The sequence below is a fragment of the Chaetodon auriga genome, chromosome 5 (genome assembly GCF_051107435.1).
Source record: "Chaetodon auriga isolate fChaAug3 chromosome 5, fChaAug3.hap1, whole genome shotgun sequence".
NCBI classification, from domain to species: domain Eukaryota; kingdom Metazoa; phylum Chordata; class Actinopteri; order Chaetodontiformes; family Chaetodontidae; genus Chaetodon; species Chaetodon auriga.
This window is the reverse complement of record NC_135078.1, coordinates 26,753,863-26,812,105: the sequence shown is the minus strand read 5'-3', so window position 1 is coordinate 26,812,105 and position 58,243 is coordinate 26,753,863. Positions and strand designations below refer to the sequence as shown.

Below are 58,243 nucleotides of genomic sequence, written 5' to 3'. Positions count from 1 at the left end.
AGAGGCTTCCTGATGAGCGTTCTCTGGGAAAGCCTCCCCCAAAGCCCACCAGACCTCCGAGAGTTGACGTTCATCGATTTAGAAGGAATATAAAATCTTGGAATAACGGTAAGAAACTGTTTAAAATGCTGTTTGAATAAAGATCAACATCCCCTCACATGTGTTTCGAGCAGCAGCTGAATGTTCAGTGAGACGGCATTTTTGTGTGACAGGAGGGATGAAGATTCCACTTCCTGTTGCTCCTCCACCCATCCCTCCACCTCCACGTCCGTGCCTATCATCCAACCATGCATCTGCTTCGTAAGTGTCCTTAATGTTAACATAATGAGACATGCAGACACGGGCTGCAGGTCATTGGTTATTCATCACTGTGGATTCAGGCTTCACAGTCGCTGCTTCTCACAGGAAGCTGTTAGTCAGATCCTCGCTGATCTCAGCTCCACCCTTTCAGATCTGGGACTTTCATTGTTCACAGTTGCAAAGACAAAGTCTGTCCGACTCTGTCCAGAAAATATTTGAACTGACAAATCTGTTTCTGACCATAATCAAGGAATAAACAAACAGACGAGGATGAGAGCTATGACGATGTCGGCATCATGAACCCCCCATCGCTCCCCACTGAAGGTTTTCTATCATTTTCCTGAATAAATCCACCATTATTTCAATCAATCGGGTCATATTGAAAGAGAAGACTGCTGAATTTTTTTGTTTCACTGTCTTCACAGAGCATCCTTCAAAGAGAACAGAGGTAATCTCGTCATCATTGTTAGATTTCTGTAGAATCTCAAGATGATTGGTGCAATGACGAAATACAGGAAGTTTGTCAGTTTTCATCTCTTTTGTCTCAGCAGGCAGATTTGAGTCTTGACATATATGAAGAACTTGATGATAGATGGTAAGAGTCAGACAGGAACACAGTAAATGTTGTTTTATATATATATATAAGACAGTGTCATATTTTTTATCTTTCCAAAGGATGGAACAAGTAGAGAAACTGAGAAAACATCAAGAACATAATAGAGGAAAAGAGGACACAAACAATGGCAGCGTTGCAGAGAAGAAACAGGCAGTAAGTGCTTTTTGTGGATTGTAGTTTATACTTGCTACCAAAATGGTGTCTTTAATCAAGATCAATATTCCTTTATTTGTCCCGCGAGGGGAAATTTCAGATGCAATGGTAACTGATACTCAGGGGCCAAAATGAACCATCTACTCAGAGGAAATGAAAGGGAAAGTCATAAAGGCTAAGACAGAGGAGAAAAAACAAGTAAAACAACAGAAAACCAAAGACAAGAGGGACCAAGACACAAAGAAGAAGGTCCCACACGTTTAGACACAGTAACAGTGTGACACCACTATCTGCACATGCAACTTCATGGAAACCACAAACATCTTAATAACAGAGATCAAGTTAAAAAAAACAGACTCGTGAGTGACATCTGCTCATCCTCAACTAGATTAAAGAACCTGCTCACGTCTTCATGAGGGAGAAGGCGCTTATCGACTCTAAAGGAGGAAAACCAGACTTGAATCAAGGTGAGATGGCAGAGATCACTCAGGGCACAGGTGAACCACAGGTGAACCACAGGTGAACCACAGCGAGCCACAGACACTGTGATGAGAATATACGCACACATGTCCGAGCAGTGATCTGTGCTGATATATGCTCGCATGTTCTTTCAGATGACTACATGAATACTGAGTCCGTCAATAAAATCCTTGATGATTTAAAAGAGGACGAGGACGTTTACGATGACATCGGGGCACCGGCTGAGGTTTGCAGGTACAAAATTTTAAACATCTTCACAAACAGAAATCCCTGTCATACATGTTATTATGGCCTCCTGCTAATTTGGTGTTGTTTCTCCTTTTTAGTGAGCTCACCGCGCAGAATCGTAAGCTGCTCTGCATTGCTTTAAATTCACTGAATTTATCTAAATATGACGGAGTGACAATAAGCTCACACACTCATCATTTTGTTTTTCAAGCAGCTGGGGAGGATCGTGTTTATGGGAACGTGGCTAATCCAGACACGAGGTTGTACTCTTTTTGTATTTGTTTTGAACGGAGGGGTCAGATTTGGTCCTTCGTAACTGTAGAAATCGCAGTGGGTGAATTTAAATGATGCTTATGATATGAGACACAGTGGAGGTTTAATATGTAAAATAAATATACAGAAAAAATGATTCACTCTCTGTAGAAATGCTTTAGTATTTAATAAGTGTCACAATCATTTCAATTGTTTTTTTTTTTTTTCAAGTATTTGACAAACGTACCTCGTGCATGGGTGACATCTAGCGGTTAACGTTAGAATTGCAACGATCACAAACTGCTGCCATGTTGGTTTCACAATTGAAACCCTGGAAATCTGTATAACCCAGTTTAATCCGACGTAATGCCTCTGTGCAGATGCTACCTTTTGAATTTTAATGTACAGTTTTTTTCCTGATGCTTAGAGCAGTTGATTTTACAGTTAAGTCAACCCCGTTTGCAGGTGTTTTTTTTTTTATATCCTGTCCATTAACTTTATTTAAATCATTTAAAGATACGACCCTGATATTTGACCACCACCCTGCATCTTCATTATGCTTTTTCTCTTTTCCCATCAGCGTTTTCCCTCTGCCACAAACAGCCACAGATGATGGTAAACAGCATTTCTCCTAATATTTTGGCGCTTACTCCATAAACAAACCACAGTGGAGGTCACAGCATTTATTACACTAAACATCAATTTTCTCTGCTCTCACAGATGGTACTTATGAAGATGTTGATTTCTAGATTCCCGCACTGCCTTTTGTCGGGTAGCAGTTATAATGATACACACGTCAGAATATTTTCACAAACATATTCTGTCTCAAAGGCAGCTGACAGAAAACCTTACAGCATTTTTTTTAACTTTACCTCAGGACAAATAGACAATGACATCCAACTGCTGCACAGTATGATCCGTATGATAGTATCTTACAGATCTGTTCAAAATATACTGTTAGCAGACGAGCAGTGGTGGTGGAATATAACTGCATTTACTCAGATACTGGGCTTGAGTTAGATTTGGAGGAAGGCATGTATTTTTATACCTCTACATTTTATTTAAATGCTAGTTACTCTGCACATATAGATTTTAGATTAAAAAGTCATGAGAAACTTACAAAACATGACTCATTTGTTCAATTTAAGTACATTAAACTAATGATAATGATGTACTTTTGCATAACTTGTACTGGAGTATGTTTTACTTTGTGGTATTTCTATTTTTCCATACAGAAAGGATTTGAGAATGACTTCCACCACTAGAACAGATATTATAATCATTCTTGTTGTTGTTGTTGTTGTTATTATTATTATTATTATTATTATTATTATTATTATTATAAACTACTTTAAAAGTTTCATTTTTTTCTACAGACTGTACCTATGAAGTCGTGACAATGTGAAGAGCATGGATCAGAATCCTGGATCATTATCAGTTCATTACATCATTATGCAGTGTTTGGACATTGTTGGTAAATGCTCATAGAGGTTAATAAAGAACCATGAATACATGCATTACGTGGTTTAGGATTAATATGGAATTGGTGAGTATGATGTTTGCAACCTGTTTTCACTCCCGCTGTGAGTTATTAAAACTGGCTGTGGTGAGACTTTGAGCAGTCACCACTGCAGTGATGACATGCTTTTACAAATATGGACAAATCCTGTTTATCTTCAGTTGGTGTTTTGGCTGGTTTGGTTGGGGAAATTTTTGTAGTCATGCGTTTGTGTAACCAACTTGTGGCATATTAAAAGAAAGATTTACCTTGGCGTGGTTTATTCTTTGCTGATGCGTACATTCACTTTATTCTTGATAAACAATAAAAATACATAAACTAGTGAAGTTCTTTTTGCAGCTTATGTTGACCTCTAATCCTTTTGGATTCTATTTTAAATGAAAATTTTGGATCTGAGACGAAAACTAGCAATAACAGCCCCTTCCTCACAGACCTTAATACTGTCGCCAGGTCAGATGTATGCTTTTATCCCTGATAAGATTAGAGGGGGATTAAGGAGGATCCATCTGATCTCAGGTCTGTCTGCTGCGGCTGTGTCGTGACATCCCCCGTTGTCTGTTTTCTCGCGAGAAGCCGCGAAGTTTCCGGTGTTGTGTATGTTCCTGGAAACATGGCGGCCAGCTTCCGCGGCCGTCCTATCCGGAGTCTTCGGATGCGAGGTGAGCGTGTAAAACTTGATGCAGTGGTATCTTTAATAGTGGGATATTGCAAAAATAGAATTTGTCAGGCACGCGATGGCCCCGGAGTGACCCCTCAACATGTCCTCTGTGTGTGTTTTTGATAGGTCGGAATGACAGCGGGGAAGAGAACGTACCGCTGGATCTGACCAGAGGTAAGCAGAGGCTTCATCACATCACCCTGAAAGCGATTATTGTTCAAAATGGATGAGGAGCTTTTCTGCAAACACCAGCCCGATGTAGTGAAAGCCCCGTTAGTCCGTGCACTCGTCCTGTCATTGCTGCTGTCGTTCCGTCCGCTTTCTCTCTCTGTTTCGTCTAATAACATTGCTAGCGATATCATAATAACAGGCGGTAGCGAGCTAACTAACTAGCTGAGTTAGCGTTAGCTAGCTGCCACGGCTAACCAGCCATGACGACGCTCTGTTGTTGTGATTGGTGTGAGTGGGCAAGATAGCCTGTTATTTAGCCAACCAGTCATAAGCGCTGTAGTCATGTATTGGTCATCGCTGGCTGTGTTAGAAAACGGGTTTCACGGCTGTTAGCAGGGTACCACTTAGACAGGACAGGGTACGCAGGGTGGTTTTTCACAGCTGCACAGTCTGCTCACATTCACCCCTCCAGAAACAGCTCAGCAGACCCGTCTGTTGACATGAAGCAGCGGTTCTCTGTCTTTGGGACCCAGCCACCGGCTTGTTTTATTCCAGCCGTGTGCACCAAGGGACATTTTGCATCTGAAATGGCAGATGAATGCAGCACAAAAGGCCAGACAGTGTTTTTGCCCCACTGACGTGATTCGAGCCCCCTACAGAAGGGATGGGTACACACTCGCTGTGAGCTGCTTCATCGTGGATTTGCAACATGAATGAATATATCTATCATGATATAATATGTTTCATTCCAGGTCAGGGTGTGTGCTTCATAACACGATGGTGACACGAGTTTTGTACAATCCTAAAACTGTCTGTGTCCAGGAGTTCAGGATCATGAAGCCTAAATGATTCTTATGCAAAGTCTCTGTCAGCTGTTTTTATTGCAGGCACATTCTTGCACGATGGGACGCGAGCTCAAACTTAAATCCTTTTATGATACTCCTGCATGTATGGATAGATTCCCATCGCTGCCCTGTCAGCTGATGGACCCCACGGTTATAGCTGATTCCTGTATGCACCGTTACATCTTACTCTCAGACTGGCTGTGCAGAGTAACGGACACTTTGGTTTAGTATTTTTCTCATATGGATAAAAGAACATTCGTACATTTTGTACTCATTCAGGTAGAATAAATACAGTGATTGTAAAGCCGTTTTACATGCTCCAATATTTTGATTGAAATCTGGCTCATTCTCTGCTAAACTTTGTTACTTAGGAGCAAATATTGAAGATCCTGCATGAAAATGACGTATTCATAGTATGTACTGCGTTTATCTTCTTGTTGAAATGCAGTATCTGGAACTGGTTTCCACGCAAACTAAACTACTGTAAATGTGCTGATTCCTGCCAAGAGTCTGTTTAATAAACCGTCTGTCTTCTGTGAACACCATCAAAGTAAGCCCAGAGTACTTTAAAGGAACTGAAAACAAAAAAATCGCTTCCCGCTCCAGTCTTGCTTTTACTGTGTAGACCTTGTTTTGACTGTACACACAAAATAAGTTTAACCAGCTAAACCAACTTCCTTTCTGCAGCATATCAATCATGGTTCATTGACTGATATTATGGCAATATGGCTTAATGCTTGTCTTGGTTACATTGTATTTCCGTTTCTGTCTCCTGCAGAACCGTCAGAAAACTTCCGTGAAATCCTTCAAAATGTGGCCAAACCGCACGGAGTCAGTAACATGCGAAAATTGGGCCACCTGAACAACTTCATAAAGGTAAAGCTGTCACGTTACGATGCTTTTACCCCAGTTTGTTATTTTAGGCAGTGTTGACGTGAAAGTGCCAAAGTTGCTCGCCGCTTATCTCCCGAAACCAACATGAAGACCGCGTTGAAGCTGTGGGTGCAGACGTGCAGCCTTTCAAGTGGGTTGACTCACTCTTCAGATATCTGTAAAGATTGACTGGCTGCGCTCCCCCTCCTCTGTACTGTCACCACCGACCTCTCCTTGATCCTCCTCTCTTGGGTGTTGCTGCCAGCAGGCCTAGCCGTGCCTGTCATTGTGACGCTGACAGTGAATGTAACTGGAGCTCTGGGGATGCGAAAGCGCTCTGACCTAATGTGCATCAAGAGCAGCACTCTGACTTTGAAACCTGAGATTTCTAATGTCTGGTTTTTGTTCTTAGAAACCTCAGGCACTCACGTTTGTAAACTTTATTGTATCCGTCTGTTTAAATGTGAGCTTTTCATGCATGGATGATAAACTATGACTGTATAGATTTTCCAGTACATCCAGACATCTCATGTCAGTGAGAGCAACTGAATTGCGTTCAGGTAAACTGAAGCGTAAAGCAGGTGATCCTGGACAGGCCTCAGAACAGAGGTTTGAACTGCTGAATGAGTGGGCCATGTCTGTCCTGCTTATCAGCGCCTGCTGGCTGTGATGCGCAGTTTTATTGTTTGCAAATGAAGAAAAGGAGGAAGAATAAGAGCTTGAGTTGCTTCTCTCGTATTGTTTTGGAGTTTCAGTGCAGATAGAGGAATCTGTCTAATCGCTCAGATGGAAGTTATTTTCCCATGTAAACGGTGGTTTTAGACTTGTTTTTCTTTGTGTGGACATGGCCTGTGATGGACTAGTGACCTCTCTGGGGTGTTTTTCTGCCTTCCTCCCAGCACATACTTGAAAAGTCTCCAGGAATAATTTTACTCACCATTCCTGGACACTGATTCCAGATTAGATATTTCCAGATTTCTGCTGAGCGACCCGCCGCCTCAGACCACGTCTGACTGCCTGTAGTGGACGTATTTTGACCAATCGTTAGTGACTGTGCAGGCACATTGGCTTTGTGCAGCTGGCATTGTAGCAGAATGAAGGCTGAGTGTGGGCCTGAGTTGTGTGTCTGTAATTTGTACACCTAACTCTATTGTTTACAACTGACAGGAGGGTAATAGCCATGACGTGTGTGTTTGTGTGTATACGTCGGTCAGAGCACCATGCCTCTGATTCCTTATAAGGGTTCCTGGACGGTGAGGGTGACCTAATCCCCCCCGGAGAGTGTCACATGCCCCTCGCCCGTCTCCTCACCCCTCCTCCTGCCTGCTTGGGTTCTGACATCACAGCTGGTTTAAACCCCCTACTCACCATGTTCACCCATCCCGTCCTGCTCCGCCTCTCCTCTGCTGTTTACAGTGAAGAGATGAGGTGATGAGAGAGGTTGTTTATGTCCAGTTTTAAGGAGCCGTTCACACAAAAATGACCAGTTTAATTAGCTCTGACTCGCCTGTTGTGCAGCATCAGAATAGGCATGGGTGGGCTGAAATGCTGCGATGGAGCAGCAGTGATTTGCTGGTAGTGTGAAGTTGCCTCAGGATGCCTATAAGAAAGGTGGCAGCCCCCAAATGGCAGCATCCTTTGCCCAAGGAGATAATTGCTTTGTGAATATTTTGAGTGTCTGACTGTGCTGTTGCCAGTTGACTTAATGTTTTTATAATGAACTGCTTTTGCACACAGACTATTTGAATCTTGTGTATACCAGCTGTGTGTGGGCCTCTGTTAATGATGGAGGACCTGTGGTGAGGGAACTGCTAGAAGTGGCAATTCATGCTAAAAACAGGTTTCATTGGCAGGCCTGGTAGGGTAAAGAAAGCAGGAGCAAATAGTCGAAGAATACCACAGAATTAGCCAACCTATTGCTTCCTCTTATCACCCTCTATATCCACCACATATTCATACGAGCACGTGCCCTCGTAAACAACAAATGACGCAGGTGACACAAGCCAACACCCGATACTGGACCTGTGAATGTGTTGCCCCGACATTTTTGTAATTATAGCTTCCGTCTACCCCCAAGGAAAGCATGACATGATCCGGTCACGAATCACCTACTGCAAACAAGTGAGCATGTAACAGACAAGTGGAAAAACACAGCAAACACACCTGCATGGCTCCTGCAGGAAGGCGCTGTGCTGTTTAGTAGTCTGGATCGTCACTTAGGTTGATGCTTTTTTGACTCAAACGCAGTTAAACTGAGCTTCTCAGGACCCCAGATCTGCCATAGCACCACGTCAGTGCATTCTGTTTATGGACAAACTCATTTCTTCTTCCCGTCCTATCTCTGTGTTACAGCTGTTATGCAGCATTAACCACCGCGAGGAGAACTTTGGGTTTACGTACGAAGAAATCATCGTTTGGTGAGTGTTGTCAGCAGCGCAGTAGTTACTGATTGTACACCATGTTCTGTTTATCAGCATGTGCTCCATTTCACTTTCACTGGCTTGTAATTTATGCAGCTGAGTGAAATAGTTTGTGAGTCAGGCCCTGTGGCTCATCAGTTGGGATGTTTGGAACATAAATCTGATGAGAACTGAAATGAGAACGAATCAGAGAACATCAGGCTTGTGAAAGAATTCAGAAAATAGTCTTAATAAATCTCATGTCACGTCCGCTTACTCACCCAAGTTTTGGATTTTTAACCCCCAGTCTGCGACTAGCTCTTCTGAATGAGGCCAAGGAAGTGCGTGCTGCAGGGTTGCGGTCGCTCCGCTACCTCATTAGAGACACCACTGTGCTGCAGAAGGTCCTCAGACTACAGGTGGACTATTTGGTAGCCAGGTGAGATCCTGCTCTGACCACACCTGTCAGGTGGAAACATTTTGTTGGTCGAAGAATTTTCATTTTTATGGTGTGTTCAAAGTCTTGTCAGTTCCTTTGAAATGTTGTGCTTCAGTCACACCTTTCTTTCTTTCTCTCGCTGACACGTTTGTTTTCCTCCTGCTGACTGTCTGTGGCAGCGCCAGAAGGACGTGACTAATTATTTTTGTGTGCTTGTTTAGATGCATTGACATCCAGCAGAGCAATGAGGGCGAGAGGACTCAGGCTCTGCGACTTGTCCGAAAGGTAAGATAATGTCTTTTTATGAATTTCTGCACCTCCTCAGCCCTTCTGTCTCGCATTGATTCAGCCGCTGTCGTGGCAGCACAGTGCCACCAGAAAGATCCTCGGGTTAGCAGCAGCCTCGGTGTGTGGATGGTTTGCACAAGTCTGCAGGCGAGGCTATTTATAGCGCTTTCTGTAGTTTACTGTAAACTCTGTTCACACATACACGCTCGCACTCATGTGCACGCACACATAGAGTCAGGGTCTGGTTTCAAGAAAGTGCTGTTGGCCGTCCCAGCAGTAATACAACCCCATCCTCGATCCGTGACGTAAAGCCGAGCCTCCTATCATAAAATACATTTCTGTTATCATGTGTTGGATTGTAAAGTCTGTGTGTGTATATATATATGTATATATATATGTATATATATATGTATATGTATGTATATACCCCCCAAGAAAGTTAAAAAAAAAACAAAAAAAAAAAAAACCACACGGTGGTTATTTTTCTGCTTCTGTTGGTCTGGACTTGTTTGATGACTCATGTCTTCCTCCTCTCCCTCCCTCCCTCTGTAGATTATCACAGTCAATGCGATGCTGTTCCCCACCTCTATTGCAAACTCTCTAATCGCTGTGGGCACTGATGGACTGCAGGAGAGAGACCGCATGGTCCGAGCAGCCATCGCCATCGTGTGTGAGCTCGGTGAGTGTCGAACGTTAGCGGACAGAAACATCCTTTAGGCTGACTTTCGTGTGAAGAAGTGCGAAAAGCCCCTAATATTTGTTCGTGGCTGACTTCCTGCCTCCGTAGCCCTGAAGAACCCAGAGGTGGTGGCCAAACGGGGAGGCCTCAGCACCATCCTGAAGAGCGTGATTGACTGTCAGCTGAGTCGCATCAACGAAGCTCTGATCACCACCGTCCTCCATCTGCTCAACCACCCGCGTACCCGTCAGTACGTGCGTGTTGACGTGGAACTGGAGGTAGGCACGCACACACAGATACCAATTCAGGGGGCGCTGCTGCTGGTCAATGCGCCGGTGTGCCGGGCGCCATTCCAGTCAGGATTAGCAGCCGTAGGTTGGACCTGTCTTTCCCATGGAGCTCACAGTAACCAGTTACAGCATTTCTATAAAGCCTCATTGTCTGTAAACAGACACCTGGGACGGCAGCGTCTCATCGCCACAGTCATAATATCCACACGGGTGTCACATGAGATCTAAAGCAGGTTAATAATTACCGCGGGATGCTTGGTGGGAGTATTTTAAGAAGGCATTTCGAGAGCAAATGAAGCCTTAAAGTCTGTTGTGTTTTGCACTCATCCGTCTTTTGTGTGTGTTCGGTCCTCCAGCAAATCCTCGCGCCTTTCACAGATTTTCACTACCGTCACAACGCAGACACGGCTGAAGGGCAACTCAAGTGAGTGTGTGTGTGTGTGTGTGTGTGTGTGTGGGGGGATATGAAGAGTGTCACTGTTACAGGAGAAACAAAAAGATAGTGTTCTGACATTTCCCTCTGTTTACCGTTCGCTGTGTTTCTATAATGGTAACACCATGCATCGGGAAAGTGGAGGGTTTGTGTAGTGTTTTTGTGATTCGACCCTTGTTATCAGGGCTGCTTGACTCCAGCATGACTTGCCCGAGGATGTGAAGCACGCTCAGTCACGATAATCCTTTAAGTCGATGAAAGATTTGCTTTTATATCAAAAGATCTTTTTATTGATTCTCCTTGACTCCCATTAATGTTGGATCCTTTGTGAAACGCTTTAAATGCTCTGTGAAAAGCCCCTCACAAAGATCCTAATGATGCTGTGTGTGTGGAACATGGCGTCCTGTTCTTAATGTGTGTGTGTGCGTGTGTGTGTGTGTTCACAGGGAGGACAGAGAGTCCCGTTTCTTGTCCAGCAGGATGGCCATCGTGGCAGCCTTTCGCTCCTGGTCTGGTAGGGACTTTGATTGGTTTAGTTCGTTTTACATCACTTGTGTTACTGTTGAACGTAACTCAATGTCCCTTTCTTTACTCAGGGATTATCAACCTATGCAAGGCTGGAAATTCTGGAATCCAGTCTTTAATTGGCTTACTCTGCATACCAAATATGGAAGTTAGGGTGAGTACGCTGGCATTAATTCGTCGGGCCTGACCTGCTCCACTCCAACCAGCGCTGGCGATAACGTGACTTGTGTATTTTTTAAGATGGAGTATTTGTCTGGTCAGCGTATCAGAGCACAGAGCGAGATACATATTTGAAGGCAGCCACGGCACAGATAAATCAATATCATCACTGTTTCCATTGGATTCAGAGAAAAACAAGGCTCCCCTCAGGCCACTGGAGTGCTGTGCTGCACAGTGGAGCTGCTCTTTTGAATGCTTGTGCCATATCGAATATGTTTGTATCTGATTCCTCTAATGTCGTGCTCCTCACAGAAAGGCTTGTTGGAGGTGTTATATGAGATATTCCGGCTCCCTGTGCCCATTGTAACTCAAGACTTCACGGAAGCTCTTCTGAGTGTTGGTGAGTAGAACTTTGTAGCTTCAGAATATTATACTTCCTCCCAGTATCTTGGTACACTGGATTGGAGTGTTTTTCACACAAAGTAGCCTTCGAAGTTTTACTCTAACGTGCATATTTGACGCACACAGTACAAACTGATCTGTTCTCCGGTCTCCCTCAGACCCCGCCCGGTTCCAGGACACCTGGAGGCTCTCTGATGGGTTTGTTGCTGCTGAGGCCAAAGTCATCCTTCCACATCGGGCTCGCTCCAGGTGGGAGACGATATGAGAGGCTGGAAATGGAATAAACTGAATAAAATCCGTCTGTCAGCTCAGTGCACATGTGAGCCATGATGTCATTTTTTCTGTTTTACTGCACTAGGCCTGATCTGATGGACAACTACCTGGCGTTTGTTCTGTCGGCCTTCATCACCAGCGGGCTGTTAGAGGTGAGCAGGTGGTGGGTTTAGCACTCTGCTCGTTGTTCGAGGTCGTGAACGTTGCTGTTGAACCGTCCTCTTCGTCACTGCAGGGTCTTGTTGAAGTCGTGACCAGTAGTGATGATCAGCTTGCAGTCAGAGCCACCATCCTCTTGGGAGAACTTCTACACATGGTAATGTTGAAATGCAGAAAATATCTCTGACATATTTACTTATTTTATAGTTTGACGCCCTGAAATCTACAGCACTAAAGAAGAAATTAGCCCTAGCCCTGGAAACTAATCGTGGCGTCAGTCTGGAAGATTTGTGCTTTTAGAAAAACTGCCGGCGACAACCGACTTCTGTGATTCTAATGATGAATGCATTTGTTTCTATTTCCTCCACCCGCCTGTCTCTTGTTTAGGCAAACACCATCCTTCCTCATTCCCACAGTCACCACCTGCACTGCCTCCCCACCCTCATCAACATGGCAGCCTCCTTTGACATCCCACAGCAGAAACGACTGTGAGTACACTCGGACGTGCGCGTCTGTCGACCCTTATAAAAGTCGTCTTCAGTCCTGACACATTTATTTAGCAGAACTACAGGATACAGAAGTGAACCGTGAATGCAGCATATTCTAAATGCAGGTTAATATTTCCAACAAAACGCCCCCCACGTTTTCGTTCTTTCCAGTCGTGCAAGTGCAGCGGTCAACAATCTGAAGCGTTTTCATGAGAAGAAGAAGAAAGGTTTGAAACCGCACAGTCTTTACTTGGACCACATCATCCGCAAGTCTGTGTCTTCACACAACCGCAGAGAGTCGCACTCGCGTGTCCACAGGGACATCTATGTCATTAAGGTAAATATGTTTGTTATTATTATTATTATTATTATGTTTATTATTAGTGTATCTGCCCTCAGCATTAAGGTAGTTTAAAGGAATCCATGTTCAGAATGACACAGCTTTCAACTAATTAGAAGGCACCTTGATGGAGCTAGGCTAGCTGTTTCCCTTTGCTCTCAGTGTTTGTGCTAAGCTAAGCTAAACACACCTAAGAGCTTGTAGTTTACTGCCGTTTGAGGACAAATGTGCTGTTTCTCACAGTGTGAAGCAGGTGATTTAAATAAATACAGTGAGAAAATTTCAAAGCTTCTTACTTGGAGCAGTAAAAGAATCTTTGTTTTCTTGTGTTTTTGTCACATCACTGTTTTCTGTGTTTGTCTTCAGGACACGGAAGAAGCACTGATGATGAACCTGAGAGACAGTCATATTCTCAACCACAAGCAGAACCTGGAGTGGAACTGGTTGCTTATTGCCACGATCCTTAAGGTCAGGCTGTTTTCATGGAGCACCGCAGACTCAGCTGCCTTTTTTTCCTTGTCTAATGCTTAAATGTTTTTTTTTTCCTCCCAGTGGCCAAATGTAAACCTCAGGAACAACAAAGATGAACAGATGCACAAGTAAGACTCCTTCAGATCATCAGAAGCCGATGCAACATTTCCAATAGCCTGACGGACTTTTCTGACTGTGAAATGTTTGTTTGTTTGCTGTGAGAGCAGGTTTGTGCGGAGGCTGCTGTACTTTTATAAGCCCAGCAGTAAGTTGTATGCGGCGCTGGCGTTGGATCACTCAAAGGCCAGACAGCTCACCGTGGTCGGCTGTCAGTTCGTTGAGTTCCTTATGGACTCAGATGAGGTCAGAGAAGTGGACACGCACACACAAAACACACATTCCTGTTTTACCTGTTGTCATTTTCTCACTTGCCTCTCCTGTCGGATCTCCCTCCTCTTCCCGCTGCGGCCAGGATGGCCAGGGTTACCTGGAGGACCTGGTGAGGGACATGGTGTCATGGCTGTCCTCGTCCTCGGGGCTGAAGCCTGAGCGTTGTCTGCAGAGCAACGGCCTGCTCACCACGCTCAGCCAACACTACTTCCTCTTCCTGGGGACGCTCTCTGCACACCCGCAGGGAGTCAAACTGCTGGAGAAATGTGGCCTGTTTCAGTGGTGAGTTCACAGGAAAGAGCCTGTAAAAGCTCAGAGATGCTGTAAGAAATGTTTGCTCCATGAATCGACGCGTTTCATTGATTACTCTTACTCGTTCCTGCAGCCTGCTGAATCTGTGCTCTGTGAAGAACCAGGACGCTGTGCTGAAACTCGCTGTGTCCACACTGGACTACAGCAGAGACGGTCTGGCCAGAGTGATCCTCTCCAAGATCCTCACTGCTGCTACTGATGTAAGACTGCAGCAGCATGAGGGCGTGACACACAAACAAACAAGCAGACAAAAACACACTCAATGAGCAGTGACAGGAAAATCCGTCCATGTTGTTTTAACACATCAGACATCACTGAGCCATCCCTCAGGTGTGCTGACTGACTCTGACTCTCTCTCTCCCACAATGCTTCTCGTCTTGCCGAGCAGCCGTGCAGGTTGTATGCCACCAAACACCTCCGCGTGCTGCTGCGTGCCAGCGTGGAGTTCTTCAGTAGCTGGGGTATGGAGCTGCTGGTCACACAGCTCCACGACCACAGCAAGGCTGTGTCCATGGAGGCCCTGGACATTCTGGACGAGGCCTGTGAGGACAAGGCGAGTGCTGGAAAAGCGTTGTCAGATTAGGATGCATTAGATGAATTCCTCCTTCTCTTTGACTTAAACAGTGTGAATGAACATTTAGAGAGGCGGTGCTGGAACATGAACGTGTTGAAGGCAGTTAGATTGAGTTCATGGTGTCTGTCTGACTGCGGCGCTGCATGTCCAGCCTTCTTGTCCTCTGACTTCTTTACGTTTGTGCTGCTTCACAGGCCAACCTGCACGCTCTGATCCAGCTGAAACCAGCTCTGTCCCACCTGGGAGACAAGGGCCTCCTGCTGCTCCTCAGGTGAGTGTTACCAAACATGGCTTCATTTCAGCGATGTGTTTCAGTCTTTTATGTAGTCCAGCAGCACTGACATCTTGAATGCACTCTTGTGTCTGCTGTTTAGGTTCCTGTCCATTCCTAAAGGTTTCTCCTACCTCAACGAGAGGGGATACGTCAGCAAGCAGCTGGATAAATGGCAGAAGGTATGACCAGGATACTGGCATACAGCAAAATAAGAACACCACACACCATTGGACTTTTTTGTTTGACTCTTTCACCTAAATGCTGTTTTGATGGCAGGAATACAACCTGAAGTATGTGGACCTGATAGAGGAGCAGCTCAACGAAGCTCTAACAACCTACCGCAAACCTGTCGATGGAGACAACTACGTCAGACGCAGCAACCAAAGGTGAGAGGCTGAAGTTTGTCATCACCCGTCGAGCCACAGGATGCACTGCAGACTGCAGAAGGCTAATTTCTCTGACTGTGTCTCCAGGTTACAAAGACCAAATGTCTATCTCCCTGTGCACTTGTATGGTCAGCTGGTCCACGATAAGACGGGCTGTCACCTATTGGAGGCTCAGGTATCTTCTTCATTCTTTTTGTTGATTCAGATGTTTCCTCCCATGTATTCATTGGTCTATGAGGCAGTGGGTGGTGTAGATTTATCAGCCTGTCTTCTTAATGTCTTCTTTTTCCATCTCCAGAGTGTGGTTCCTGACCTCAGCTACACGGTTCGCTCCCCGATGCTGGACACCTGGGAGGGCATTAAACAGCTGAAGGCTGCTCTCTGGGCTCTGGTCAGTATCACTTGCTATCAGTTTATGTCACTATAAAAGTGATAGTCACAAAGAGATGGCTCTGATTTGTGATGTTTTTTTCCTTTCAGGGCAACATTGGCTCTTCAAACTGGGGTCTGAACCTCCTGCAGGAGGAGAACGTCATTCCTGACATCCTGGCGTTGGCTCAGCACTGTGAGGTGCTGTCAGTACGAGGGTGAGCTCATTCTGCCAGTCATTCTCAGGTTTCAGCCAAAAAACTGAACAAAAACAGGCACTTTAAACTGATGTCCATCTAGATTTTATGCCCCTGGGTCAACAGGGCTCATTTGTACGTGTACTAACGGTCCTCTCCTTCTGCAGGACATGCGTCTATGTGCTGGGTGTGATCTCCAAGACCAGGCAGGGCTGTGAGGTGCTGAAGCAGTATGGTTGGGATGCAGTCAGACACAGTCGCAGGACGCTGTGGCCTGTCACTCCAGAAGAGGTCGACGCACAGCTGACCTCTGAACTTTCCTCAGTGCCGAGCACGCTCAGCCTGAACTCTGAATCCACCAGCTCGCGCCACAACAGCGAGAGCGAGTCTCAGCCAAGTACGTAGGATTTGCATCTGTAGTAAAACGACTGGTTGTGTTTGTGATGTTGCATCATCATAATCAGGTATTTTTATGGACCCTTGCAGTTATTTTATTGTGCTCTGAATTCACGTCTTGTCCTCACAGACATGTACATCCTGGATGATGACAAGTGTGATGTTCTGGACCCGTCAGACGAGCCCTCCTTCTATCTACACTCCAAACCGGTCAAGGACCGCAGCCCCTTCACGATCCTGGCCTCCACTCGCTTTGTTCGCACCCGCTTCCTCAACTCCCTGTCACTCCCCAGCAAGAAGCTGCGCTCCACCAGCGACCCCAAGACCCCATCAGGCTCTCGGACCCCTACTGAACTCAAGACGGGGAGCATTAGGCGGAACAGGACGGTGACAGAGCCCTCGGTCTACAGCCCAAACCAGGGGGACGTCTTCACCTCTGTGTTTAATGGCAGAGGAATGCCGAAGAGTCCCACTGTCAGCCTGGAGACGTCCTTTGTCGGGACCAGGGGGGGCTCTGAGGAGCAGCTTGTGGACGGCAGGCTGGCCAGGGGAGGAGGCTCGGGCCTCGGACTCAGCGGTCTCGGAGGGCACGGGGCCGCGGAGCACCCCGGCCGGGAGAGGGAGCAGAGCAGCCGAGAGCGTCTTGCGGGAGATGGTGGTTCCTCATCGAGCGGAGGCAACGTGGGAGGGGGCGGAGGAGGCGGCGGAGGTACTCAGTTTAAAAGCCGCAGTCAGAGCTTTAACACGGACACCACAACCAGCGGCATCAGCTCCATGAGCTCCAGCCCCTCCAGGGAGACCGTTGGAAACCCCGAGCACCCCGAACCCGAGCCGGACTCCTCTGACTGTGTGAGCCTGAACACAGTGGTGTCAGCCAAGACTGTCAAAACACTCTCCTCCCTCACCCCCCAGGCTCAGACCAACCACATGTCCACGTCCAAGTCCTCCACTGTCTCTCTGGTACCGCCCGGCTCCTCGCACACTCTCCCCCGCCGAGCTCAGTCTCTCAAGTCTCCTTCGGTGACCACCATCAAGAGCCTGGCTGACTGTAGCTTCATGTACACCAGCCCACGGGACGCGCTGGGCTACGCCACGCTGAAGCGGCTGCAGCAGCAGAGGATACACCCGTCTTTGTCTCACAGTGAGGCGCTGGCCTCGCCAGCCAAAGACGTGCTGTTCACCGACACCATCACTATGAAGACCGGCAGCCTGGACTCCAGACTGACGCCTCGCAGGTAAGTCAGGGACGATGGGACGGAAAGCAGACACTGAATCTGTTTTCCTTTGTCTCCATGAATGTGTTTGTTGAATGATATGTTTGCTCTCCTGTCTGCAGCCATGCTGCTGTAGCTTGAGCAGCTATGTGCGTGCGACAGTGTTTTGGTTTCTGTCTTCCTGTTCAATGACAGCTGTGAGTGTGTCTTTGTGCACCTTCTGCCATGTCTGTCAGGTTATCAGATAGGAGGGGCACCTGTCCAGATCCCAGCGTCTTAAGTCCATACCACAGGCTGTCCAGAACGCTTGTACCGCGGTGGGTGGACCTACCCAGCGTCCTCCTCTGTAGAGATGTAGCTTGTAGCGCAGATCCAGACAAATGTGTCCTCGCTGCTTTTACTTTAGTCGCACCCACAGCTCTATGCCTGCAGTTGTTTTGCCATTGCTTTGACTCGTGCAGCCCCGTAGTGTTTGTGTAGTGAGTTTGACCCTTGTGCATCGGTCAGCTGCTGGTTGTTCCCTCCTCTGTGAGCTGTAGAAACAGCACACGGGTAGAGAGAGGTGCCACGATATTCGGGGTGTCACGGCTCTCCAAAGCCATGATTCAATTTAGACTTGAACTGCCATTGTTAGACTGTGGAGTCTTGATTTGTACACATCAACATATCACTGGTTTTGTAGCCTAGTTTTAGGTCATCCTGAGCTGCTCTAACCCCTTTTTCCAATTCCAAATTGTTTTTTGACCTTCCGTATGAGCTTCTGCCTCCATTTAACCTCTGAGTAGATTTCTGTGTGAAGCTTTAGACTGCTGATCCGTGGGTGCTTTAGTGTTCTTTAAACCTGTGCCAGTAGATCCTTGACATCAGGTTAAGGCAGCGACGTCACGCGTTGGACCTCCAGTTGTCCTAACTTGCTGCAGCACTTGAGTCTTTAGAGCCCGTTGTGATCCCGACTTTCTCCTCACTAAGTCTCTGTCTCTGTGCTTTTATCCAACATTTCTTCATTTACTCCTCACGTTCCTCTCCTGTCCCAGCCTCTCCCCCCGGATCCTCTCACGCACCTCTCCTCTTGCCCTTCCTAGGTTTCTGAAGGCTCTGAGCTTTGCCTCTCTGGATAAAGAGGAGCTGCTCAGTCCCATCAACCAAAGCACTTTGCACCGCTGCTCCTCGGTGCGCTCAATGGTCTCGAGCGCCACCTACGGGTGCAACGACGACTACATCGGCCTCGCACTGCCCATGGACATCAACGATATATTCCACATCAGAGACTCAGCATACTTTCAGCAGAGGATCAGCCCGCCGTCCGAAGAGCGGAAGCGTTTCCTCTTTGGTGAAGGAGACGGTAAAAGCAGCCTCAGACCTGATTAAACGATCATTCAGTCACCAACGTGAGAAGAAAAAGCTTGTGCTGACCATGTTTTTTCGCTCTGTAGGCGACCGCCCGCCTCTCCCGATCCTGAAGCAGCAGTTCAGCATCTCTGAGCTGATTGTGTCCAGAGGTGACAGCCAGAACCACACGGTGGGCTCAGAGGAGACGGGCCTGCAGGATCACAGTGACGAAAACTGCCTCTACTGTGTAGGAGCCACCGTCCTCGGATACCCCACACAGCCTCAGATCAACAGCACACACCCTCGGACTGGTGAGCCCCCCCCACACACACACACATCCACCTGGACACGCCTTAAAGTCAGCGCAGAAGATAACGAACGCTCTTTTTCTGCCAGACTACGTCGACTTCCCGTCATGGGGAGGGCAGGGCGGCCATCGTCTGGAGGTCATGCCTCAGTCCAAGTTCTCTGGCGTGTCCGGCTGCAGCGACGCCGCTGTGTCACAAGGCTCCATCTGTGGCACGCCCACACCTGGTGACATCGTCATAGGTAAGAAGAAGAAATAACCTAAATTCCAGGGTTATCACCTTTCAGCCTCTGCTCGTGATTTTCATGATTCACACACATTCAGAAACAGTTGACTCTTTTCACACATGCTGTGGGACACAGATCGATGGCGCAAGGGACAATCCAGCAGATGGCGGTAATTCAAAAGTTATGGAACTGTATCGTTACTGTTTTCATTCACAACAGAGCCGCACCAGCGTTTTCCCTGAAATGTTTCAAGGTCCTGAGGCGAAACTTTCGGCCCAGATTCCCCTGAATATCGATCCCTGCTCCCGTTCACACGTGATGACCTGATAAGAGCAGAGAGAGACAGAAAAGTACGTGTGGTGAATGTTGAGTATTTATTTCTGTGTATTTATTCAGGTGGCAAGGCGATATCAGAAGACGGCCCCGCCTCACGTGTCTTGCTGAGGAAGGAGGTGCTCCGCCTCATCATCAACCTCAGCTCCTCTGTAGGAACCAAAGGCCACGAAACAGGACTACTGACGTAAAGCTCTCTTTTTTTAGACACATGTTCAATGTGCAGGACTGTGCGAGTTGTTTTCTAAGGCCAGTCAAATGTTTCCTGTTCCCGCAGGATAAAGGAGAAGTTCCCCTACGCGTTCGACGACATCTGCCTGTACTCCGAGGTTTCCCACCTCTTAGCTCACTGTATGTTTCGGCTGACTTCGAGACGCTTCATACAGGAACTCTTCCAGGACGTGCAATTCATGCCAGTAAGACATGACAGCATGTTTTCTGAAAGCCTGCTCCTGTTCACTGTCCCGTGTGTCACATTCTTCTTTCCTCTTTTTGTAGATGTATGAGGAAGCAGAGGCAATCCTGACAAAGCTACCAAAACCTGTTGACGAGGACGCTGACCCCCCTGCAGAATCCTGATCGTCCTCCCCCCTTTTATTCCTGCACAGCCCCAATCCTGCCACCCTACAAACACAGAAAGAAAGACTGAGAGGATATAAGATGGGGAGGCGTCTGGCATGTTCCAGACGCCTCCATGTTGAGCATGTTGCTCAAATGAGAGTACCATCGCCAAGAAGGAGGAGGAGGAGGAGGAGGAAGAGGAGGTCATCGCTCGTTTGTCTTCTAGCCAACACAAGCTAGAAACAAAGGACGTCTGTACCTGTAAACGAAATTCAACCTGACACGCCGAATGCTGTCTCAGACTTCTTTTGTTTTTAAACAGGAAAAAGGGGGAGCAGTTTAACCAAATACTGTTTTCAGATGGGCGGGCAATCTTGAGCGACACTCAATAATACGTCAACATAATTCTTAAGGACGAGCTGCATCAGTAAGACAAAGACTCACGTTGTGTTTAAAAAAAAAAAAAAAACAAGAAGAAGAAGAAGAAAATATTCTCTCAACATTTTATCTCTTTCCAGAGGTGGTGTTTTTCTGTAATGAAATGAATAAGGCATGTTGTTGTGTCCACCCAGTGATTCCTCAGACCCTGCGTTCTTTTCTCCTTATCAAACAAAACACTACAGAAGGGTCCTGCTGTTTCTAAAACTTACCTGGAGCCCCTCCCGGTTCGTGTCCCACCCCGACCTGTGATCTGTTCTAGCCAGATGTGTGCTTTTGCTTCTCTTGCCTCACCACTTCCTACAACCTGTAGCCTCTTGTCAGCACAGACAGCCAATTACTTTTCTATTTCTTGTATCTCAGACAATCAAACATCACTAGTGTTGCGTTTTCTAAAGCACTATATACGCCATCCTTACACAGTACATGAGGAGAATAGCATGAAATTTAATGCTAGTTGATGCCATCCTTCACCTGCTTAGGACCTTTTAATGTTTTTCTTCAGCCATTGCATTATTAGTAAGCTTCTCAGGAGGTGGGTTGATCTTTGGAAGGACGTTCGGTTGTACGAGTTGATCTGTAGGACGATTCGTTACAGATTTAGCACCAAACTCTGCTCACAGATGTTTCCAAAACCTGCATAAACCCAGCAGCTACCCGACTCTATGCCTTCTTACCTCTGTGCTCCACTTCCACTGCATGTGCAACAAGCATGACAAAGTTGTAACGTCACCTTAACGTGTTTCTTGCTTGTAAAACTTTAAAAAAAAAAAATAGGTTGCCATTACATGCTGCCATCACATTGTAGGAATATAATTACCCCTGAATCTGTTTCCACAATGCAATATCACTGTTTGTCATTGGCTGAGATGGAGGAGGAGGAGGAGGAGGAGGAGGAGGAGGAGGAGGGGGTGTGATGACTAAAGGATCTGTAAAAGTTTTCCAGGGAAACGGGGGATCTCTGTTTCCATTGGCTTGTATTTGCTATAATGCTGCTACACAAATGGACTCATAGAGAGATGATTCATAGATCAGCTGAGTGATGTCAGATCCGATCTATTTATTATATGTCTGTACCATAGAGTGAGCTCAACCAGAGAAGAAAAAAGTTATTTATATTTTTTCCTCAAGACTGTATTATAATTTAAAAGATTTGTTTTCTTTTGTTTCTTTTTTTTTTTTTTGGCCTGAATCGTGGTTTCCCTTGTATAATGTGTACAGTATGTTTTTGGGGGCATTGATGACCTAAAGAAACATACAATCCTATCAAAGGGATGCATTGTTAATAAAACAAAATTTGAAATACCCAAAATGTTTTTGACACCCTTCATTTCTTTCTGTTTATTTGTAACTAATGTCTGAATTCAGCGTCCGGTCTGAAACTGAATTATGGCACAGAAGCGGTGGATACTGGGTCAGGATGTGGAACATTATGCTACAAATTGTGTCCTGGGTTGGAGTTACACGTTTTAACTATATTCGACGACGGCATCAGTTGCACACGTGCACTGCCTTCTTGAGACAGCCTCTAAAAAAAGTTCCTCAGAAATTCGAGAGGATGCAAAAAGTTCTGCCAGGGGAGTCGTTTTCTAAACAGAGATCATTGCGTCAAAGTGTCGCCTGGCCGGCCGAGCGGCTTTGTGCTGGGATGACGGTAACAGGCGGTGCAAATAAAAACTTCCACACACTGATATCTTAACAATTTCTTTAATTATACACAAGCTTTTAGTCGTAGATCTTTCTCATGCTGAAGAATCTAGAGTGCATAAGTTCTCTTTTATACCATAAATAACTTATGAAAACACTTAAACACATTTAATATTTGTTCACTGATTTTACAGCAATGCCACCATAACTGGAACAATAATATGAAATACTGGAGTGTGTGTTCCTTCAAATCACCCTAAAGAGCAGCCTACCAATGCGAAATACTCACACGTACAAAAGAATTACATTTATTAAAAAAACACAAAACAAACTGGCTAATTCAAGAACATTTGTGCACTTCCTGTGCTGTCTAATAATTCCACAATCGAACAGCAGATCTTGCCCGGCTGCAGCGTTTGTGAAGACAGACGTGCTGTTTTCCACTTGCTGAGACAGGAACGTTGCAGTCGTCCACTCTCGCTTTGCTCAGAAATAATGCACAACTGTGTGTCGCTGTCTTCAGTCTCACTGGTCCATTTCTGATCGAGGTACAAAGTTAAGTTAATGATTTCCGTACAGAGCCTAATGCACGACTCTCTGTTTGCTATCTCTGCGTTTGTTTGTTGCGGAGGTATTTACTCATCAGAGCTCAGAAACAGTTTTGTTGTCGGCGTTCAGAAACGGTCAATTTTCTCCTCCATTGTTGAAGGTCTGCTGTCACTTTTGGGGGACTTTGTGTTTAAGTCTGCCTGTTTCGTCTCATTGTTTTCATAGCTCATGTTATCATACGCTTGTTTGATGTTGTTTTTCAGCTCGAGCTCTTGCCTGGCCCTTGCTCTCTCCTGCTGGAGCTGCAGCAGCACTGCTTTATTCACACCAGGACCTGAGGAAAGGAAGGGATGGAACATATTGATTAAATCTTACCTCTTCAAACCTCTTTGCTGCATGCATAAGCAAGCACATATGAAGTACTTACCAAAGTAGCTGAGCAGCACAGGCAGGAATATGAGTCCGTGAGCCAAGCCCAAAAGTGTAATGACCAGGTTTAATCGGAAGAAGAAGATCTGGATGAGTTGCGCTTTGGCAAACGCCAGCACAAGGATGCCTGGCAGGTTGGTCATAGCAACACCAGCAAACACCTGCAGGGTACAAAATACACATATTTAACTGACACAGCTGTTACTGTTTGCACAAAATTCTGCACCCTATGCACAGCCATTCTTCATGGATCCACGGCTATTCATTCATCTTTGTGGGCTGCTTTAAATTTGCTCCAGATTGCCTGATAGCTGCTTACCGCGCTGCCCATGTTGGCCGTAGCCTCCTTAGCTCTGTCTACATGTGTGGGCTTAGTGCTGAGTGCAAACGATCTTGTCATATGGGACACAAACTCCACAGAGATGCCCACCGCCTGCAAACAGCACAGAGACTGTAAGTTAGTAAACTATGAAATGACCGTAGACGTGAATTACCTATTCTTCTTTACAACTGAAAGCAATAATACTGAACGGTTAGACTGGAATTTTACATGTGCATATCAAAAGTGAGAACATATTAGATAAATAAATACACTACAGGGTTTGATGACATCCTCCTAATGACAAGTAAAATGACTCCATCTGTAAAACTGGTGCCATTTTAACGTTGTAGACATGTTCTTACCGTGACCAGATTGATAAGGGCCACTGCGTTGTAATCGATGCTCCAAAGCGTCATGACACCAACAGTATCGATGACGATCATGATTATGGTGATTAGGTTGAGCAGGCCGGAGCGCAGATCCAGACCCAGCAGCAGACAGCACACGATGAAGGTCGGCAGCAGGCACAGGGAGATGTTGAAGAGTCCCTCTGGCACAATAGTTAGGTACTGCTCGTAAAATACGTTGGTCACCCTGGAAGAAGGAGGGACGAGAAACACTGATCAGGTACTGAATAATAATATTAATAAAACAATAATTGCAGAGGAGGGCAGATGAGTTGAAGGAGAAGGAAATAAAATACATACGTGTAAGGAAACACTTCAAAGTCAGGTGAGGTGCCTGGTACTTCCCTCATGCTCATGGTGATGTTGTAGGCCAGCTCTCTGGTCTTCAACAGTGCTGCAGTGAACTCTTGAGAGTTGGTTAAACTCGTGTGGTAAGCCATGAACCGAGAGGCTGGAAAGACCAAAAAAAAAAAGAAAAGAAAAAGATTCACTTAGTGTGCTGTTTCTGTTAAAAGAATAGAGAGTCTTTGACAGATTCAAGACGATTTGAGGTGATTTACCGATAATTTCTCCGTTCTCGTCCATCGCAACAGCTGTGTCATACGCTCCAAGGCCACTGTTAAGAGAGACAATAAGCCGTGAGAAAGTTGTCTTCATGTTGGGATGTTTTTGTTTGTGTGTATGCACATGTGGAGCTACAATACACACCCTTTGGGGCACGCTATGTCAGGCCTGTTACCCAGGAAGAAAGGGAGGAATTGGTTGAATTGTTTTACATTGGGTCTGAACACGGTGAGTGAAGGTATTAGACACTTTTTACACACATCAGCTGTTGAGACAAGGGAGCAGAGTAGGTGTTAATAATACAATTCATTGTGCAAGGAAATTCACAGTAAACAATGTGTGTTAATGTGGTGCTTTCTTAGAAGGGATGCTCACTGTCTCTGTCAGGACAGAACTTTCCCGCATCTGGACCGGGTTTGTACACATAACAGCAATCGCCTTGAGGGTTCAGCCAGTCGATGTAATCATCCACCCAGGAGTTAGAAGGAATAGCCAAGTAGGATCTGCAGATCATCAATCGGTTAATGGAAGGCAGGGACGCAAATGGAAGGAAATTGTAGTTTTTAGCAAAGGTTCCTCAAACAGCAGTAAAGAGTGCATTTGTGGGCCGTTATTTCAGCTGTGGATGAACACACATGTGGTGCTCTGCAGAGTATTTAAAGCAGCAGGATGGTGTATGTGGGACTCAAAATAAACTAAAATGCCATGAAGATAAATATCACCTAGTGCAGCAGTGTGACTAACAGTTTTTGCATAACAGTGGAGCTCTACGGCACAGAGGAATCAGCCATATCCTTCTTTGTCCACGCAGACAATACTTGCTATCGGTGGTTTGGAATCAGCCTTTTCCTTTGAAGAAATGGTTCCACCTTTTGGGAAATACACTTGCTTGCTCAGAGTTAAATGAGAAACTCTCATGCCTGTGCAATAAATATGAAACTAAAGCGAGCAGCCGGTTTGCTTAGTTTAGCACTGAATTTAATTGGACCCTCTTTAGCAAGCATTTGGAGGCTAAACCCATCTGGTAAACTGAATACCTTTCTTACCAAGAAGCACTGTTTTTCCTGCCGCACATATTTCACTTTTGATATTGTAATTGTGTAAAGCTTTGCTGTTTTTCCAGCAACTGATAATGCTAACGATAAGATAGCTCCATAATCCTTCTTATCTCCAGGAAACAGAAGTGTGTTGTTAATTTTAATCCCTCTGTGTCACACTAGGTAATATAATTCAAACTGGTTGAAATTAGGCATCGCTGGTTGGAGGAAAAGATGTATAGTACACTCAGGGGTTGAAATTAGCATCCACCACCTGCCAGATATGAGGCAAATATTATTTAAAAAGCATATTTAAGAATAGTAAGGGGCACAAAATCTCAGTGTTTGCTATTCTAAAACCTTCCACATTTCAGAAGCAGTGAACAAAAAAGCTTGAGTGGTCGATGGAAATGTTCAGTGACAGGAAAAAACGCAATTTCACATCCTGACTACACTGCAGGATATTTTACTAAACAAGCAAAAATACATCAGCCTGGTCGTAAACATAACACTCTGGTTTGGACAGAGCAGAGCAGTGACAGTAATTAGAGTGGATGTTTCGGGTGTTTGCTCTCTCTGCCTGGCACAATCAGTTAGAGGCACCCTTTATCTGCTGAGTGTCGTTCATAACGTAACTGAGTTTATCATTAACTGGTGTGATTGGCTGATGGCTTGTATGTAAGAGGTTGTTACTATGATATCAGCAGGTTCAAGGATCTGTCAGTGAAAAATAATGATTTGAAGGACAAAGGCAGAAAACCGCTCTTCACTGTACTGAAGAGAGGAACTAGTTTAACTGAGCAACCACATGTTGTTGGGACAAAGTGGAAAGTGCAGAACTGTATTTTCTCCAGTCCTGGTTGTGAAGATGAACACTTACAGTTCAGGGAACTCGGTGGCGTATCGGATCTTCTGGGTTAGCGAATTGCTATTACAGTCCACGCTGGAGCAGACTGCGTTCATTCCCGCCACAGTGCTGAAGTTGTAGCCCCTTCTTGTGACAAAATAAACGGGGACTCCAACTTCAAAGTATTTGTACAGGTACTTGAAATAATCCAGCATATAGGAGTCCTACACCAAAAACAGAATAATCTTTGTAAGGCTACATTGAAAGAGGAGTGCACAGGTGTTCATTTCTATTTATGTTGCAGTGCTGACTGACCTGAGGCAAAGCCAGTTCCTGATCCAGACCCACAGTCACATGAAACATGAGGAATAAGGATCCACAGAACATGAAGATGAAAACCAACATCTGAAGAGAACACAGGACAGAATGTATTCAGCAGTTAAAACACGTGATGTGCATGATGAGCAAATCAATCTTTCCATGCGAGCAGGTGCTTATGTTAAGTTGTAGCTTTACCACTATGACCCGGGTGTAACGGTGCAGTAGGACAGGGGCGTAGTATTTCCTCATGAGGGGCCGCAGGAAGCCCTTGTTTTTCTTGGATCGCTGGGTTGAAACTGTAACACAGCAGAGAAGTTCACAGCGGTTGTTGTCCTGGCGCCGGGCATCCAGGGACAGCAACGCCACAAAGGCTGTCATCTGGAGGACGAAGTCCAACAACACGGCCAGGGCAGCGTACAGAGCAAAGGACTTCACTGCTGGCATGGTGGACAGGGCCCCTTGGGTAGCAGAACAGACACAAGCAGAGGTTAAGGCATTGTGTACAAGCTAAATGGTCCATTCTTACTCATTGTATGTGCACAGAATTGCACTCTTTAACCATGCCAGTGTTGCCTGTTGCACTTTGTTCATGCAGTTTTTCTCAAAGATGAAAAAGTCTGCAGAGGTTCCTACCTAGGAAAAAGCAGATAGACTCAGAGAGACTGCACAGGAGCATGCTAGGAGCCACGTTTCCGAGAACACGACCAATCTGCTCCTCTCTCTTCTCTCCGGACTCCCGCACATCCCTCTGCAGGGGAGGAAGGCAACGTGGGTAACGTCACTAAAAATGATATCCTGTACATATCTCATTAGAACGGCAGCACTGTACATTGATGGTGCGCACACACACATACACACCTGGTACTCCAGAACAAAGATGAAGATGTTGTCAGCTCCAACAGCGAGTACCAGGAAAGGCACCACCTGCAGAATGACCAGCGAGGAGGGGATGCCGATCCAGGAGTAGAAGCCCATGGAGGCCAGGACAGAACAGCCGACCACCAGGATCCCACCCAGACCCACCAGAAACTTGGAGTCCACCTACAGCACACACAGATAAGAGTCAGGATACACATTCAACTCAGTGAACCTTTTCTGTGTCCAGTATCTTCTGCGGTATATCAGGTCTTCTGAATTGTGTATCTTCATGGCCACTAAACGTACGTTCTTCACCGTAGAGATAAGCGCTATACAGCTGACACAGTCACACTACTGCAGTTTCTCCTTATCACATGTTTGATAAGTACTGTTTCTGGAATTTTACTTTCTTGGTGGAGTCTTATTGCACCCCACGCACATGTTATATACCTCTGTTTTTATAGTAAAACAACAAGTTATGTAGCAACAGCTTGACAAGACTATGAGTGTACAGTCCTGCAAGTAGCTCTGCAAATAAAAATAGTCTGCGCCAAAGTAGTGGACTGATCAGCTACGAGTGGCCAAGAAGCTGAGTAATTATAATAAAGGTAGACATTAACGTTTGAAGTCTCACCAGAAGGCGTTTACATGAAGAGTACTCCCCCAGCGCCACAGCAATGTAAACAAAGATCACAGCATAGCTGATCATGAAGATGGGGATATCCTCCGCTGTTGTGCGATTAATCTCATCTTCCAGAGACCTCTGTAGACAGACGGTCACACCAGAGAGAGGGAAGTTGTTAGGAGCTCAACAGTTAGAAAAAGAGGAGACAACTCAACATGTGTCTTGAAAAAGCTGTGACAGCAGGTCAGCAACAGTTTGATTGTACCTCTGCCATGTATGCAAAGGTGAAGTTGGTGGTGGAGTTTTCCTGGTACTCCTGGACAATTTTAAGAAACTCTGTCTCCCACTGCATAGCCACTCTGAACTTGACGTCATCACGAGGGTAGTTGTTGAGGGAGAAGGTCAGGATGAGAGCCTCAGCATTGATGTAGTCGTCATCTGGGAAAAGCAACACAGGTAATGTTCACTAGAGTTGCTTTTTTGGGTTTATTGTACAGATATTTCATGTGTAAAAGATGGTGCTGAACGTTACTCACTCTCATAGCCTCCTACAGCCAGAAAGGGGAAGACTGGAGCTCCATAATCAGCCATGCAGCTCATACCTAAATCAGTGACGTCCTTGAAGGACAGGGGAGAGCTTGAGAAGAGATGGAAGAAGAGAAGGAAAGGTCATGTTAAAGTTCCTGAGCAGATGAATCCCATTTTTCCTCCCAGTTTGATTTGACATTCCATTTTAAGAATCCTTACTTGACACAGTAGATTAAGTGGTCTTTCCAGTTCACCTCCTTGGTCACTCCGTGCTCTGTCATGTTCACCTTGTGGTTAATGTTTTCCAGACTGTTTTGGAAGTACTGTGGCAAGCTGTTGACTGCACAGTCTATCAAGGAGGGGTTGGATGGGTTCAGCGGTGCATAACACACATCCTTCAGACTTGCTGTGCGGTTCAGATCGTCTGACCAGAACTCAATGTTCTAAAAATGGCACAGAAGAAGCATCAGTGTGTCAAAATCATAAGGTGAGCTTTGGCAATGTCAGCTTTAATTCTGGGCTCCTTACCTGTATCCGTGTCTGGAGCTCCAGCAGCTGAATGATTAGATCCTTGGATACGATCCCACTAAAGTTATGTTGTCCAAATACCAAAGAATCATAAAGGTGGCCCTTTCTGCCTGGTGCTGTCAAGATCAGCTGGTTCGTCCTGAAGAAGGGACCAAAGTGTTTGTCGTGGAAGTCTTTCTCTTGGCGGGCGCGGCTGCTGGGAGCAGACCACAGCTCAACTGGGTCAGTGGTGAGCTCAATGGACTTGAGACCAGCGGACAAAATAGCCACGACCACAGCCGACAACAGGAGCACCTTGAATGAAGATAGAGTATTAACAGCTGAGGCATATCTCCCTCATCAGGCTGACAAACTTTTATTAATCTATTTATAAAATGTTAAAAATACTTTGGTGAAACTAACCGTAAGGGGATAAGTTGCCATGAGGGTCCCCCAGTGACGAAACTGTAAGCTTAGGAAAGCTTGAGCAGCCTGGCTGTTCCTGTCAATGCACGTCACCTCTGATGGATCAATCTCCCGATGAGTCACATCATTACTGTTCTGGTCTTTGCCTTTCCCCTTTGTCTTTCCTTTCTCCTCATCCTTTCTCTTGCGAGACCTCGCCAAGCAAGTGACGGAGAGGTACAAAAGGAAGGCAAGTACCAGGAGACATAATAGAATAATAGAAATCACGAGGAAGCCATCTGCTCCCAGCAGTCTGAAGGGCTCAGGAGGTGGAGGAGGAAATATTTCTGAGCATGCCTCTTCACAGTCCTGGCAGGTGCAGGCGCTAGCTCCACTTGTTGTGGTCTCATTACACTTCAGAGTATGTCCGTTGTAGGGGATCACACCCTCGGGCAGGTCAAAGGGTTCTTCCAGATTTATCAGGTTGAAGTCAATGTCCAGTGGAGCCAAGCCGTTGCCGCTGTCTCCTTGGAAGTCTAACCAGCGCTGGGGGGTGCACAGCTGAGCGCCGTACCGACCACACATGGTGCTGATGGCGTAGCCCCCTGTGGTTGGAATCCTAACATTTTTACAAGACTGGAAGGAGCCTTGTGCAAAGGTGGCAGAGAGGAATGACTTATAAGCTATGACAGCAGGGCGAGTCTCATTTTTCTCGCTAGTGAAGTTCTGGGTATTGACATCCATGACCTCTGTGACATTTAGTATCTGGCTCTGGTTGGGGCTGCAGGTGTTGATGCAGTGCAGGTGGGCAAAGTTATCAGCACATGCAGGGCAGCGGAACAGCAGAATCCTGGACGAGGTCAGACTTGCTTCCAGAGTTGACAGCTGTTTCTCAGAGCAGCAAGCGTACGTGTTGCCCTCTCCCTGGTCCAACATGGGACACACCTGCAGAAAAAACAGATGCTACTTTAAAGACTGGCAGACTCAAACAGGACCGCACACTATGTGAAAAGAATTAATTGTTAAAAATAGACAAAGAAGCCTTAAGAATAGACCAACTCTACCACATTCAGTCCTATTCTTTGCTTCACTAATACACTTTAAACAGGATCTACACACCTTTTTGAGTTTTTGGTAGTGGGCTCCTGTGAGGGGACGGGCAGCGCTGTAGTTTAAACAGGGGACGATGGCTTTACCAAAGATGGTAGAAACCGTCGGGTTAAGACCACACTCCTCATAGAAAGCGCAGTGGCCCGGCTCATGTTGGGCCTCTGACAGCACCTGCATGGAAGATGGAGTTGTCAAAAATAATCACAGCGGGGAATTCACATTACATTACAGGTAAGTGAAGAAGAAGGCACAAAAGAGGAAGAAACACACAGACTCACAACTCGAAAATATTTCAACTGTCTCTTTACATGTTATATAAGCATTAAGTTTTCTAAACAAATTGAGGGATTAAACCAGAATAACTGCTCCAACTAGCAACAAGGTTTGATGAGGTTCGCCATCAGTACGTGTTTTTAAAGACATTATGTAACAGCTTTAACCCATAAATGTCATGACGGTGCCAAAAGGACTTAAGTGCTGTGCTGCATCCTGCCGTGTCAGCTGCTTAATGCCACCTTCACAAGATACAGGACTAATAAACGGAAAATGTTTGAATATGTTTCAGTATGTTCCAATATGTCGTGTATGTTCAATTGAAAATCAGTTACAAATTGATACATCATTTTCATATTGAACTCTTTCATAATTATCTTCCCATATAGTTGCATTTTTAGTAAGACTTTGTAAAATAGTAAATAGTGTTGCCAAATTGGGGTTGCATTATGCAGATTAAAACAGGCTTGGGCAGGTGGACAGGTGGATTTGGTCTGGTTAATCATGAGTTGGGCTGGTTTTTAAATAAATTAAAACTTAACAGAGTGTTTTGACAAAATCTGTATTTTCACTGTGAAACCATCACAGCGTTTTTATTTGTTTGCCTTTTTGACAGCACAGCATCATGTGTACTTCTCTCTTTCTTACTACAGTTTGCCAAATTAGACAAGATTATTTTGTTTTTCTTTTTATCTCGTTTACTAGTTGCATTGTACGGTGGAGCTTCCTATTTGCCTTCTAACGCAGTTGTGAATGCTTCAATTGTTGCTTTATCTTAATGGCATGTTAAAACTTTTGATCAACTGCAATATAGTTGCTATTGGTTATAAATTCATTTGTATTGGTTATTATATTATTCATTTGTTTGTGCAATTGTTGGGCTGGAAAATATCAAAAAAAGGGTGGCAACACTGTTTGTAAAATGTATAATTCACTATTAGACCCTCCACAACCACCTGCAGCCCTGTGTTTTTAGTACTTCAGTCTTCATAATGTTTTCATTCATTTATTTATTTATTCATTTATATGACTTTCTTTTACTTCTTAAACTTGAGTGTGTTAGCCAAACCCAACTTAGACTCTTGGAACACACGCAAACTTTAATTAATTCTAATTTTCAAGTTACTGCATGGGAGCGTATTCAGGGCTGATTTACTTCATCTCTTATTTTCACTCTTCAGACAACAACCAAAACAGAGAATAAAGTCACCCTGCAAATGTAAATTTCAACATCAAATGAATAAACAGGTAACATGAAACTCAATACACATTGTAACATGTATGTGTACCTTAAAATGAAAAAGCACATCACTATGTGTGTCATCACACTGTGTGTCTTTTTTCTTCTCACTTTGTTTGATTTGTTTCGGCATTTAACATCTTCCGTACAGTCGGACTTACAACCGCAGAACATGTTTTATCTGAGGAGACTTTAATTGAAGTGGATCACTGGATCTTTGCTACCTGCACAAACACTTCTCTAACTTCACGACAAAGCACTCCAGTTTGATTTTTGCTTTGACATTTATGATGTTTTTTTCAAAAACAAATTCGACTGTAGTCGTTTTGTAATTACCAACATCTGGATCAGTTACAGTTAATTGACACATTTTACTTATACCTTTCTACTTATGCCTTATGTATCTGAGTGATTTTCATTCATTTTGTATTTAAATTATAGCAGCAGTTACATGTCTTCTTCTACTTTTTTTTTTTTTTTTTTTTCTGTCTTAATATTGTTGGACAGACCTAGAAAGTTTTCACTACTGGAGCATGAGAATAAAACAATGTGAAATTATTTGGTTCAGCATACTGAAGTACAGTTTTTAACCATCAGGTTCCCTAAGGAAGGAAAATTAGACCAACTTACCACACAAGCCAGAAAAACGATCAGGGCAGCAACACGGACCATGATTGCAGACAGTTTGTCAGCGACAGGAGAGACAGGATCCTCAGGTGAAGCGAAATGGAGCGTCTATTAATCACTGCTGCCCTGTTGGAAGATACATCAGATAAAGTAAGGCAGCGACAGGTGCTCTGTGTGTCTACGTCCTCCTCTCCTGCTGTCTGTCTGTCTAACAGTGCTGGGATGGAGAAGGAGAAACATCATGACTTTTCCTGGGTCACCCCTCCTGTGATGTCACACCTGTCTTATCTGGCCTGATGCGACGGCCGGCCAATCGCAGCTACGCATGATCAATTCCTGTCTGATAATTAACATGGGAGAGAGTTTGATAGGGATTGCAAGGGGGATCCAGAGCGGCAGGGAGAAACTGCAGGAGAATCCGAAATACCAACCACACCTAGTTCTTCACCTGAGTCATATATTGTTCTGACCTCAGACGCTGGTGCTTCTATGGAAGACAGATGAACGTATAGACACTGGTTGGTCCGAAACACATCAGTCTGTATCGGGTGGGATGTATCGTATGGGATTTTTAGTGTCATTATCAATGCTGTGTATGCCACAAACATACTTTGAGGACCTGAACATGACCTTCAGACCATCGTCTACGTGACGCAGCTGCATGCAGGCGATCTGAGCTTCACGGTGTTTAACAGAATGTCTTTTCAGTCAGATTTCTATCAGTCTTACATCAAACCCAGAGACAGCCTGAGGACAGTAGCAGGTCGCCATGCCAAGATGACATGACACAACACTTCCTTGATCACATCCTACACTCTCAGATTGAGTGTGTAATGCTGTCGTTATCGCATGTCAAGGTCATAGCTGAGATAAGACCTTCTACCAACACTATCAGGGCGAAGGTGCATAAGCATTTACATTTATGACAAACAGAGATGGAGAAAAGACAAGACCAAATGGGCAGATGGTGATAGTATCTATTTTTTCTGATAAGTCACGACAACACTGAAGATTTTGCCAGCCCGTCATAAACTGCTCCACCCTGCAGAGGATTCAAATCACAAGGTAAAATCGTGTGATTTATCAGCATTAGTATCTGTTTAGGTTACACAAAGATGAAGATGTTCTCGACATTATGCAAGGGGCTCTGCTCATTCATACATTTTAAAACAAACATTTAGACAGAAAAGTGAATAAATGTCTGTATTTCTACAAGAAATCACCTGAAAAACCCCAAAATCAAAGTTGCAGGTTGGATTTTAGTGTGTGCTGCTACATTTTCTGGCTACAAAGCTTCCATCTACTCTACAATTATGGATTTAAATGTATAAAAACACGTGTGTAAAACAACAGTCACAGTATGATTACATTAACTAAATCAACTGAAATTATCAAGGCATTTAATATTTGAGTCTAAACCACATGAAGCAGTATTTATATTTGTGAATACTGCCTTTATGTTTACCTTGATAGTGTCAGGTTTCTGTTGAGGCTGTCAGAGAAATATTGATTTAATGTGAGGCTCATTTTTCTTGATGTATCTGATTGTATTGAATTACAGAAGTGTGTGTTGTTCCCATCGTCCCTTTGAAATCAAATCTACTTCAGAGTGGGCTGAATATTAAATAAATAAATAAATATCATTTGATAACTTGAACTTGTGCTGCTGATTCATTTTACCACTCAAAGAGGAAGGAGCCATGTTTCACAGTAAATACTTTTACATTTCTGTCCCAGTATGTGTGTACCCACTGCTCATAATACTTCTTTACTTGTTGGCAAATAATGTATTTTACTTTTATTGCAATCCATATCTGTAATAACTGAACTGCACTGATAACATGTGCTCAGTTAAATGTTATGTGCACTGATACTGTTCAGCATTTTCCTTTGTCAGATTGCAGAGAGGATGAACACAAATATGTTTTCTTTACACAATAACATCCAGATGTAAGAGATTCAAACAAAGGACTCATTATTATATAAAATCTGCAAATTTAATCAAAAAGGTCCTGAGAAGTAAAGCTGCAACTGACACTGTTCAGCATTTTCCTTTGTCAAATTACATAAAGGATGAACATAAATATGTTTTCTTTTAGTGGTAAAATGCAAATGTAAGCAAACATAGGACCCATTATTATATAAAATATGCTAATTTATTCAAAAAGTCCTGAGAAGTAAAGCTGCTGACTGAGTGTCAAACACTGAAAATACTGCATTCTCTGATTGATCCATTCTGACATGTGTAGTATTCATATCATCATGCAGGCTTTCAAATATTCTGCAATTCTGCATACATGTATTAATATTGTTAGAATATGAGAAATAACTGGTGACAAACAAAAGCTAAATCACTGCACTTTTCTGGGATGCAAGCTCAAAAATGTCACGATCAATATAAGAAGAGCTGAAACAGAGAGATGATGGGGACACACTGGGCCTGAATTAGATGAGTCTTTGCAGGTTTTAGCATGTACGACTTTATTTTTATTATTGCTGCGTTTAAGGCAGAGTATGTCACAAATATGCAACCTGCAGAACACTGCAGCGAGCCTGAACGTGACCTTTGGACCATCATCTAAGTGGCACAGCAGTATGCAGGTTATCTGAGCTTTGAGGAGCAAGTTTGTCTTTTTTCCATTAAAGTCTTAAATCAAAGGCAGAGACAGCATGAGGACAGCAGCAGGTCGCCATGCCAAGATGACATGACACCACGCTTCCCGAATTATCTCCCAATCTGACATCAACTTTGTAATTAATGTTGTTATCGCATGTCAAGGTCACAGCTGAGATAAAACTTTCAAGCAACACTATCAGGGTGAAGGTGCATAAGCATTTCAATTTGTGATAAACACAGATGGAAAAACGACAAGGAGAAATGGGGCAGATACCACGATGTTCTTTGTTCTGTCATCTGCTGATAAGTCAGGACATCACTTCAAATTTTGTAACTTGGCCAGCCCGTCATAAACTGCTCCACGCTGCGGTGGATTCAGATCACAAGGTAAAATCATGTGATTTATCAGCATTAGTATCTGTTTACCTGCTCTTCATCAGTTTGGAGCACAGGTGAGCGCCGTAACAGCACTGAAACATCAAGTTAGGTTCACCTGAAAAGTGTCTCATTTTTTCTCCTCACGGTGTTTTTCCTCGCTCTCGTGTGAATGACAGAATTTCTGTTCTCATTTATCTTTTAACTATTTTATTCCCGCTTTGTTTTATGGCACTGATAAAGTATGTGTGGCAGAAGACTCTGTACCTCTCAAGGTTTCACAAAGATGAAGATGATCTCCACATTATGCAGGGGACTCTGCCCATTCAGACATTTTTAACAAACATTAAGACAGAAAAGTGAATAAACGTCTGTATTTCTACGAGAAATCACCTGAAAAACCCCAAAATCAAAGGAGCAGGAAGGATTTTAATGTGTGCTGCTACATTTTCTGGCTACAAAGCCTCCATCTACTCTACAATTATGGTTTTAAATGTGAAAACAAAACAAAACAAAACAAAACAAAAAAAACACATTTTATGAAGCAGTATTAAATATTCACAAATGGACAACAGCTTCACATATCCCATGTGTTATTCATGCAAAGGTTTGGCTCCTGTTCCTGCACCTCGGACATGATTTTTCCACAACAGGTACCTTCAAAGCAACAGTCACAGTATAGTTATATTAATAAAATAAGGAATTAAATGCATCGTACTTTTAAGCAGTTCCAGCACATAATATAAACATTTTGTTGATAAAACACCTTTTTCAAACTGAGCACCATCATAGCAAAGAGCTGAGAGTCACTCAGCAGATTACATATATTTAATATTTCAGTCTAAACAACATTAGACAGTATTTCTATTTGTGAATACTGCCTTTATGTTTACCTTGATAGTGTCAGGTTTCTGTTGAGGCTGTCAGAGAAATATTGATTTAATGTGAGGCTCATTTTTCTTGATGTATCTGATCGCATTGAATTACAGAAGTGTGTGTTGTTCCCATCGTCCCTTTGAAATCAAATCTACTTCAGAGTTGAATATTAAACAAATAAATAAATATCATTTGATAACTTGAACGTGTGTTGCTGAATTATTTCAACATGTGCTCTTATTTTTAATAGATGTGTCATGCACCAACTGCACCACAACAGATTCCTCGTATGTGTAAAATCATACTTGGCAATAAAGCTTTTTCTGATTCTGATTCTGATTCATAAACTGTTTGCACCACTCCAGTGTTTCATTGAGTTTGAGAGCAGGAGCAAAGGTGGTTAATGCTGTGAGCTTTAATGAATGAATAACGGACGACAGACGTGAACCTTTCAGCACTTTCAGCACAACTAGTTCTGTTTTTGGAAGATGTACTTTTACTGCATGATATTCATCTGAAAGATTAAATCTAAGTTTTAAATGAAAAGATTGTGACGGGTTCATAAAACATGACCAGCAGCATCAACACTGAAAAACATGTTACAGGTTTTCATATATGTGTGTGTGTGTGTGTGTGTGTGTGTGTGTGTATTTACAGTGTAAGGGGAAAGGGACCATCCTCAATGAGCACTTTAGCATTTCATTCACAGCATGTTAGTGCACATAAGACTTTATTTGTTAATGAAATGTATTTTATTTTTATTGCAGTCCGTATCTGTAATAATTGTCCACAGTGATAACGCGCACTGCTGCTCAGCATTTTCCTTTGTCAAATTACATAAAGGATGAACATGAATATGTTTTCTTTCAGTGGTAAAATGAAAATGTAAGAAAACATAGGACGAATTATTATATAAAATATGCTAATTTATTTAAAAAGTCCCGAGAATTAAAGCTGCTGACTGAGTGTCAAACACTGATGATGCTTCATGGTCTGATTTATCCAATCTGACATCGATCATGTTCATATGATCATGCAGGCTTTCAACTATTATGCAATTCTGCATACAAGTTTTAATACACAGCATGTTAAAATATAAGGAATAATTATGATTTTGCAGGGTGCAGGCCCAAAAGTCTGTTTCATGATCGATATAAAGAGAAAAGTCTTACAGAGAGCTGCAGAAAATCTCCTGCCATCTGTCTTCCAAGGTACAGAGTGATTAAAAAGCATCTGATGGCTTTTCTCTGAGACCTTGCTGATCCCACCTGCAGATAAACACACTCGCTCCCCTCTTTATGATCCAGCCTTATCACACATTATTTATGGAGCGCTCATTGTGCGAGCTGGACGGTGGAACAAACTGATTATCTTGGCTTTTTGGACTCCGATATAGGTGAGGAGTAGTTTCCTCAGAAAGGTCTTGGCTATCAGCTGGAGGGTGTCTCAGAGGGCCATAAAGCCCTGGCGTGATGGAGATAGGAGGATCTTCAAATTTCTGCACCTTCCATCAGATTCTGTCTTTTATCAGGACGGCTGACGGACAGCTGGATGTTTACGCACTGAAGATGTTTCACTCAACTTTAAGCTACTTTTTGGTATCGATGTTCGCTCTGTACACTGACGGTGACCACGCGACCTCTTTTCTCTGCTCCGCTCTGGCACACGCACGCTGCACCTGTTTGGTTATTTTGCAAGCCTGAACAGTTTCAGTCCGCTTCCATCAACACAGCCCTTGTTGACAAACCAGACTTTCTCTGCATGGCGTCTCTGTTTGGGTTTCATCTGAGGGATTTCTTCATGAAAGTCGAACAGCAGAGCGTGGTGTGCGTTACACACAGCTGGAAGCAGCACTCAGATCAGCACTGAACTTTTAATACTCCTGTTTTCTGCTGCTGAGATCAATGACCTCTGACCTTTAAACTTTGAGCAAATTTAGCAATTCAGAGCTGAAACTGGCATCTGGCACCACCTGATGCCTCCTGTCTATTAAGCAGAACTTAAAAAAAACTGAATGAGACCAGCTTCCTGTCACTTCCTGCTGATTTAAAACAGAGCCCTCCTCCCTTCATCTCGTTAGTGACTAACACAGCCGTCAGTGTCACCTCAGACTGTGCTTCACTCACCGTCTCCCACTGGACAGTGACTCAGAAGATGTCCAGCCAGGTGGTGCCTCACCCAGGGAGTCAGTGGTTAATAAAAAACGCCTCATGCTGCCATGGCAGTGAAAGCACAGGTATAATTTATAGGAGCAGTTATGGCGTCTCAGTAGGCCACACCAGCAGCACACGTATGTGCTGGAGCCATTATTCCACCTGTGCTCTCCCTGCTAGGAAATGTTATGAAAGAGACCCACTGAGCTCCATGAGCAGGGAAAACACAGCCGCACCTAATAAAATCAATAATTACGCAATCAGAAAGTTTAATTTAGGATTTCACATCAGCAGGCGTCGACAGCAATAATCCCCAACATGACCTCAATTCTTTCTCTAATCAGGCCGAGCAGTTATCTCTGAGCTGCAGGTCCAGTTTGAACTGCTCTTTGTTTTGGACATTATGTTGGTGCATTATGTGTGTCAGGTCATTGATTCATCAGTGCCACCGCGTTCCATAAATCAATACTCTGACAGCAGTGATTAGACGGTGAACCAGGAACCAGAGCGAGGCCGCCAAGGCAACACCATGTAGATTAAAGGTGTCTCGCAGATCTGTGAATAAAACCTGAACATGCTGAGCTGTGACACGTCTGGCTGCTCTGAGACACGCTGAGAAACCTTCAATGTCAAACAGAAATCTTAGGGAATCTTGAATTTATTCCAGAAAAGTCAACATATCCAGGACAAAAACATTTTCTATCCCTATGAAAAATACATTAAGGTGAAAAAAAAAGGGACAACACATGGCTCATTTGGAGAGTTAGGACATTTTAGTACTAAAATATAACTCAAAAAGTACAAATAAAAAGTAAAAAAAACAAAACAAAACATGCAACTGTTGTCAGAGTTTAAAAAGTAACACTCACTACCTGGACTTTAAAATACAGTGAGTATGAAAAGGGGAAAATAGACATGACTCAAAATCTGCGCTGCTTGTTAGGTCCATAGTCCCCGGGCCCGGGCAGGCCCCTGGGGAAGCCGCCCTGGCCGCCTCCCGGCATGTTGTTGTTTCCTGACCCCGGCATCATTGGGGCGTTCTCGGCGGCCATGCCGGGCGCTCCGGCAGGACCCGAATTGCCGCCCAGCGAGTTTCTGTTCATGGGCATCCCGTGACTGCCCATATGCATCCTCATGTCTTGCTCCCTGTTTTCAGAGAAGTTGCCCCTGAAGCCCTCCTGCTGCCTCTTCATCATCTCCTCGTTGCGCATCCTCATCTCCTCCTCTCTCCTGCGGCGTTCCTCCTCCTGCCGGAGCTCTGCCTGTTTCCTCTTCTGCACCTCCTGACTGTGCAGCTCCTCCATCCTCCGCAGCTCCTCCTGTCGCCTCAGCAGGTCCTGCCTCATCAGCATCACCTGATGCTCGTGTCTGGCTGCCTCCATCTCCGCCTCCAGCTTCTCCTGGGCCTCCTTCATGTTGCGGTCCACCATTTCGTACTGCTGCTTCTCCATCTCCATCAGGGCCTTCCAGCGCATGGCGTACTCGTACTCGAAGGAGCCCGGCTGAGCGAATCGTGGTGGCTGCTCGCGCTCTTTGTGATATTGCTGGTTTTTGTTTATGAGCTTTTCTGACAGTCCCTCCTCTTCATCAAACTGTTCCATAGGTTCCACTGTGATAGGTCGAGGAAAAGCTGTGAGAAGATAGGCACCATCACTGCACTTATCCAAAGCCTTTCTTGCAGCCGGCTTTGAGGTGTACTCCACTATCCCCTTCCCCGTGGGCCTCCCTCGGTCATCCACTATGACCACAGCTCTCTCTATCTGACCAAACACGGCGAAGGCCTCCTCCAGCAGCTCGTTGGACACAAACTCTGGCAAATTTTTCACAGTTAAAGCAGCACCGTGTGTTGCAAACCTCACACGTATGGGCCTGCCTCTGAACGGGGTATCATCCAGCTCGGCTCTGGCAATCTCTGCTATGATCCTGGTCTCCAGGCGGATGAAGCCGAAGCCTCTTTCCTTGTTGATGAAGATCTCACTGGCCTTGCCGTACTTGGCGAACAGCTTCTCCAGGTCGTCCTCGGTAACTCCGGTCGGTAGGTTTCCTACAAACAGCCTGCTGCGCTGGGTGAAGGTTTTCTCCCCGGGTTTCCTGAAGCTCTGCAGGTCCAGAGTTAAGGCCTCGTTCGGATTGGTCTGTTCGCTGGGCTCGGGCTGCTGGCCGTTGGTGTTTGTTCCTCCGGGTTTCTTCTGGTCTCCCGGGCGGTTGGGGCCATGGTTCTGCTGGGGGCCTCTGTTTCCTTGCATTTTGTCGGAACAGAATTAAAACCCGAGTCGACGAATCGCCCGATAAAGAGACGAAAGCTGAGCAGACAGTGGCGCACAAAGAGCTGGGAAAATGGCGAGTCTGCGTGCTACCGCGACGTTATTGTGACCTCATTCCATGCGACTTGTGTGTAAACTCATGACGTCATTTTTGTGCGACGGTGCGAGAAGAATAAAGTTAGAGCGGTCTCGGCTTTTGTAAAATCTTGTGTCGTATGGTTGTTACCCCCTACACGTCTTCTAAAGATTGTGTAGGTCATAGTTAAGTTTTATGATACGTTAGTTTTTTTTGTGCATTACTCTGATATTTTTTCCTTGCACTGTTCACATTTTCTCGCGAGAATACGCGTTCGCCTTGAAAAAATGTGATGTTGAGCGGGTGATTTCGCGGGAATCGTTTGTTTTGCTCCATGTCAAGGAGCAAAATCAGAGATATCTGAAAACACATCTTAATACAGGATTTGAGAAGGGTAGCAGCCGAAGCTCGACTTTTCCCTCTTCAAAGGTGAGGTCGTTAAATCTGTTATATTAGCGATATTCTCAAAAAGTCGACATGTTTGTAAGAGCCCAGGTAGTACTGCTAGCTGTCATTAACGCTAAGTTAGGCTAAAACTCTTGACTTGCTAGCCTGTTAATAATACCACTTTATAAACGTCCGCGGAGCTCATCCAGTGTATGTATAACAAAGTAGATCCGTTTCTACTGAACTCACCCCTGCCTCTGCCTCAGGACAGCCATGTTCTCCGACCTGAGCGCCCAGAAGCAGGGCTCCTCTCTGCTCTGCCGCCCTGCCTCCGAGGACCAGGGCCCGGTGTTTGAGAGGATGTCGCTGGCCTACAGTCCCTGCTCCGAGAGCTTCAGAGTCGGGGAGAGGAGCTTCGGTCGGCAGTATGCTCATATTTACGCAGCACGACTCATGGAGATGAGGCCCTTGCTGTCAGAGAGAGCCCAGCTGAAGTGGGGTAAGATGAACACATTGTTTTACATTCATCTGAGGGTCTGAATCATGTTTCCATGTGTTTTCTAATCTGTGTCTTTTTCTGTCTCTATCAGGATCAGATGTAGTCATCAGGAAGCTGTGTGATCTTCAGACAGGGGAGCAGTGTTGCATCGTGGGAACCTTGTTTAAGCGTATGGATTTGCAGCCATCTATTCTGAAGGAGATCAGCGATGAGGTTTGCAGTCACGCTAAATTCAGCGACTGACCCCCTTCATCTCAGAGACAATGAAATCAGCTGCTGTCATTTGACGTGTGTCACGTCTCTTGTTTCTGCTCCTCCTCAGCACAACCTGCTGCCCCAGCCTGCCCGAGCCAAATACATCAGTGAGACAGATGAGCTGATTCTGGAGGACGAGCTGCAGAGGATCAAACTGGAGGGCAAAGTCGACAGAGACAAGTGTGTCACAGGTCAGGATTTTACTCGCGGTCAATGACACTCTGAAGGATCTCAGTGTTGCATCGCTCTAATACAGCTGTGATCATGTCTGTTGTGCGTCATGGCATCTCTTCTCCTTCAGGTAGTGTTATTGCAATCTATGGAGCCGAGAGGAATGATGGCAAGTTCACAGTTGAGGACTTTTGCCTGGCTGACCTTCCTCTGCAGACACCAAGACCTGCACTCAGCTCTGACAGGTAAGCACACGCGCACACATACACGCATACATGGCTTAAATCCCAGCCTTCTGTGGTAATATTCTCCATTGTCTGTCATCATCCAGGTTTGTGCTCCTGGCCTCAGGACTTGGTCTCGGCAGTAGTCACGCTGACAGCATGCTGGGTCTACAGTTGCTAGTTGACATGGTGACGGGTCAGCTTGGTGACCAGGGTGAGCAGAGCGGAGCAGCGACCATTTCCAGGGTCCTACTGGCTGGAAACCTCCTGAGCCAAAGCACCCAGGACAAGGACGCATCATCGAAGGTAGCTGGAACTGGTCCAACCTCGACACACGTGTGTTTAGATATAACCCCTATTACTTTTCCTCTTTTGAGAAAATGAACAAGCGTCAACTTAAAGAGACTGAAATATGTTTCATCCTCTCTGTGTGTCAAGCCCAAGTACCTCACCAAGAAGACTCAGGCTGGCAGCGTGGAGGCAGTTCGTCTGCTGGATGAGCTGCTGCTTCAGCTGGTGGTGAGTCTACTTTCTCTGCAATATGTATTTTTTCATCTTATTTTGTGCAATATATGACCAAAGATGAGACACTATGAAATTTAAACATGATAATTAAGATGTGAGTGTTGCTGTGTGGCTGCCTCACAGGCCTCGCTTCCAGTGGATGTCATGCCGGGCCAGTACGACCCCACCAACTACACCCTGCCACAGCAGCCTCTCCACCGCTGTATGTTTCCCTTGTCCTCAGTGTACCCCACACTACAGCTGGCCTCCAATCCATACCTGGCTGACATAGATGGAGTGAAGTAAGAAACACCACACACACACTCACTTAGCTTCCATTTAGCATATATCCTTAAATCCCAAGTGTGCAGATGTTAAAGTGTTGGTGTGTTTCTGTGAAGGTTCCTGGGCACGTCAGGCCAGAATGTCAGTGATATTCAGAAGTACAGCAGCATGGACAGCCACCTGGAAATACTGGAGGAGACGCTACGATTGCGACACCTGGCCCCTACGGCCCCGGATACCCTCGGTTAGTCAGACAAGCTGATACAGAGAAACGCACAAACCTCCTGTTCAAGTTATTCATGATGTTTTCTGCGTCTTGTGCCAGGTTGTTACCCGTTTTACCAAAAAGACCCGTTCATCCTGGGAGAGTGTCCCCATGTTTACTTCAGTGGCAACGCTCCAACCTTTGAGTCCAAACTCATCCGAGGTCAGTGTGTGACGTTTGCATGTGCACAGAAGAAACTTGTTGATCACTCGAGCTGCGTCGAATGTTTTTTACATTTGAAGCTTTCAAACTCTGTCGTAGCCAAGCCGAGAAAATTTAGAGCACACCCCGTTTTGTTAAACTGTAACTTAAGCAATTTATGGATGACCAGAATATTAAGATTACTTTTGTCTCTTTTCCTCCTTACTAATGTGCCACAATATTTCTTCTTCCTCTCTTCCTGCCAGGTCCTGATGGCCAGGAAGTCCTTTTGGTTACTGTTCCAGAGTTCAGCAGCACTCAAACCGCCTGCCTCGTCAATTTACGTACTCTTGAGTGCGAGCCAGTCAGCTTCTCGGCCTTCTCCGCTGACGACGATGACGAAAGTGAGATGAACGTCAGTCACTGAGGGTCCATTTCCACACACAACACGATGACTCTTCTCAGACACTATTGATGCATATTCAGGCTCATGTCTCCCGACCTCTGACTAATCAACTGGGCCAAGACTCACAGCGCTTGCTGCACTGATGCTGTCCAGTATCATGAGGTCAGTGGATTGCTGTTAACCAGAAATCAGTGTTAGCAAAGATGCTATAAAAAGAGAAGACAAGCTTTGTGTATTAACAAGCGTTTATTTGAAAAATAACTCTTCTACCCAAACTGCGTCTGAGGAAACATGACAGAAGACTCTTTGCCTCCTCTGACTCTCTGTTACCAACTTTGAACAACTGCTTTTTAAACCTTAAGTGACTTTTCATACTGTAAAAAAACATTTCTGCTTTATGAAGACTGTAAATAATTAAACTCTGGTGAAGTAAAAAAAGAAAAGTCTTGACTTTGGTTAATGTGGATCCGCAATAAACATCTTCTCATAAAGCAAACAGCATCATAAAGACTGAACAAGTCAGAAAATGCAGCTGTGACACTGAATTATGATTAACGGTGAGTTTCTCTGAAGAGGCATTTTAAGTGATAGATATGTTATCTTTATACAATTAATATAGTTAATGTTCTGTACATTGCCATTGCTTGTGCACAAAGACAGGATTCTTGATTCTTTATCAACCTGCTCAAAGTACAACATGGCAATGAGAACCACAAGTAGGAGAGGATGGCCGCGTGTTTACTCTGTTTAGTTTAATAGTCATCAATCTTGTACTCGTAGTTATAATCCAGGATGGAGTCTGTGAAGCCGCCGGGCGTCGAGGACTGTCCCTCCCCTATGAGCCACGAGTCATACCAGGATGTGGTGGCCTCTGGCGTTGTGGGAATCGTGGTTGTTGTCGGAGGTAATGTCGTTGTTGTTGTCGTCGTCGTCGTCGTTGATCTTAACCTCATTAATCTCTGTTGCCGAAGGCGACGGATGCGAGCTATCCTGAGCCTCCTCTGCCTTTCAGCGCTGATTCCTGAATACCCGTTGTTGCTGTCAACCACACGCCTGCTGCTGCTAACGACTGCCGGGTACTGTGATCTGGTGTTGGCATAGCTGAGTCGAATTGGCTTGTTGCCATGGAGGGCCATGATCTGGAGGGAGACGAAGGAAGACACTTCATTAAGTGCTCGCTTGACACGTGTTGTGGGTGTGGTGCGTTCAGGGTGGCAGTGCCGTACCTGTTTAATGCGGTCCCAGTTGGACTTGGCCAGGTTGAAGCTGCAGGCAGTTGCTCCTGATTGGTATCCCACCACGCAGAGTTTGGTCATCGGGGAGAAGCCCTCAGCTCGAGCCGTGACGCGGTACTCGCCCGGGTTAAGCAGCCGCCAGTAGTCTCCTGTTGGTGCTGCAATGACAAAGAGTGGACAGATGTTTAGGTTCAGGCACAGAGGACGCTGTGATGTGTTTCGTGAGACTCAAGAAGGGAAGAGAGGAAGGTTTCAGCAGACCTGTAGTGACATCGTGGTTTATCCCCTCCACAGACACGGTGGCGTTTCCAATGGCGTTCCCCTGCTGGTCCTTCACAATGCCCCTGATGCCACGATGCACCTAGACAGGGGGGGTAGTTCAAGGGCGGGGGCCACAAAACTAGTTGCAAGTTGTTGCCATGATTGAGCAATCCTTCCAGTAGTTGTTGAGATATTTCAGTAGTTGTGAGATCATCAGAGGGATTCGTCCATGAATGTCCTCACAAAACGTAATAAGAATGCATTTAATAGATGAGATGTTTTAGTCTGATTTCACAGATTTCAGTCTGGACCAAAGTGGTCGAGCGACTGACATGACATTTCCATCATATGAAAGGGATTGATTGGTAAATTGATTTTCTCAGGTTGTCTTATTGGTCCTCTCACAGTGGCCAAATGTTACTACAGTTACAACAGGAAGTGCTGCTCTTAAAAAAAGTTTGTTAGTGCTTTTAATTTCTTCACAATGTTCAGCTCGATGTTCTTCTGCGAGTGTGAGTGACTGACCTGCTCCATGAAGATGAGCATTGCTTCTTTATTCTTCTCCCACTCGTGCGCCAACTCGCCCTGATGAGGGAACTTATCACAGCCCAGGAATATGGATAACTCGAAAGAGTTGGTGTGCAGGTAGCTGAAGTCATTCATGCCTACAGAGGGGTGAACACACAGTAAGCTCAGAGCCTGCACTGCTTAAACTGTCCACCAGGGTGTGTTATAAATACATGCAGAAAGTTTAAAGACCAGCAAGCCTAGAGCAAACCCGTGGCCTCTACTTACTCCCTGTGATTGGCTTCCATTTGGCCCGGTTGACGATGCCGTGCCCCCCTGTGGGAGCGTCTCCGTGGCAGGAGCCGCGGTAGTTGTGTGTCATGGTCAGGTGTGTGGAGGCGTAGGAGACGGCCAGCCACCTGAAGAGGGACTCGTCTGCAATCACCCGAGGCTCATCCTCAGGCTCAGAGTACTGGTAGCCGGCGCTTCTTCCTCTGTCATCCTCCTCCTCCTCTCTGCGATCGTAACCTTGATGGTGACCGTGGTCGTAACCTTGGTGGTGACCGTGGTCGTAACTTTGGTGGTGACCGTGGTCGTAACCTGGGTGGTGACCGTGGTCGTAACCTTGGTTGTGACCTTGGTCGTAGCCGTGGTCGTACCCATGGTCGTAGCCGTGGTCGTAGCCTTGGCCCCTCCACTCCTCCTCCGGCTCTGCGTATCCCCTTCCTCTCCAGTCTTCCTCTGGCTCCTCATGGTAGCCCCTTCCCCACTCGGTCACGTCAAAGCCTTCTTCTTCATACCTGAGAGAAATTATTTAATTTAACACGATTGTAAGTGTGAGCGGTTCGTTGAGAGTTTGGCAGGAGAGAGGAGGAAGGTGAGAGTTCAGTGATGTGAGCGTGAAGCGGGGAAACGACGACAGAACACAGCAGTGAAAGGAGAGAACAAGTCATACTGTCTCTTCTTGCGACTGTGAGGTTTCTGGCTCTCGGCGGGCTTGTTGAGGCGTAAGCTGTCATAAGGATAGGCCACAATTGTCTCCCCGCCCTGGAAGTTTGCACCCAACACAAATGGATGGCTTTTCATCCAGGTGATTATGGCCCTGGTCTCCACAGCAATCTGGAACAAAAACAGGAAGATGAGGATCACACAAACAGTGGAGAGAAAACCTGTGTAAACAGTATGCCCTCATTTTTATTTGCTGACTCGACTACAACCCCCCTTTGAACTCCTCTCCTCTTTCTTTTTCACTGTCCTGCAGACTCATGCCGTGTGCAGCATAAAGCCTGTAGTGTTAATCTGCATTTGCTGTCACCACCAGTAACTACAGGCGGAGTTCTTCTGTCCTCACCATCTGTTGTAAGACTCAACAGTTCCCTCCTCCTTACCGAGCTGTTGGTCTCGAAGTTATCTGGGATGGGTACGTGGTGATTGGGGGTGAGTTTGGGAACCATGCCCTTATCTTCAGCATCCCACAGGATGCTGTTCAGGTCCGGGAAGTTCTGGAAGATGTCAAAGCCGTCCTCGGTGAAGTGTCCGGTGGTCCATCCACTCAGCTCTGATCCCTGCGGGGGAGGATTTGAATAAGCTACACATGGAGCCGAGTCACCCAGACCACCAAACCCGCATGATTCACTGGCATTTCCTGTTGGTTTTTCTCTTTTTTTGTGTTTGAAAGTTAAGTAGCAGCATGTGATTTTTGATGATCATAACGACTGACCGCTTCAAAAGCTTCCACGTGTCCGTCGGGGTTGAGCGAGGGCACCAGGTGGATGCGTATTCCCTCCACCAGCCGCTGGGCTCTGGGGTTTCTGTCTTTGTACTCTTTGCACAGGTACTGCATGAGAAGCAGGATCATCTCCCGACCCAGAGCCTCGTTTCCGTGCAGACCAGCCGTGAAGCGAAACTCGGGCTCACCTAAGAAGACGACAGGACAGGACTGTAGTTATTTGTCCCTTAACCATAATCTGCTGACTCCCACCTGGTGTTTAGTAAGATTTACAGGAATCATGGCTGGTGCCACCGAGAGCCAGCAGGCCTCCGGGTTTAATTTCAGCCAATCGGCATTTCAGACTTTGGGAATGTTTGAGAGAAAACTGCTGGTTTAGAATTTACCTGGAATGAAAACACGCTTTTAGGATTTGATTTTGATTTGCAGTGTAAGATACTTAACTGTTAAGAAAACACACCCCTCTGCCTGTTTCATGATCATGTGAACGCACCTATTTCGTGCTCGGTGGGGTTGCCAGAGATCACCATGGCCATGATGTCCAGTCCCTTGGTGCTGCGGCCCAGGCTGTAGATGCTGGTGATGTTTGGACACTCGTCATTCACTGACTTCATAAGCTGAGCACATGAGAAGAAGGATGCACTGTAAGTCGATGTATTTACACATTAGTTGTGTCACAGCAGCCAAACATGGGGGTTGCAACAAAAATTTCATTGACATGGCTATGCTCAATGACAATAAAAGCAATCTTGAATCTTGAATCTTGAAACAGCGTATCGATTTAACAATAGTCTCATTTATCTGCGCTGTCGAGAAAGACAGTGCTCGCAAAAGTTGTGCAAATGGTGGATGATGAGTGTTGTGTTGGTGTGGAAAGGTCATGTTGCCTCCTGGTTCAGTGTTTGATTCTTCCTGGTGAATTATTCACTTTTAATCTTTGGGAAAATAACTGAGGGTTTCCTGTTGAACTCACTGCGACCATCTCTGAGTAGCTGTGATGTTTGAACTCCAAATAATCCACCGGAGTCACTTCGTTTTGTCTGTACTGAACATCAGCTGGATCTGTGAGACAAAACGTATGATTAATTTTGTGTGTTCTGATGTGTGTGTGAGTGTGTTCTGATGTGTGTGTGTTCATGGGTTTGAGGCTCACCGGGAACGACGCAGCCCAGCACCTCCAGCCTCATGCACAGAGAGCCGTTCCAGCTCTGAGGGATGATGCGGATGTAGCGGGCCAGCACGGGCTCTGCCAGCTGGTTCATCACCGGAGTGTCCTTATCACTGTTTCCAAAGAACAGCTGCACGAGAGAGGAGAGTCAGAGTCGGGGAAGGAGGTGGGAGACGTCACACGTGGTGCCGAGGAGGCTGCGGCGGCATCATTTTAGATGAACTCACCCAGTCGGCGTATCCATCGTGGATGGTGGTCCATTCTCTGCTGTCATTGCTGAAAGCCAGGAAGTAGGACGTCACGTGGTCACTCCTGAAACCAGACAGTGAATGGGCGACATGTTGAGTGTGGAACCGGAGAAGGCAGCGCACTCGTGTGTGTGTTTCTGTGTTTCTGCGTCTTACTCATTCGAGGAGTCTCGTCCTTGTGTGATGACTCCTGTGAACTCCGTCTCCCTGCGAGCGTCTATCTCAAACCAGTGGATCCTGTCCTCTGAGTTTGCACACCACGCTCCGCCTCTCATGTTGTCTTCATCGTCTGAGCCCTGGGAACCACAGAGGCCAGAAGACATGCTGCTGGGTCCTTATCTTATCTTATCTTATCTTATCTTATCTTTGACTCTGTGTCATTTAACTTCCAGCTTATCATTGAACTCATCCTCTGCACATACATCTCAGATGCCACGATAACTTGTTCAGAGCAGCTTTTGATCAGTGGAAACATGTAGAAGATTTATCAGCTGATTTAATTACTTAACTGCCAAAAGGATTCTAAGACTCTTAATACTGCTCTCCATAAACTGCCTAATGGAAGCGACAGACTCAGCAATAACAGTATTTTCCAGCATGATTCTGGTAGGTGTTTATTTCAAGGCTTGGCAGTATGTAAGTGATGGCTGTATGTAAGCTTTCAGGCCACGGCCGTGCTGTTCTGACTGCTGCGTACCTGCATGTTGAGGCGCGCCCTCTGAGGAGCAAAGCTGTACTGAGACATGGAGGAGGCTGAAAGCTGGTCTGCCTCGATCTTATGGGACTCCATCCCCAGGGGAGGACACTCTGCCACGTACACAACACAGAATATCAAATGATAAGTTAATCATATAGCAAAGCTTGCGCAATGTTTTCCAGCTCTGAGCGGATGTGGACTTACTCTTCGGCTCTTTGAAGACACGTGGTCTGTTCCTGGCCCGCTCCTCGGCCTCCTTCAGCTTCTGCGCTCTCTCTGGCAGAGGTCAGAAAAACAGTCTTACCGCCAAATAAATTGCGCCGTCTTGGACGAATGTTTCCCCTCTTTCTCTCTGCCCAGAAATGATCTAGGAACTCATCATTATTTTGCAAATTTTATATGCCAAAAACTCCCAAGAGGACCTGGAGGAAGGCTGGAAGGCGACGAAAAAACAACCCAGATGCTGTGTTTTTCCACCCCAGTCCAAGTGTGCGTCGATCAAACTCAGATCATCCCGACCCAGAGAGTCTGAAGGCTGCTGAATCCCGTCCATCATTATCATCGCTCACATCCTAACACGCTGAACTGTACGGTACATTCATGTCCTGTAGTTTATTGCTGGTAGTTTGGCTGCAACAAGTCTTCTTGACAGTGGGAATGTGAAACATGTTGTAAGCTCGCTCATCAACCAAACCAACATCTGCATTTGCACCTCGGTGTCACGGATGAGTGCTTCAAGACTCAGGAGCTTCTGATCTTGTGCCCAAAGTTGGCTAAAAGTGCTTCTCACCTTAAACCCAGATAGCAGTGAACCGTCCACACAGGAAGTGCCCCATTGACACCCGTCCTGACGGTGTTGTATATCATCGTCCCGGTTCGCCTTAACCACCAGCTAACCCCACGACACGCAGCCGACACGTGGCGAGCAAGAGCTGAGTGTGATGTGAGTACTTAGAGTCCTACGTTACAGCATCCTCGGCCTGCTAACTCTCCCTCGGTGTGCACTTTTTGTTTTGGAGGGATGAACTCTCGTCCCTGCCGTGCAAGTGACAGCGAGAGGCCTGCTGATGTCGCATGGTGGGAAATCACATCTGCCTTCTCTTACAACAGAAATGTGATCCGAGGGAGTGAACACCTTCAAGCTGTTATCTGTTCGTACTCTTGAACTGGGGTCGCAGGCCGTGTTCTCTGCGTACGGCATCGTACGTAGTGTGACATGACTGTGCAGAGTGGTGTTACGCAAGAAAAACAGAAAGGGTCCACATCTGGGTTTTCTTACCTCTCTCTTCCCTCTCTCTTTCTTTTCGCCCTCTCTCCCTCTCCTTCTCGATCCATTTCTCGTCCGTCTCGTCCTCTTTCCTCCCTGTGGAAAGTCAGAAAATCAGGGATAATTGAGCAGAAATGCCTATAAATACAGCCCCGTGTGCAGCAGCAACAATAAACAGTAAAGAGGTCACAGTGGATCAGTCACAAGTCTGGAAAGTTGTTGACCTGTTTATCCTTTTCTCTTTGCTGCTTGCTTTGTTGGCAGGAAGTTTCACTGCAGCTTAATCTAATATGAAACATTTGTGTATGGATGTATGTGTGTGTGTGTGTGTGTGTGTGTGTGTGTGTGTGTACACATACTCATTCCGTATTCGTCGTAATCATCATACCACGTCCCCTCGTAGGGAGGAGTGGTCGTGGGCCCCTCTGTAAAAGAGACAGACGACTCGTTCAGTCACTCAGAGACGACACGACTCTACAAATGAGATTTAATGAGATTACGCGGTTTAATCTGCAGTTTTACAGGTTCGCACAGCCCTGATTTATTCCACCACAACAACTGTTCTCTGTTTGGATGCCGCTGTGACGCCCACCGTGTCATTAAGTTGTTAAATCTTTAATTTACATTTACAGGAATCATAACAGAGTTGTGATTGGATGACGGGCCTTTGTTTTTAATCCACAACAAAACGGAGGAACCTTTTGTTGACTCGGTGGAACCAAGCAAACCCTCCCACTCCTGAGTGAAAAGTAGGGCAGGTTAGCTCACACACTCGCTGTAATGTTATTCCCATGTGTTGAAATGCTCTGCGGCCTAAAGGCACAGATGGAGTGGACATTTCGTCTGCATCGCAAGACTTCAGCGAGTTCTTACTTGTTAACTGCCTGATTGGACATTTGACGCTGATTGGCGGATGTTCATTGGATGTCCAACGTGTCCGAGTGTCTGCAGTTACCTGTTATTGTTTCCACTTCGATTTCAGGGCTGACCTCTTTACCGTCAGGGAATGGAAGATTATCTGGCACCTCAACTGCAGCGGTGGAAAAATAAAACGATAAAAAACTTTAAAAGGTCAAACAGAGGGATTGTACTGGTGTCAGAGAGCGACAGAGTGTGAGGGAATCGGTGGAAACGCTGGAGGAGCAGAGGTGCTGTACAGTAAGCTGGAAACACAGCGTCATAAGAACATGTCTGTCCAGTCCGGAGTGTCGCAGAACCACACGACACACTGTTTCCTACAGCTGAGCCTGTGCACAAACTGGGTCAGCCTGACTGGCTTCAGGTGGGCCGAGGCTGACGTCTGTACCAGGTATTGGCTGTCTGTCCGGCTTTACATGAAAGGGGGGGTGTCGATGAATGTTCCTCTGATGCAGGAACTTGCAGGAAAATTGTATTTTCAATTACACGTTAGAAATCTGAAGCACATTACAGAGTTTGATTATCTGATCCGTCTGATGTTCGGCCGTTAAAGTAACATCAGTCGCAACTACTTTAACGTCAGCAGAGTTAAGAATTTTAGGTTGCTTGAAGCGTAAAGTGTCCCTGAAGTTCATTCAAAGGTTGTTTTTTTGGCTGCTTTGACACATTATCTGGTCTTCCAGCACTGATTAGCTGCAAAATCTCACAATCAAAATCAGGTTTCAAAGCCCAGTTTTGCTCAAACGCTCCTTCTGTCTGCACTCAAATCTTTTTTCTTTGCCGCTGTAATGAGTCCTAACGATCCCTGCAACAACAAAGGGGTCATTATACTCTCATCTCGTGTTATTTGTGTTGATAAACTGTCACCCCACAAGTTTCCTGATTGAAAACAAAGCGAGGAGATGAGTCAGACATACATGTGGCGTCCCAGTAATCGTTGTCATCTGTCCCAGCCTTCCCATCGACCTCGGGGCCGGGCGGCGTCGGGTCCACCTCTTTCCAGTAGCTGTCATAGTTGTCAGTCACAGGAGCGTAGGGCTCTTTCTCATCTGGTTTCCAGTAATCGTCGTAGGCGTCAGGCGTTGGAGTGGATGGCTCGTTCTCTGGTTTCCAGTAGTCATCGTAGACGTCTGTCACTGGAGCAGCTGGGTCTTCCTCCTCCGGCTTCCAGTAGTCATACGGAAGATCTGTGATCCCAGTCTCAGGCCTGGACGGTGTGGGCTCGACATCCCAGTAGTCATCTTCATCGTCCGGTTTCCAGTAATCGTTGTCTGACAGAGAAACAGATGGAAAGGTAGTCTGAGACGTCACGACTCAGATATTTTAATGGTTCTTAAGTTTAAATACTGAGACTGGAAAAATAAAAACAAACAACACACTCAGAAATATGATGCAGCAGCTGTTGATGGAAGCAGGTTTTCAGTCCTTTACTCCTCTCAGTAAATGTTATCTGTTTCATCCTTCACTTTCTTCTGCATCCGAACACGTTTAAAAACGTATCAGGTGAGGAGGAGGAGGAGGTCTGGTAAGCTCACTTCCTCCTGACTCCACCCCCCCAGTTTGTCGCCTTTTCTCATTTTCAAACCTGTAGTCTTCACCCGATGCTGACTCAAGTGACATCACTTGAGTCAACTTAACAGACTATGTGCAGCTCCGTCTGGAGCCACAAAAGACTTAGTAAAAGTTTTTATGTTTATGTGTCTGTGTACTCCCCAAAACCTGTAAACAGACTGGTGTTTGGAACGGGTGGAGTTTCCCTTTAAAGCCTTCATGCTTTGCCTTTTGTAGTTATTCGTGGCCTCAGAAGTAATGAGAACAGAACTACGTTCTGAGATAGATGAGACGTCTGTGTGGTGTCCAGGTGTGTGTCACTCACCGGCGTCGGGATAGTAGTCTGTGTAGGGCTCAGGCTCGGTGGGAGGTTCAGTCGGGATCGCTAGAGGCAGCAGACAGACACAAGGTCAACAACATTCATTCAAGTCCAAGAGAGGGAGACTGTTCTGTTCTGTCCTCACGTGTTGTGGTTGGGGGGAGAGTCGTGGTCGTCTGCTTGTCCTTCTTCTTTCCCTTCTTGTCAGTTTTGGGCTTTTTGGTGGCGTTTGGGTCCTTTGGCTCTTTGTTCTTCTTCTTGTCCTTCTTCTTCTTCTTGCCTTCCTCTGGCGCTCTCCTCACCCTGCCCGAAACTCCTGCAAAGAGAGAATCAACAGAGCAAAAAGGTTTCGATCAGAGTCAAATTAAGCTCATAGAATAAATATTCATGCATAAATTACAGTCGTTTTTCTAAAATCTCAAACCCAGTCAAACTGAATTTAAATGAACCCTCTTCAGCTTCAGCTTCAGCTTCAGGCAGGTATCTTAGTCGGTACCAATCAAATGCTTTCTATTGAGTGCTGAGGTAGAATTCAAAGCTTATGTAATTCTAGTTCTTATTTATGTTTGTGCATTTGGGAGCAATGTGAAACTTAAATTATGCAATTATGTCTCTCCTGCAAAGTCAAAGGCAGCGCTGCCAGGGAACATCCAGACAGATGCATTTCAGCGGTTGCTTGAGGTCCATCAGTATTTCCCTCTGAGGTTGTCTGAAGTTCTGAGGAGCTTTCATGGAAAACACGTCTCTCTCTTTCCATTAGTTGTGTTCTATTAACCACAATTGAGCTTCAGTGACTCAAAATCCATCCGAGTACTCAATAAAAACATCACCGTCACCTCTGTTACAACTCGCCACTAAAGCGTGGACCCATCAGTGAGAAGGACATAGTTTGGACTGACGTGTATTACGTTTCAAGAGAGATCCAGAAAAGAGGTTTACTGCGAGCGTCGTCTCTGCCCCAGTCAGCATTAATCACGCAGGCAAAAAGGAGGAGGTGGAAAAGGTCGGTGTCATAAAAATCTGCCTGCACGATGCTCGACTCTGTGTCTTCTTCTCTTGTCTGGTGTGAGCCAAAGAAATCCATCTATGGTGTTTACTCCCCGCCGTGGAGGACAGCGGGGACAGGTGAGGACCTGGACTTTGTCATTCCTGCTGGAGCTGTCAGACACCAAACGCTGGTGTGTTTGTGTCTGCGTTTGCTCGTCCACGTCTTTGAGCTCAGACCTGAACAGCTTTGACGTCTTGTGTCTATTCTTTGGTTAAAACGAGAAGTTTCTCCACTCACCTGCCTGTGCAGCCTCCTGTGTGTCTCTCTTGTGCTTGTTGCTGCTGTCCAGTGGGTGTGGGTCCACTTCTAGTCCCTGCTCACTTTCTGGGTCGTCCAGGGACTCGTCTCGCAGCCGATCCCCTGCCCGCCTCTCCCCCTCAGCCTGCCGGAGAGAAGCTATCCCCCCGGCGCTCTCCCCTCCTCTGGGGATCAGCAGGCAGCACAGGGCCAGCAGAGCCACAGACACAACCACAGCCTGGCTTTTCATACCTGCTGCTCTTCCAACTGCAGAATCCTTTGGTTTGGAGTTATTACTTGTCTCCCTCCGCTGCTCAATGCTCCGTCCAGCTCCGTCTTTCCACCAGGAGAAGTATTTCACACCCCTTCTTCCCCCTGTGTCCTTGCAATGTGATCCACACTTTTACTCCTGCAGGGAAGTTTCTGCAGCTCCACACGTACCCACAGCCACAGTGTCAAGCAGGCTCAGACTGTTCTAGACGGAGATGGAGTGGGAGGGGGGCAGGGGTAGGCAGGGAGGGAAGGGAGGTGGGTTAGAGAGAGAGAGGGGGAGAGAGAGAGAGAGAGAGAGAGGTAGATACAGAGCAAAGCAGCAATCCAGTCAAATGAATAGACTGGCTTCCTAATTGCCCTGCAGCTATGGTCAGCTGAAAAAACAGTGTAAGGCCGTAGGATCCCCCTCACCTGGCTGACGAGTCAGAACAGGTGCAGGGCTCAGACAGGAGGTGGGGGGAGGAGGAGGAGGAGGGAGGCCAGGTGAGGCCTCACACTGCAGGGCTCGCTGGGTTAGAGGCAGAAGCCAGCTCCTTCTCGTGCGCAGTTCCTGTTGAATTCCTCAGTGGAGAGTTTTTCACCCTGCAGACTCACCACAGAACAGAACAGCAGGAGTGACTCCTAGGACACTGAATTCCACAACAAGAGGAGGAGGAGGAGGAGGAGGAGGAGGAGGAGGAGGTTACAGGGGGAGGATATGGATTTCGCGTGTGTTAACAAAACCAAACACCACTAATCATCAGAGGGGGGAATTCAAGAAAATGAAAGCAGGCAGGCGGAGAACATAACTTCTTTCTCGGTCTCCGGCTTGTTTGGTTGGGAATGGATCTTTGCTTTCCACCTCGGCTCGTGGCGCTCGGTCACTCTTTCCTCGCCGTGCTGCGTAGCTCGCTCTCCGCTTTCTGGAGGAAAAGTTATGGTAGGCGAGGGGGCCGTGGAGGAGCACACACACAGGATTGTTTGAACAGATGACAGAATTATAACCTTTTTAAGATTTGGTGTTTTCTTTGCCACCCCCCTCCCCCTCCTCCCCCCCCCCTCCCCCTCCTCCCCCCATCAGGGCCTTCAAATGCTGGACATGCAGTGTATTTTTCCACCAGTCAGAGCACATCCTCTGCTCTTCCATGGTAATCCAGAGATATTTACTCGCAGTGAGGAAGAGGAAATGTAGCTCCAGACAACATTTTTGAGGGAAATGTCTAAATTCTCCAAAAGACTGATTGTCATAGAGATGAGCTTTAAAGAAGTGTCATGTTACCCCACTTATGCACACATTCCTGCAACATACAATGACCTCAGCTCCAGTTTTTGCTCCAGTTTTCCAGAAAACTCCATCGTCACCTTTACTCTTCCATGAGAGGAGCTTTTCTGTCATGAAACGCCTGATGTTAGCATCAACAGTCCATTCAAAACACTGCACGGCCCACTGAAGCCCTATTAACTCCACTCAGACAGTCATAAAAGTCATTTCCTCTGAGCAAATTTTCAGACATGACGGACACACACACAGAGGCAACCTGCACGCAAGCACACACACCTGCTGAGGTAATTCAGTTCATACACCCTCAGATTGTGAGGACAATAAAACCGATTTGCGCTGAAAGGGAAAAGGACTGCAGAGGATCTGATTTTCAGAAACGTGTGTTGCGGCGTGCGATCATAGCCTATCTATAGAGGACATGACTGAGGCTGTGAAGAATGCAGCAGATAGCTCAGACTACAGTAAGGTCAAGCCGAGGCCTCTTCATCTGGCAAAGACACAGACGCACACACAGGGGAGCTCGCTGGAAAATGCTTTTCAGGCTATTTCACAATGCGGACAGAAATGTGCACAGGCAGCGCCTTCAGTAATAAAAGCCAAATGAAAGTATTAAAAACAAGATGTGAATCACTTCAATTACTCCCTCATAAGACATGGATCAGAGGGACGGCAGAGCAGCTACTTCCTGAGGGGAAAGATCCCGTTTCTAGTGACGGAGGAGGGGACCAATGTAACTGTGTGTTTCCTCAAATACTGGAAAGCTTTGAGGTATTTGTACTTCACATGAATATTTCCATTTTATGCCATTTACACATCTGCTTCATCATACCTGCTCTTCTTCAGTTAGTTAGTATAAGGCAGCGAACATTAGCTCCACTTCAACCAGCCACATGAAGCCGGGCTGTGCAACGTAAACTGGACCTTAAATAACAAATAACACCTTCTTCTCTTTCCGGATGAAGAGTTGAAGTCACATGAAATGA

General features: G+C 45.7%; 5 protein-coding genes across 9 annotated transcripts; 2 read left to right on the top strand and 3 right to left on the bottom strand.

Moving 5' to 3' along the window:
• The first annotated feature begins 4,143 nt into the window (after positions 1–4,143).
• On the top strand, positions 4,144–20,798 carry LOC143320779 (rapamycin-insensitive companion of mTOR-like). Of its 3 annotated transcripts, XM_076730700.1 has the most exons (38): positions 4,144–4,207; positions 4,333–4,380; positions 6,001–6,098; positions 8,448–8,512; positions 8,802–8,933; positions 9,155–9,218; positions 9,774–9,900; positions 10,009–10,178; positions 10,547–10,614; positions 11,070–11,137; positions 11,220–11,302; positions 11,620–11,707; positions 11,868–11,958; positions 12,068–12,134; positions 12,218–12,298; positions 12,529–12,629; positions 12,801–12,966; positions 13,336–13,437; positions 13,522–13,568; positions 13,668–13,803; positions 13,913–14,112; positions 14,216–14,342; positions 14,531–14,695; positions 14,911–14,987; positions 15,091–15,169; positions 15,267–15,376; positions 15,464–15,551; positions 15,675–15,767; positions 15,857–15,963; positions 16,110–16,339; positions 16,469–17,573; positions 17,789–17,869; positions 18,635–18,894; positions 18,986–19,192; positions 19,278–19,430; positions 19,812–19,935; positions 20,026–20,164; positions 20,247–20,798. In XM_076730700.1, the coding sequence occupies exons 1-38, from the start codon at positions 4,159–4,161 to the stop codon at positions 20,325–20,327; spliced, it is 5,277 nt and encodes a 1,758-aa protein (XP_076586815.1). In that variant the 5' UTR covers positions 4,144–4,158; the 3' UTR covers positions 20,328–20,798. The 3 variants fall into 3 exon arrangements, with proteins under 3 accessions (XP_076586815.1, XP_076586817.1, XP_076586816.1); XM_076730702.1 differs by lacking the exon at positions 17,789–17,869; XM_076730701.1 differs by lacking the exon at positions 17,789–17,869 and having other exon boundaries at positions 18,587–18,894.
• Positions 20,799–23,068: 2,270 nt separating this feature from the next.
• Positions 23,069–33,088, bottom strand: npc1l1 (NPC1-like 1). The gene is made up of 21 exons (XM_076730568.1): positions 33,047–33,088; positions 30,913–31,074; positions 29,812–30,738; positions 29,410–29,703; positions 29,101–29,324; positions 28,890–28,990; positions 28,619–28,791; positions 28,363–28,491; positions 27,729–27,911; positions 27,504–27,618; positions 27,066–27,328; positions 26,865–26,954; positions 26,583–26,773; positions 25,041–25,168; positions 24,810–24,930; positions 24,662–24,717; positions 24,402–24,552; positions 24,057–24,288; positions 23,692–23,805; positions 23,371–23,533; positions 23,069–23,277 (listed from the first exon to the last, which is right to left on the bottom strand). Exons 1-21 carry the CDS (start codon positions 33,086–33,088, stop codon positions 23,069–23,071), a joined length of 4,068 nt encoding a protein of 1,355 aa, XP_076586683.1.
• A 6,616-nt stretch (positions 33,089–39,704) lies between these two features.
• Positions 39,705–41,428, bottom strand: LOC143320743 (non-POU domain-containing octamer-binding protein-like). Its single transcript, XM_076730632.1, has one exon. The coding sequence runs from the start codon at positions 41,308–41,310 to the stop codon at positions 39,985–39,987; it is 1,326 nt and encodes a 441-aa protein (XP_076586747.1). The 5' UTR covers positions 41,311–41,428; the 3' UTR covers positions 39,705–39,984.
• Positions 41,429–41,472: 44 nt separating this feature from the next.
• Positions 41,473–44,785, top strand: pold2 (polymerase (DNA directed), delta 2, regulatory subunit). Of its 2 annotated transcripts, none has more exons than XM_076730630.1 (11): positions 41,473–41,833; positions 42,058–42,290; positions 42,382–42,503; positions 42,613–42,736; positions 42,847–42,961; positions 43,048–43,246; positions 43,379–43,459; positions 43,589–43,746; positions 43,846–43,973; positions 44,055–44,156; positions 44,402–44,785. In XM_076730630.1, the coding sequence occupies exons 2-11, from the start codon at positions 42,065–42,067 to the stop codon at positions 44,560–44,562; spliced, it is 1,416 nt and encodes a 471-aa protein (XP_076586745.1). In that variant the 5' UTR covers positions 41,473–41,833; positions 42,058–42,064; the 3' UTR covers positions 44,563–44,785. The 2 variants fall into 2 exon arrangements, with proteins under 2 accessions (XP_076586745.1, XP_076586746.1); XM_076730631.1 differs by having other exon boundaries at positions 41,552–41,833; positions 42,063–42,290.
• Positions 44,786–44,947: 162 nt separating this feature from the next.
• aebp1b (AE binding protein 1b) lies at positions 44,948–56,901 on the bottom strand. 2 transcript variants are annotated; one of them, XM_076730627.1, is made up of 23 exons: positions 56,411–56,901; positions 55,727–56,196; positions 54,587–54,757; positions 54,448–54,507; positions 53,489–53,842; positions 52,609–52,683; positions 52,013–52,078; positions 51,666–51,749; positions 50,591–50,662; positions 50,387–50,496; positions 49,846–49,985; positions 49,669–49,753; positions 49,427–49,571; positions 49,247–49,335; positions 48,767–48,890; positions 48,265–48,461; positions 47,933–48,109; positions 47,500–47,663; positions 46,833–47,344; positions 46,563–46,702; positions 46,038–46,137; positions 45,768–45,934; positions 44,948–45,680 (listed from the first exon to the last, which is right to left on the bottom strand). In XM_076730627.1, the coding sequence occupies exons 2-23, from the start codon at positions 55,974–55,976 to the stop codon at positions 45,294–45,296; spliced, it is 3,669 nt and encodes a 1,222-aa protein (XP_076586742.1). In that variant the 5' UTR covers positions 55,977–56,196; positions 56,411–56,901; the 3' UTR covers positions 44,948–45,293. The 2 variants fall into 2 exon arrangements, with proteins under 2 accessions (XP_076586742.1, XP_076586743.1); XM_076730628.1 differs by having other exon boundaries at positions 55,727–56,201; positions 56,411–56,815.
• Between the last annotated feature and the right edge of the window lie 1,342 nt (positions 56,902–58,243).

Excerpts from the sequence above, each read along its gene's own strand:
- LOC143320743 (XM_076730632.1), bottom strand. The coding sequence starts at position 41,310 with ATGCAAGGAAACAGAGGCCCCCAGCAGAACCATGGCCCCAACCGCCCG.
- LOC143320779 (XM_076730700.1), top strand. The coding sequence starts at position 4,159 with ATGGCGGCCAGCTTCCGCGGCCGTCCTATCCGGAGTCTTCGGATGCGA. Across the intron at positions 12,967-13,335 it reads GGGACATCTATGTCATTAAG|GACACGGAAGAAGCACTGAT; the intron begins GTAAATATGTTT and ends GTTTGTCTTCAG. Across the intron at positions 13,569-13,667 it reads AAAGATGAACAGATGCACAA|GTTTGTGCGGAGGCTGCTGT; the intron begins GTAAGACTCCTT and ends CTGTGAGAGCAG.
- npc1l1 (XM_076730568.1), bottom strand. The coding sequence starts at position 33,088 with ATGGTCCGTGTTGCTGCCCTGATCGTTTTTCTGGCTTGTGTG. Across the intron at positions 29,704-29,811 it reads TGGCAACTTATCCCCTTACG|GTGCTCCTGTTGTCGGCTGT; the intron begins GTTAGTTTCACC and ends TCTTCATTCAAG. Across the intron at positions 23,278-23,370 it reads TGTGCTGCTCAGCTACTTTG|GTCCTGGTGTGAATAAAGCA; the intron begins GTAAGTACTTCA and ends TCCTTTCCTCAG.
- pold2 (XM_076730630.1), top strand. The coding sequence starts at position 42,065 with ATGTTCTCCGACCTGAGCGCCCAGAAGCAGGGCTCCTCTCTGCTCTGC. Across the intron at positions 42,737-42,846 it reads CAGAGACAAGTGTGTCACAG|GTAGTGTTATTGCAATCTAT; the intron begins GTCAGGATTTTA and ends CTTCTCCTTCAG. Across the intron at positions 44,157-44,401 it reads TGAGTCCAAACTCATCCGAG|GTCCTGATGGCCAGGAAGTC; the intron begins GTCAGTGTGTGA and ends TCTTCCTGCCAG.
- aebp1b (XM_076730627.1), bottom strand. The coding sequence starts at position 55,976 with ATGAAAAGCCAGGCTGTGGTTGTGTCTGTGGCTCTGCTGGCCCTGTGC. Across the intron at positions 47,345-47,499 it reads CACAGTCGCAAGAAGAGACA|GTATGAAGAAGAAGGCTTTG; the intron begins GTATGACTTGTT and ends AATTTCTCTCAG. Across the intron at positions 46,703-46,832 it reads ATGGAAGCCAATCACAGGGA|GCATGAATGACTTCAGCTAC; the intron begins GTAAGTAGAGGC and ends ACCCCTCTGTAG.